The 71,343-nt window shown below is 47.7% G+C and overlaps 1 protein-coding gene across 2 annotated transcripts; it reads right to left on the minus strand.

Moving 5' to 3' along the window:
• Positions 1–1,313: 1,313 nt before the first annotated feature.
• Prox1 (prospero homeobox 1) lies at positions 1,314–50,826 on the minus strand. Of its 2 annotated transcripts, none has more exons than XM_032915190.1 (5): positions 50,736–50,826; positions 40,814–42,605; positions 33,639–33,746; positions 27,023–27,217; positions 1,314–2,612 (listed from the first exon to the last, which is right to left on the minus strand). In XM_032915190.1, exons 2-5 carry the CDS (start codon positions 42,536–42,538, stop codon positions 2,427–2,429), a joined length of 2,214 nt encoding a protein of 737 aa, XP_032771081.1. In that variant the 5' UTR covers positions 42,539–42,605; positions 50,736–50,826; the 3' UTR covers positions 1,314–2,426. The 2 variants fall into 2 exon arrangements, with proteins under 2 accessions (XP_032771081.1, XP_032771082.1); XM_032915191.1 differs by lacking the exon at positions 50,736–50,826 and adding an exon at positions 47,296–47,469.
• Between the last annotated feature and the right edge of the window lie 20,517 nt (positions 50,827–71,343).

Below are 71,343 nucleotides of genomic sequence, written 5' to 3' on the forward strand. Positions count from 1 at the left end.
TTTTTGTTTTATTTGAGAACTAACTGCTTGGTTGGAGTACTGAGAGACAGGCTTCTGTCATTTACAAGCTCACTGGGAGAACCACCTCAGTGCAAAGCCGTGAAGACCTGCTTTTGACATCGAGCTGTCTGTCCTCAGGCTGACAGAGTGAGATCATCTCCAACCTTGGGGAACACCAAGAGGAGAGTCTAGGTAGCTAAGGGTACTGACATTCGTTCAGTAGAAAACACCTCTTTGTGTGTGATAAATTTGTCTATTTAAATCAGAAGGGCAGAGGAAAACAATATTTAAAAAATCGAGATTAAGTCTAGAATCAATATTCCTTTGCCCCAAATTATGAAGCTACCTAGCAATCTGCCTACTCAGGTGACTACACTACAGCTTCACCTTTGACCTTGCAAAGGGTGGCATGGGGGAGATGTGGTTGGCATGGGACCCAGAACAGCCAGGACCCTTGCAGGAACCAGAGTGCCCAGGCTTCCAAACAAAGCATGTCGAAGACCTCTCATCATTTGTACTGATTGGGTCCCGGTTCTGCTGTTTCATTTGTAACATTTATCTCATTGGTATAATTGACTACCTGGGCTTTTTCTGTTTTAAAGACAGCCAGAAAAATAACGGATATGCTCTGACAATTACCTATTCACGAATGGGTGTGTGAGCACTGGGAGATGGTGCTGAAGCGAGTGGACAGCGTTGAGCATGCAAATCCGTGCTCTGTCTATATCGCCGGGGCCTTCTGGTCTCCCGGAAGATGCTGGGCCTCTCAGGGCTTCACTGTTTAGCTTGAAGTCAGCAGGTTTTAAGGCTTTGTGCTGACAATAATTGTGTTCATACATCCCTGCCCATCAGCAGAATTTATAAGTGATGTTGAATTACAGCGTTGCAGCCAGACAGTCAGTCACAAGGCCTGACCCGAGTCCTCCAAAGTCAAACGCTGATTTTTTTTTTTATCTTTAAGAAATTAAGGAAAAATGGCATTTTCGTCCTTTCTGTTTCAAATACCAGCCCTGTTGCTATGTCGTTTTTACAGTGGGCACATCAGATTATCTAAGGGGAAGTAGGGGCCTGGATCACACCGTTAGAGTGAACAGTGCTGTTTACTGCACCTGTACACACACACACACACACACACACACACATCCAGTTAGGAAAAGAAGCACGAGTGGTATTTAGCATTTTAAATGCAGGTGTAGGAGGTGGTAAGTCATCAGAAACCTGGAGGGTTGGGAAGAGCCATCTGAGAATGGGGGAAAGAGCAGGCAGCTTTCTCAGTATGCTGGAACTGTGTCTTCTTGGGTAACCCCAAACTAACCTATTGTACACACTTGGGTCAAACATCAGCTTCTGGAGTAGAAGAGACATCATCAGCTGCTTTAAGATATTCCAACCCAGAGGGAAGAGACAGACAGCCACCCTCCATACCCATATGCAAATGAGCCATCCCTGGGTGCCGTCCTCACAGGAAGTACAGTTCAGGTCCACTAGCAGCTGCCAGCATGCTCCAAGAGTAGGCAAGGGTTTCTCGGTCAATGGGAGTTCTTAATTCCTTACTGTAGAAAGGTATCCAGAAATTAGTGTTTTAGGAGGAGAAAGAGGGTCAGAAAGCAATAGCAATGGTAAGCACATAAGGAGCTGAGCGTTTGAAAAGTGCGCGCCTTTTAATATCTGAAGCAAAGTAAACAGCAACTAGTGACAAAGAACGGGGTTTCCTCTAAGTCGACACGGCCAAGCTCACATCTCACCCAGAGCCTGCTCCAAAGTTCACAGAGACAGCAGGTCGGCCTGCGTGCATTCCCAGCCTTGCTAGTCTCAGGAGAGCCGGTTTTGTACAAAATTGGGTCTGGGGGTTTATGCCATTTCTCTTACAAAGGACTTGGTGACAATCCTTCTAAAAACCTGTCCTTTGAGGGTACTTTTGAGATGTGAGCTACCCAGCAGCCGAGGGCATTGGCTTAAACGTGTAAGAAAAGGTTACTTATCAGGCTCAAATCAAACAAGGTATTCCAGTGTGTGAAGTGCTTTTCCTCAGGTTCTTCCAGAACTTCTTAACCCTAGAAACAGGAGACACAGCACGGGGGTGTGCACGTGAGCTGTGTCACAGTCACCAGCTCACTCCATAGCTTTTATACACTTTACACAGGCTGACATTCCCTTCTCCTGAAGACCAACCCTACCTTAAGTCTCCAAACATTAAGGGCCTTGGGCAAAAGTAAACTACAGGGTGTAGAAGGAAAATACCCATCCCCTTCTGATGAGGGAAAATAAAAGGAACCCAAAGAGGATGAGCAGGGACCACCAGCTGACATCACAAAGTATCCATGCCTCCCCCACACAAACATATAAAACCAAAATCTAGACACAGAGAAGTTGGACATCCAAGGGGGACTTCTTCTATCCATACATTCAAAAGGGCGTTGCGATCTCTACTCGTGTAGGAGTTCTTGTAGGCAGTTAGGGGATTTGAAAATCTCAGGAACTTCACTATCCAGCTTGCAGATGACCTTGTAAATGGCCTTCTTCCAGGAAGGATCAACATCTTTGCCCGCGATGATGGCATTGAAAAACTCCCGTAACGTGATCTGCGCAACTTCCAGGAATCTCTCTGGAACCTGCTGATACAAGGAGACAATGGGTATTAATAAAGTTTTCAGTTTCAAGTCTGCAGTTCTTCAAAGGAAGCTGAGCTAAGTCCACGCTCTCAGAAGGGGGCTTTAGACGGCACCTGCATTTTCTAAAAATGGCCGGCCTCTTTTCTCTCGTGTGGAGTTGTTATATATAGCAGCATTGTGATAGACGGCGGCTGCTTCGTGGGCTTCAGAGGAGACATGCGCAGAGGATACATGGGACCCACCAATGACAGGGTTTCACCGTGGAGCGCCGCAGTAGAGAAAAGAGACCCACACCATCACGTGGTTAAGCAGGTCTGCTCTAGAAGAAACTTGCCAACTCCTCTTTTTCATAATTTGATTCCTCTCTTCCTTTTGACTTCCATTATGAAAAAATTAATGTGTCCTCAGAATAGAAGGATACATGTTGGACTTCTACATAACCTAAATCCCTAACGTCAATGAAGAAACTTTAAAATTGGTGTCCTGTTTGTAGCGTAGAACTGTTGCCGGGACGCGCAATTGTGTATTAAAACAGCCAGGACTATAAAGGGGTAACATAACAGCACAAAACTCTAAGCTGTGAAACTTAAACTGAACTCTGAATTGCTACATGTTGCTTCGGCTTTAGAATAGTTCCTTAGACAGTGGTCTGTGTAATCGATCGTCGCTATAAAAGCTAACACTGAGTGTTTACCATGTTGGGCGCTATGTTACATTACATAGTGAACGCTACTCCGTTACTTCCAACCTCTGTGAAAGGTGTTATTGTCTCAATGATACCTCGAACAAACGGAGACAAGGAGAGATCAGAAGGACTTGTTCAAGACCATTCTACTCCAAGATTATCATTCCCCCAAATAATCCTTTTGGAATTTTTATTTGTCAAGCCCCTGCTTCCATAGCAATTAATGTATGTGAGCTTCCTGCCTGTCTGCCTGCCTCCCTGCCTGTCTCTCTGCCTGTGTGCCTGTCTGTCTGTCTGCCTACTTGCCTGTCTGCCTACTTGCCTGCCTGCCTGCCTGTCTGTCTGTCTGTCTGTCTGTCTGCTTGTCTGCCCATCTTTCTGTCCGCCTGCCTGTCCATCCATCTGTCTGTCTCCCCTTGCTGATTAAATAGTGTGACCTTTGATTGAGAGGAGAACACTTAGTAGTCTTTAGAAGCAACTCACAGTAAAGTACGGCCTATCTGTGCTCCCTTCAGCATGATGGATTCATAAAATAGTTGCACAAATCAATCGTTTTCCCAGCATGCTTTAGTGAGATTTTAGTTTTACATTAAGTTCCGATGCATGAGGACATAAATGCCTGGTGCCCTATGTGTAGACACATCTATCCTCACAGATGTAACATGAAAGACCTTCACTGTGGCTCAGAAATGCCAGTTACTCAAACGACGGGGAGATTACTGTCCAAGACAAGTGCAGCACCTCTTCTCTGCCTTTCCTCAACAAGTACAGTGGGCATAGACATGGATGCACGCATGCATACACACACGTACATGACTGGTAGGCAACATAGAAAAGTAAAACGATCACTGGGTGTCCCTGAACTTCTCCTCTCGTCCAATAGCTGGCCAACTATTCTTTAGGGAAATCTAGTAACTTTTGACGGAAAAAGGAAAGGGAAGGGAAGGAAGGGAAAAGGAAAGAAGGGCAAGGCCCCAACACAGAACCTAGAACAGGCACAATGGCCCCCATCTTTAATCTGAGCACTTGGATCTCTGAGTTCCAGGCCAGCCAGGGCTACACTGAGACCCTGCCTCAGAAATACAGAGGACGGCATGAAGCAATCTCTCCCCAAAGCATTTATGTTGACTTGTCAGGACAGAGCTCAGAGCTGACTGGGGGCACAGCGAGGGCCCCTTCTCCCTGGCTGGACAAACAGCAGTCTGCTGAGAAGCCACACGGACTCCGTGGAAGCACCTGTGCACACGTGAATTTCCTGGAGGGAGCATCCTGTTCCCACCCAATGACAGCAAAAGGGCCTTACTGGGAGAGGCCACGTGGCTGGGCACAGGTCTGCAGCCAAATGCTACAGGTACAAAGATCAGTGGTACAAACTGTGTGCTCTCGCTGGCTGCTGGCAACAGAACCTCCATGGAGACCCATCCTCCTTCAACAAGAAACCGAGAGCTGCAGGAGACAGAGAGCTCTGAAAGACACAGGTGTGAGGCTAGAAAGAGTGGGGAAGCCAGATGCCCCTCCCACTCCAAGGACACTCCCAACCCCCACCCTGCCTATACACACAGCCAGGCCCGGGGAAAAGGGCCTTGTGGAAGCCAACGGGAGCAGAATTGTCTAGATAACTATGGCAGCATGAGCTCTGGAGGGGGAGGGTGCTTTAGGACTTAACTGAGAACAGAGGAACTTCAGGAATGGTGCCAAGTCTCCACTCCATTCTCAGAGGCCATGAGCCTTGGCGAAATGGGTCTCGTCCTGTCTTAAACATTCATTTCTTGAGGTCACCATGGCCAGCCACCCTGTGACAGCTTTTATACCGAGTCTGGCTTTTTACCCCCGTTGCAACTGGTTTCAGTGTCCTGTCCTCATCATAAGATGTCTCAGCTGAGGAGCCCAGGTGTTTATTCTGTGCCACCTGCGTGTTCCATGGGGGGTCTTTTATTATCCCACCAACACTGTTGTTAACAAGGAGACCTTCCCCCTGTGCTTCATCCCACAATGCTCTGTAGTTCACGGATGTCCTCTCTCGTGGTTTTGAGGAAAGAAAGCCCAGAGCTGGGTGCAGCTTAGTGACACGGTATTTGCCTGGCCTGTATGAGGCCCTGGGTTTGATTCTCAGTTCCGCCACAACAAAACAAAACAGAACAAAGACAAAACAAACAATCCCAAAGAAGCAAATTAATGAAAAAGATAAAGTTTTAAGTAACACGGATCTCAGAAAACACCATTTTATAGATGGAAAAGCCACGAGATTCGCTGAAATGGAGAAATGGTGACATAAAGATACTGGTGAACTAAGACATCTTTCCGATAAAACATGCTGGTCTTTACCACGACTTATTTAGTTTTACTTTATATTTTCTTTCTTTTCTCTTTCCTTCTTCCTTCCTTCCTTCCTTCTTTCCTACCTTCCTTTCTTTTTGACCCAGGGTCTCATGTGGCTCTGGCTGGCCTTGAACTCAGCATGTAGTCAGAGAAGATTACCTTGAACTTTCAATCCTCCTGCCTCTAGCTTCCTGGGTGCTGTGAGGACAGACCTGTGTCCCAGGCTTTAATGCTTTTATAAAGGCAGTTGACTCGTGTGAGGTAACAAATTCCTGACCAGCTATGTCTCTGTTACTGAGGGAAACCATGTGCAAGGAGCCAGTAACGTCAATGTAAACAGAAATGGGTTAGAGAGTTACGGGCTGCTGGTCTGGTTGTTGGAGGGGTCCTCTTGGCGAAACATGAAGTAGCTTGCTAATTTGCAGCGTAGGGTAAAAGGGTTCTCGGAGAGCCTCTGATACTGGAGCAGGTTGTCTCTCCATGGTGGCTCCAGAGAGTGTGTGGGGGTAAAAATGGCTATTCTGAGAGAATGCTGAGGTATTCCACCCACAGGTAGAGATCTCACCCAGGAAAACAGAGAGCCTCTGCTCTCTGCTCAGAACATTTCTCCACCTTCATTTACCAGGGGGAGGTAGCATCTTCCTGATGTTTGGGGGGGGTAATTGGGGTTCAGGATTAGGAGCATGATATTACCCATACTTCATGCACCTCCTCACACCTAATGGCTTTCCCATCACTAATAAACATCTGCGGAAAAGCCCTTAGTGACAAGTAATCCCTTATCTGGGTTTCTTTTAATAGAACCCAACAATCTCTACCATGAACCCTTGAGTCTTCTCAGCATCAGGTGCAACAGTCAATCAAGTCACTGGAATGCAAGACAATGCAGGCTGCCGGGGGCGGGGGAGGGGGAGGCCAGGCCTTTGGACATGCCACAGGGGAAAAACAAAAGGCTTCCAAAGTCTTTGGCAGACCTAGGAGGCTATTGTGGGAGCTGCTTGGCCGAGAGTTCTTCAGGAGGGGACAGTGGAAACTTTGCTCTGATAAAAAGGCATCCCAGCCTAGGAGCCTTACCCCAAATAGTCTTGCCTTGACATTTAGAAAACAGACTCACAGTGAGGTACTTGAACACACTGGCCACTCTGAAGGGAGATGGCCAGCAAGCACCCACCAACTTCACCCTGATTATTTGCTCTTGCTTGCCCATCAGAGAGAGCCAGTGGCTTCCAGAGGATGGAGGGAAGGAGGGAAGGAGTTCACATCTGTTTAGTCCACAGCTGGGCAGCACACACAGGCAGTGGGCTGGGCGGGGGAATGTTTTGCTGCTCCTCTCTCCCTCTCCCTCTCTCTCTCTCTCTCTCTCTCTCTCACACACACACACACACACACACACACACACACACACAGATAGGATTGAGTGGCAAAGACATCCCCCTCCTGTCTTCCTCCTCCTCTTCCCAGTTGCTTTACCTTCAAGGATGATTTGTTTTATTAAACTGGCTGTCCCCAGTCTCTGCAGTCCATAATGAAAGCCTGACATAGCAGGCTGCCTGCCTTCTGTGTCCTACAGACACTCATCATAAGTGTCAGGACATACCAAGGTTAGCGGTCACTGGAAGTGTGCTCGCTGGCCCAAACCTTGCCAAACGCTCTTGGCAGCTGAATGAATGTCACAGAGAATAGAGGGGGAATTACAAAGGTTAAAAAGAAGACAGTCTCTCCTATTTTCTGGAGACAGAGAGGCTGATTTTTCACACCTCTGAAGCATCCCTCTGCTCACTCACTGGCCTCTTGCGGGAGGGGGGGGACCATAACCCTGCCCTTTGCTCAGGTCCCCATGGACAGGCCTCTATTCTTGATCCCCTTCAAAGGACTGGCCTCAGCTCACCGATAGAATCATCTTTACTGAAATGGATAGAAAACACGCCAAGTACCCCCTCCCCAATTCCCCCACAGCCCTTCCCCAAGAACCACCACCCAATGGCCATTTCAGCCTATCAATAGATCCCGATCTCAGTAAGGAAGGTGTTTTTGACACTATCTTTTAAGCTAATCCCTCCACGCCCCCCAAACTTCAACATAAAAACGGAAGATGTGTATAAGGATGACAGGACTGGTTGAGAGAGGAGAAAAGAGAGCCCTGCTTGTATTTTGGTGAATCCGTCCGTGTGTGGGTTTTCTTTCTCCTTCCTTCCCCACTTTTTTTTTTAATACTATAAAAGGGCAATAAAATGCTGACTTGGAGAAGACAATGTCAAGGAGAAAAGGGTGCTGGTATTTTGGATACTCTTCACTGCTCGCCTTGGAGAGAGTTATTCTTGTCACAGGCCTTTTGTCTGCATCTGCTGACGGCTTGCCCATAGCCAGCAGCATACTTTAACTGTTTTGTCACCTCCCAACATCACATGCATCAGCTGTTGGGCTTTTGTTACGGGTATTGTAGAACTAATCCGCTGTGGCTGTTCTACTGTGCAGTAAATAAAACAGAAACCGGCTTCTCAGACCGTTGTGCATGAATATTTCAGACAGCTTTTTACAACTCGGGGACTCACCAAATCAAATAAATCAATAACTCCCCCACCCCCAGCATCCACAGACCCTCCCCACCGACTGAAACAAAACCCCTCCAGCTCGCCACAGATGCCTCCGAGAGTCACAGGGACTGGAGCTGGCAAGTTGAAAGAAGAGTGTTCTCGACTTGGGCCCTGCCGAGTTCGTATTTAAGAGGAGAGTTAAATACATCTGAGACTCAGCTCTGAAAATTTGCAGAGCCTTTGGTGGGGGGGTTGTATGTTTATATATTTATATATTTTAATATATTTTGCACATACATGTAAGTGTATGTTTCCATATATACTCTTAATTAATCCCTGTGTCCTTTCTATAATGTGTACCCTGTACAGAGGTGTGCTGAGAAAATCAGACTCTAAAATGTTCTTCAAAACTAAATACACACCACGAACCCACTCCACGTAGGAACAGGGTAGTCGACCAAGCAGAGACACCAAGGCCTCCCCCCAAGATGACTTCTGAATGTCTTTGGAAGAGTTCAGGAGAGAAAGAGCATCTATCTTCCCCACATGGGCATGCTTGGGACACAAAGGTCCCAGGAAAGAGACAAACACTGAAGTTCTTTCGGAGCCATTCACCCCGGTGGGCACATGATTCCCCTAAACAAACTGGCCCATCCCTGCTGTTTGGTAAGTAAATATTGATCGAGGAGAGGCCTGTCTCCCGACAGCAGTGGCTTAAGCTGGGGACCTGTACTGCTCAAGAGTGGGCTTAGAGGATGAACTCGGATGGTGCAGCACTCTTCACAGACTACCAGTCAGAACAGACACACACGCTACAGCATGGCAGCTCTTCGCCTCTGTCTTGGTCACCCTAACACCTGCCAGGAGCAGAACAGAGAAATCACAGGCCTGTGAAACATGGTCACATGATATCAGCCAGGCGTGCAGCTGTGCTGTGTGGACAGCCCCGACTCCCCAGCCTTTCAGAAGACGAGGAGGTTCAGGATGCTCTTGGTGCACTGTGGGATTCTCTCCCAGTACCTTCTCTGTCCAGGGAATGTGCATGGGAAGGCAAGCCCAAGTGAACCCAGGGACAGAGACTTCAGAAGAGAGTTCTGCCTCCCATGAAGCATCTCCCCTCCCCGCGGTTTAGTGAGCAAGCCCGAAGCCTGGTTTGGGGTCTGCTTGGGTGATGTTATTGGCTGGGCCAGCACATGGAGAAAGATGCCTTGTGCTTTATGTTGGTTATTTCATAACTGGGACTCAAAGGCCTCATCTTCTGTCGTGTCACGGGCTGAACGGAAGTGTGTTCTTCCTTGGGAAGAGTCAGTTTTGAGTCCTCTTTACAGACTGGGTATGTATTAGCCCCGAATGCCGTGATCTAAGAGTAAGTCGTCCTGTTTTGAGTTCTTAACAAGTTTGATTAGGATGCCCCGAGTGCTCTCTCTAAGTGTGCAGAAGGAGGCGGCCTCCAGAGTTAGAGCAGACTAAATGGATGTCTTCACAACAACTAAGATTAGGTCTAAGTCCTCCCTCCCTCTGATGCTGCAGCCGGCATTCAACTTTCAGGCACCCTGGAGACTTCAATTAGTTTAATACTCGTGTAATGTGGGGCCCCAAGGGTGAACCTATTTCCTAACTACACATTTAGTTCCTTAAACACCTGAAGAATAAATATTCTTAGGAAAAGTTTAACACACACACACACACACACACACACACACACACACACACACGGGGCGGGGGAGGGGGTCTGTGTTCCCTTGGTCTAAGCAAAATAACATATGGTATAATAGTCTGTGCCTCCTCTCCCCCCCCGCCCCCTTCATTCTAAAACAAAGCTGCAAAAAAGAACAATGTTCTGTTGAGCAAAATTCAGTAGCATTCTGTAAACATTAATTTAAGAAAATCAATAGACTCAGTGAGCTATGCTACAAGATAAACGGGCCAGAGTGCCACTTTGTCAAACAGATTTCCCTTTCCCTAGGCTGGAGAAAGACAGTTTCAAAATGGGGCAAACGTGTTGCAACCAAGGTTTGAAAAGTATGTGGCCTTCAAAACGGTCTGTCCGTTCCTACTACAAAGCTGGGCAAACATAGTTTCAAAATGATAAGACCGGTTGGGAATGGATTTGGTGCTCAAATTTTACACAGAGTAGGTTTTTCTCAGGTGAGGGAGGTTAAGAGAAAGGGGGGTGTGTGTGTGTGTGTGTGTGTGTGTGTGTGTGTGTGTGTGTGTGAGAGAGAGAGAGAGAGAGAGAGAGGAGAGAGAGAGGGGGGCAGAGGGTGCTTTGGGAAGAGTTTCAGTTGATGTTTGACTTTTAAAAAGGAAAGGAAGAAAGAAATCTTTATTCATGCTGACCCCATGGGCAATAGGCCTTCTTGCCAAAATCCCAAAGCCAGACTCTCCAGTGAGTTGGGGATCAGAGGTTCAGCTGGTGGAAGCTGCTCGGCCTGCACTCATCAGGCAATGTCATGTTAATGTGGGAGGCCTGTGGGGGTTCAGGCAACAGACCCCTGGCCCCAGGAAGGAATGGGGAGGGATGGCTTAGTCCAGAGCGTCAAGGCTGCTCTCTCTGGATGCAAAGGTGATTAGAAAGCTGGCTGAAGGGAAGCAGGTCCCTTTGTGTGCTACGGCTGTACTGATCAGCATGGGGGTTTGTGGCATCTTACTCCCAGGTAAGACCCGTGACCTGCCCCAACAGAGTACCTGCCTCCACTAACGCCAGAGTCAGTAGAGTCTACCAGAGAGGCCACTGTACAAAGCAGCAGTCACAGGGAGCTGGCGAAGAAGGAAGCCAAGGATCCACCTTGCATGGGCAGTAAAACCCTATGGAGAAGGATCAGAGGAACTGGACCTTGCCAGGGGCTGGGGCAGTGGGGACTGGACACCTCCGTCTACACAGCTCCACACTACAGCACTGACAACAAACTGAGAGACACCTGGGCATTTTCTTTGTTTCCTTATCTGAATTGCTGTCTCTGCCTTCTAAAGAACGGATATTCAGAAAATCCACCCCCACCCTGACCCGTCTATAAAATGCTGGCACCTTTAAGCTGCTGGTTACATACACATCCCAGCAAGGGTCCTGAAGGATAGCATCTTCAGTAACCATGACTTCCTGGTGGTAGAAAAAATATGTCCTACCATCTCTTCTCCCTGCTAATAACTTTGTGCACACATTTTAAACTGTGCACACATCCTGCTGTCAGTTCTGCGGACAGATAGGGAAATAAGTGAATTCGTCTTTCCCAAACTTGGAGAGACGCTGGTGACAGTGACCCGAGAGGAGAGAGAAAAATGTCTTTAGAGATTGTCGCATTGATTTCATGGGGCTGAAATTCAGTTGGAGGATACACTGGAAATAGCCACTTTACTTGCTCCCAAAGGGAAGTCTTGAAGTGACACTTTAGGAAGCCTTAACTGTGATTTGCTGGGAGTGAGTGGGGGTGGGGTGGCGGTGGAGGTGTAAACTTTCTTTCCTTCTCAAGTTCTTCTCAGGCCTCTAGAGAGTGAGCTCCAGTCAAAACTGACAAACAGAGAGTAAAGCATCAGAAACTAAAATCAAGGATCTCCTCCTGGGTCCCAGGGGTGTGGCGCAGAAAATTCTAGAAGTCTCTGAAAACGCTCTACTGGGACTGCCCATCTGTTCTCTCGTGGTGGTAAAGGCTAGACCAGGATGGCTCCACCAGACAGCCATACAATTCTGTAGCTTCAGAAACTGGAAGGTTCTAAGCTAGTGCATGCTTTTAAGACAGAGAGTGGACCCCAGCAGAGGTCAGCAACCTTGACCAAGGGTGGCTCCCAGATAATCTTCCTTCCTCTTAACTGTCTAAGAATACAAAAGCCTTTCTTAGCATAGGGGCTTGTCCAAAAGAGACTAAGAGTCAGAGCTGGCATACAGGTCAGAGTTAGATAACTCCTGTCCTTAGTCAGACTTGAGGTCTACCAGATTTTTGAGACACCAAATGTCCTTTTCGTTGTGTACTAATTCCCTGGGCACACCAGTTGCTCTTGCGGGGAGCTGGGACTGTCTGTCTCTCTGGCCTTCACCCTGAAATGCCCCATCGTTCCTCAGAGGCGTGCGGCCCCAGCTTCAGGACAGGCTAAGAGTTCTTGAGGTTAGCCCTCACAGCAGTCACCAGCTGAGGTGGTTAAAACAAACAGAACCAAGCTTGGTGCCATTCCTGGATAGAAGATTATCTAAAATCAACATGGCCTAAATGCTCCGCTATTGTGGGAAGGGAAGCTGGGGCACAGATGATCCGCAGCGTCTCGGGGGCTGCTGGACAGGGCATCATGTGACTGCTTTCGGGAGCAGCCTTCCCTTGGTGGGTAAGCCCTACTTAGGCCAATACCAAACCGGCTCTGCATGCCCTGTGCTCTTGAGGATGGAAGAATGGGAGCAGTTTCTAGGAAGATTCTGGTTGGAGGTGGGGCTCAGCAAGGCAATGAATATACAGGTTTTTCCTTAATATTATTACTGAACTGTGCAGCTTATGAACCCCTGCAGGAGCCTTGAGACTGTGGTGGAAATCCTCTGTCATAGAGAGATGATTTAGCATACAAGGAAGGTGTGTGCAGGTTGCACGTAAATACTGTGTCGTTGTATATCAGGGACTTGAACATCTGTGCAAGAGCTGAGCCCTGCAGACTGTCCCATATAGAGACAAAAGGGCCACCTGGGCTTCAAAAGCCACACATGAGATTCTGATGACTCAGAAATCTCTCAACAAACACAAATGGCTTTGGAGAAGCAGGGAAGAGTTTCTCAGAGAGACCAGGAAACATCAGATGGCTGCCAGACTACTAATCAACCCAAGGGGACCTGAGAAAATGCTGGGTGCCTTGCCACAAGGCACATCCAGAAATCTACAAATAGGTCGTCATCTCACAGATGATATTTGAAGATGGTCTCTGTATTAATGGAATGCGGTGGCCCCGAAACCACAGCCCTTTATCTTCCTCCACTCACTCGAGCATCGGGTCATTTCTTGCCTTTTACCTCTTCTCAGTGCATATATCACCTTGTACTAACTGTCCCCTTCAGTAGACGATTTGAGGAAAAAATTGTAAGGAAATGCTTAGGGAAACAGAAGTTGGGTCCACTAACCCTAAGAAATGTGAACCCTACAAATCCATGAGGATTTATTGCCTACCCACAACAAACCCTCACCTATGGAACTAACCCCACTGGTGGTCTTCATGACTGATGGCCTTTCAAGGAAAAGATGGAGATGCCCTTGGTGAAAGTACCCATCATGCCTTACAGTAGAGGCTGAACATCTCAACTAGTGCTAAGTCTTCCTTGAAGGAGTGAAGGTATAGACAGGACAGTGTGTTCAGGTGAATGTTGCCTGCTTGTGTTCAGCCATTGTGTTTCCTAGTCCACACAGACCCAGACTACATGCTCTAGACCTGGGTGAAGCCTATGCCGACATCTCATTGGATAGGGAGCCACGTCACCAAAGTGAGCAGCGAGAGGGGTGACTGCACCAATTCAGGCTGCCATCAATTGTTTATCAATTTGAAGAATTAGTCTCTATCAATCATCCCAATAGGGGAATTTCCTCATCTCCCAGGGTGCTGCTGGGATTTGGATCCACGAAGGCGTCCCTGGGAGGGGAAGGAAATGAGCACCCTGGAGATGCTCACTGAGATAATTAAACTGTGCAGAGTCACGCCAGTGGAAGTGGCCCCACGTGAACACCATCTGGATTCCCAGGGCCTCGCTTGGCACTTATAGCTCGCAGTTCTGCAGTGTTGCGAAGGCTCTGGGGGCTTTTGTGGAAGAGTGCAGGATGTCCTCTGCTTTCAAGTCATGGCCTTACAGTGCCAGAGCAAAGTTGGGTCTACTCATGTCCCTATCCAGGTGAGCAAAGTAGAACCCAGGGAGGGGCCCATGTGGCAGAGCCTGACTCTGCAGGCCAGGTCTCCTTCCTGCAGCCCCCCTGCATTGGAACAGAAGCCTGAAGAGTCCCTAGGCATGTACCGGATGCCAATACCCTCATAGTCATGACTAAGAGAAGTCAGAAAGAAACACTTCCTCCTTTGGAAACTAGTTTTTGCATTGATCTATTGACCTAATTCTGATGGAAATTGTTTGTTGGCTGTTTGGGGACAGAAGGAAGTGATGTAATAGCTGGGCTCCTGACGATGTAGCAACTATGTAGTTCCATGTATGTACGTGTGTGTGTGTGTGTGTGTGTGTGTGTGTGTGTGTGTGTAAATGTGTATAGAGGCCAGGAGTAAACGGTTGGGTATCATCATATCATCATCATCATCATCTTCTTCTTCTTCTTCTTCTTCTTCTTCTTCTTCTTCTTCTTCTTCTTCTTCTTCTTCTTCTTCTTCTTCTTCCTTCTTCTTCTTCTTCTTCCTTCTTCCTTCTTCCTCTTTCTTCCTCCTTCCTCCTCCTTCTTCTCCTTTTCTTTCTCCTCCTTCTTCTCCTTTTCTTTCTCTTCCTCCTTCCCTTCCTCCTTCCTCCTCCTCCTCCTCCTCCTCCTCCTCCTCCTCCTCCTCCTCCTCCTCCTCCTCCTCCTCCTCCTCCTCCTCCTCTTCTTCTTCTTCTTCTTCTTCTTCTTCTTCTTCTTCTTCTTCTTCTTCTTCTTCTTCTTCTTCTGTTGCTCTCCACCATTTTGAAATGATTTGACAGTTACATGCATTTACTTAATGAATTTTTTTTGAGCAGGGTTGTTAGCTGAACCAGAAGCCCCACTTGGCTAGCCTGGAAGGGCTCTGCTTGGCTCTGCCTCCCTACATTTGGAGCAGACCACTGAGCTTCAGTCCTCCCCACTGCTCTCACTGCCTCCACGTTTGCTCCTCCCTATCGCACTTGACTCCACAAACCAATGTGAGAGGGGGCTTCTACAGGGTTCACTTTGTGCTAACGAGCCTGTGCAGGTGTGCGTGGGTGTGTCAAATCCTCAGGACTCTGAGTGCACGCCATCGAATCTCCAGGTATAGACCAGAAACATGAGCACAGAGAGGGCGAGACACTTGCCAATGCTTCTCAGCCAGCCAGCAGCAGAGCGGACTGGATCCTGACTCTACTGGCTCCAGCATGACGTCTTAAACTCTGACTCTGGCCCAGGGCTGCTATGGTGGACATGCTCCCAGAGCACTTTCCTAAGACTTCAAGTTGACCTGCATATTCAATAATGACTTCTTGTAAGCAAACACATTACATATGACCAGATACAGAAAAGGCAGCACTTTCTCACCACCATGGTTACTGTTACACAGATCCATGTCCCAGACTAAAGTTATTTCCCGTAAAGTCAAATGCCACAGTGTTCCATCTACAGACACAATGAGGACACGTATACAGAAGTGGGGACCTGCCCGCTGTCCCTACAGATGGATGTGTTTGTACTCTGCACAAAACTCCATCTACCCGAACTTGCTAAGAATCTGGTAGTTCTTTCATAAAGCCTAATCATACACACAATGACTCATGGGATAGTTTTAACCAATACGGTCCTGAGGGGTTGGGGATGTAGCCTAGTGATAGAGTGCATTGCTTCTTATGTGCAAGGCTGGGTTTGGTTCCCAACAGAAGAAAAATAAAAGCACGTACTGAGGTATCAGTCCAACTTCTGAGGATGCATTGGTCAAACAGTTAACAAAGTGTCCTTGTGTGCCCACAAGGGACAGCCCTCAAAGTGTACTGTGGCCGCCCACCCCTGGAATTCTGCCCTGTGGTTTAAGTCCCTGAAGTCATCTCTGGGAAGAATACTACCAGGTGGAAATGGATTGCCCAGGGCGGCTGAAATGGCCGGGGCAGCCCACTGGCTGCTTGTGATTAGGCTTTTAAAAAGAAACGCTGCTCCTTAATCTGCAGAGGGGAAGACTAAGAGGGAACAACGCTAAAGTCCGCGAAATCGGAAAGGAGACAGAGAAAATGGCTATGACCCTGTCCGCAAACCCCAGCAATCTGTCCCTCTGCCGCTTCAAGGGGGTCATTTCCAGAGACATCCAAACAGCAGACTATTTTCACAGCAGGTAATAAATTTAGAGAATTATTATTTTGAGAAGCTGTAGAGTCTGAGAATGGGGTTAAGTCTTTAAAAGGTTTTAACAAGCCCTCGGGTGAAACCAAAAATGACCCAATCCTGGGAGGTACGTATTTGAAAAGCAGTCAATCAATGATGGATACCAGCATCCTGATGTGTGTGCTCTCTGCCCACTGCTGACATAGGGCTGGGTGGCCAAGGGATTCCCCACCCTCCTCTCTCTGCACCTTGTCAGCTGGATTGCTCATGAATATTCAGAGCAGGGGTCATGCATATTCCTCTACCCAATTTTGGAATGATTGGGATGTCTCAGGAAACCAGCCCAACACAACTCATTCTTTGGAGGGCTTTCTCCTTAATCCTTATGAAGGTCTTTGTTCTACGATTTTGAATCAGGATTCAAGGTAAAAGTTCGACCACAGCACCATCAAAATATGAGCCAACTCCTTTAGCTACACCTTGAAGTGAAAACTGTCTGCTGCTGCCCACACAGAGACAACACACTGGCCGCACTGTTCAGGAGCTAAAAAACGGTTAACTCTCAATGGGGAAGCTGCTTGTCACAGGAGAACACAGATCAATTAATTCAAATTTAAGGGGAATTAAACATACCAATTATGTAGTCACCACAGCCCAAGATATTAAGCTCTGGAAGGGTCTGTGGTTCCTGTAGGAGGAGCCAAAACACCTTAACAGACTGTGGCTCTGCTAAGCATACAGGGCCTAACTTTTTAGAGGGAGGAGTTCAGCTTCTTTTCAAAACAGCCAAGTGCTAATCACTTTAAATAGCAGGTGATCCCCGGGGGTTGGGGGTTGGTTGCCGAAGGACCAGGCAAGGGATTTCGGGGAGGGGTGGGTGGTGGAGGGCCCAAGTCGATTGACTTAGAGAAAGGGAACCTTTAACAGCATAGCCAGTTTTTCAGAGAACTGGTAGCACCCAGCAGTATGCAGGCTTGGGTTCAGGAAGCAAGGGAAAGGCTGTCCAGGAAAAGAAGGACTTCCCAAGAATAAGACATGTCTAACAGACTCAAATCCTAACCTCGCCCGCCACCACAGACTGGAGGGATCCCTTCCTATCTTTTCAAATTACAGGTTTGAAAGGAAAAAAAAAAACCTTAGCTCTGGTGATGGGAAGACTCTCTCTCTCTCTCTCTCTCTCTCTCTCTCTCTCTCTCTCTCTCTCTCTCTCTCTCTCTCTCTGTGTGTGTGTGTGTGTGTGTGTGTGTGTGTGTGTGTGTGTAGTCACCTTGCTTCTTTAGATTTTGGAGTGGCCCCGGCAAGAGAACTGGGCCATCTGGAGTTCAGAAGTCGGGGGAGATAGGGAAGAACAGGGAAGATGAGCACACGTTCATCAGTCACACAAAAGAATGGAGCAGAAAGAAGCCTGGATTTGGGCGCTCGCGTCTGGCAAGGAGGCCGGCAGCAGGACTAATGAAGCATTTGCGGCGTGGGACGTGTGCCAGCGCAACAAAGATGCGCTGGGGCTCTGCAGATGTGCCAGGGCCCCCAGAGCAAAATAATGACATAATCACCATCAGTGTCACAGACCAGACTGTACACAAGGTGACAGGGGAGGGAAGCCTGGAACACACACACACACACACAGGCAAGGCTTTCCATAGTTGTGATGACTGTGACCCGGAGAGCTGGGACACAGGACTTCATGTCCCTGTCTCAAGTTCTCAGGTGGGGTGGATGTCCATCTTCACCTGGGTTCTCACCCGATCGGGCCCAGCTGCCGCTAATGAGGCAAGGGGAATCTGAACCACTTCAGGAAGACGTGGTTCGTAAACAGCAGAGGGAAATGAAGCACCAGAGAGTCAAGAGACCAGATCTCTAGTATCTGCATCTTCTGTCATGTGTGACTCTCGTCACAATCTAAAGCATGCTGCGTGTGACTCTTGTCACAACCTTGGGCATAAGGGAAACAAACAGACAGACAGACTGAAAAAAAAATGGAAGAAATCTCTTCGGAGAACATGCGAGAGGCCAGGACACAAACTACCCCCAACAACAGAAGGGCTAGCCTCAAACTGAGGGTAAAAGCAATGGCCAAGCATGGAATGGAAGGCAGGCAGGCCCTGTTCATGTTTTAAACAAGATCTCCCAGCAGGCCCTGTCACCTGCCCCGTGGCTCTCCATCCCTGTAAGGTGTTAGTACAGCTGCCTGGCTTTTAAGTGACTTTTGTCAGCTTGAAAGTGAAAGTCTGTCTGAGAGGTTGGAAGAACAATAGCTCGGAGCCCGGAAGAAGAACTCCAAGCACAAAGGACTCCCCTAACCAGTGCCCCTTTTCATGGCTTCTCATGGAATATTCATGAGGAGAACTTTAATTTTTTATGACCCCTTTTTGGTTTGACTGTAGTGCTTGTATCAACGCCCACGTTCAGGTTCCCCTTAAATACTAAAAGGTCTGTTCTGAAAGTGTTTGCAGAGAGCCACGGGGACAGAGTCGACTGTGGCCATCCTGCAGGCCTGTCCATCCTAACGGAATCACTGTCAGGGACACAGATTTCTTTTCAATATGGCTCCCGTCGGCCTCGAAGCCGCCCAGCGCTCTGCGGCACCCTTGTTTCAAAACTTGCTAATTTGCTAGTTCAACACTTCGGGAGAACGGTTATATTTGTTTTACTTGGCTTCACCCTAGTTAATAGAAAAAGGCAGCGTAATGATCCGCCAGAGAGAGAGTCCTTTCTTTGAGATAGCTGACTCCACCTTCCATCTTGACTTTGTGTTTCAGCCAAAAGTGGGAGGGGGAGGGGGAACAGATTGTATTTGTTTTATGTCATGTTACCAAACAGCCCTGGAGATTGGCTTAAGGCAATCTTGGAGGGTGAGACAGCAGGAGCGTTAAAACTAGAATAATCTACTTTTCGAGAGTTAAACTCAGATGCTGCACCCAGAAAGGCTGTTTGGGAAAATACTGCCAACTCATATGGATGAACTGAAGGGAAATGAGCAGGGGACAGATAGTCTGCCCTGTGACTGACGGGGAAGAAAGTTGTGACAGCTAAATACCACCTGGTAGGGGACAAGGAGAAAACTGGGTTTTAAGTGGTCATCCAGGTGAAAGGGGAGGGGCAGGCCCCAGCAAGCTGTGTGTTTGTTGTGTGCTCTGTTTAATCCAGGCCACATGCTCAGGCTGGCTTTCAATGTGCCGTTAGAACTTCTCCAGACATTCAATCCAGGACGGACTGGACACAATAGTCACATCGCACCAAAAGCTCCAGCCACCACCAGCGGCTCTCAGAAGGGAACTTGTGCTCTCACTCCTATTGATAACCCTTTGTGGGATGAAGAAAGAGGGGAGGCCAGGAGAGCTGCACACCAGACAAAAGCCACCCTGCCACACTGTCCTCGGACTTCGTCACCGTCCGAGAACAATTAATTATGAAGGCCTTAGGGCTAGGCCAGAGCAAGAGAAAGCCCACCACTGACCCAGCACCCCAACTGCCACCTCTGTGCTCAATAAACGCTTTGCCTGTTGGGGTACAGCCGCTGGGGAGCTAACAGATCACGGGGAGGGGTGAGCAGTAGAAAAGCAAAAGAATTTTTTTGTGTGCGTGTCCGCCCCTGTATAATTCTATTCTCACTGTGAACTCATCCATACACAAAACACAAGGACAATTTTTTTTTAAAAGAGAGAAAAAGCCACAGGGTAGGTTACAGTCAGAAATGGCTCTCGGTGGTGTGCTAAAAGGATGGTCTTTTCACCAAATCATTTCACAGAGGCAAAACAGACAAACACAAAGAGTTGAGAGTTTTTCTCCTACATTAAATGGAGTAACTGATAAGGTCAGACACATGATACCCAAAGACAGGGATCCACGAACTCTTGAAGTCAAAGGGCCTCTGTGTGCGGAGGCACAATCTTTCAAAGGAAATAGATCACAGAACTCCACTGAACCCCCTTTAAACTTTATGAAGCAGGAGGGGAAAAAGCTCTAAGTAGGGAAGCTAGACATAAGAGCCTTGAACTATTTTCTGAAGGAAAGATGAGACCCTCCCTAGGCTGCCACAAAACATCTTTTTTTTTTCTAAGGGCTCCTCTGAACTTTGATATGTGCCAAGACACTGCTATTGAAAGCTGTATAATTGCGTGCTATAGCCACTGTAGAAAATGCTTTGTTCACCCCAACAAAGGACAATGAACAGAGTGGAGCGGCAGTGCGCGCTATCTTTTTCTTTAAGAATGTTGAGAAAGGTCACGGGATGCTATCACTAATAAAGCTGTTGAGTAAGGGGGTTTTAAAGTTGTTCTCACTGTGGTTTGAATGCAGTGCAGTGACAAAAAGAGGCACGGGGAGCTAAAAAAATGCAATATTGCCAAACAGATCATAAATCAATGGGCCCCTCGCTTCATTATACGGATGGGCCACTTTGAATCTCAGAACCGGCCGAGGAACTGAGCCTTGTCCAGGGTGGGGGTGTGCCCTTCGGCCCACTTCCAGCCCACTGCCTACCCTGTCTGCCCTCTCCTCTCCTCTCCCCTTCGATTCCTACTGATCATTCCGTGAGACTACCTTCCCAGTCAGCCGTGTGTGTATGTGTATTTAGGCATCATTTATTCAGACTCTTAAAAGATCAATTTGGCTTGTCACCAGTGAGACTGGCACGGGAAGGGACAGAAAGTCTTTCTCCTCCTCCTTGCCACCCACTAAGAGTGTGCTGTGTAGAGCTTGTTGAAATGGCTTGGTGGCTTTGAGGCCAAGAGATAGCAAGAGCGGTAAAGGGGTTTCAGTCGTGTGCCAGTCAGCAGAGCATCCCTCATCTCATATCTATTTGGAGCACGGGGAGTGCCTCCAAAACCCACCTGTCTTCCTGCTTCTTTATAGAAAGGCTTCCAAACGTAATCTGCAAGAGCTGGTTGGAAGAGGAACAGGTTGGGCAATAATTTCAGTATGTGCTGACGGTGTGGGGGGAGGAGGGGGCGCCTTTGGGGGAGACTCCCTTTCAGTTTCAACGTCCAAGCAGAACGTGAGAAAGTACATCAAGGAGCCCGTAGAAGTTACCTCTCTTCTCTGTCACGTGACATCAGAGAAATGTCAAACCCACAGGCTCTGTGATGGATAGACCCAGTGACATGCTACGCCTGTTGCTACCGTAGGAAGTGGCATTTACCAGCCCACTAGTGAATGAATCAAGTTCCTGGTTCTATTTATTCCTAAGCCTTCCAGCCTCCAACCTGAGCCCTTCGCAAGGGGCAGGAGAGATTACTCAGTCTTATTGGGAACTTGGACTCTGCCTACAGATTGACTGACTAAGCACCGAGGGCCCCAGCTTTCCCCCAATGGAACCACCTCATGGTGCCCACTGAGAAAATGGGCCCCATGTGCCGGGAGACAGTTATCACATCTTCTACTCAACGGATACTCATGTCACCCAAGTCCCCAGCTTCAACCTCATCCTGCCCTCTCTGAGTTGCATTCAAGAGGTGGCCAACTGAGGTAACATAGCCATACCACGGCTCTCTGGGCTTCAGAAACAGTGAGCTTAGCCTCCGGGTTAGAGCGTTAGCTAGCTACTGAGCTCGAACTCTACACACTGGTAAATTAGCTTCAGAAACTGACAGGAATCATTACCTTCCTCCTCCCACAGTTGAGGGGGAAACAAAATAGCCGTAAGACCCAACTCCATTGGTCCCAAAAGTCAGAAGTATGGGCGAGATTTAAAGCCTGGTAAGCAGTGCTGAACTTCCTTCCCCTGCCCGTAAGCAAGCATTCTTTTGGAAGCTCCTCACGGTGAAGTGAGACGGAAGCACAGAGGTGCACAGCATCACACCTGGAGAGGCGGAGTTCCTGTGCCAGCATCGTCAATGAGAGAGGCGCCGCTGAAATCTCACGCCTTCTCCTGCACACCTTGGTAAATATGTCCAGAAATGGCACGTCCCACCCCACGCAATGGAGCCGACTCCCCTCCCTTTAGTACAAACTAGAAGTGGCATTCTTCCCACTCCCCCCTCCCGCTTCGGTGCCTTCTTCCACATCCCCCGGGTCACTGCAAACTCTCAACACCCTAAGCCTGGATGCTAAGCCAAGCACCCTGGCAATTGTGAAAGCTGATACAAAAGGCAGGGTAAGCCTTCCTGTCACTCAGAAGGTCCTGACTCAGAAAGGCCAGGAAGTGCAGGGCCAGAAGAGCAGAACTCTGCAAGCTACTCCCTCCTACCCAGTGATGACCTCCTTCATCTGTAGGGCAGGCACCCTCAGTGTCAGGGATTGGGGGGAGGGGTGCCAAGCAATGGCAGAGGTACCACAGCCATCAGGATACAGGATAGAAGAGAAAGGAAAGGAGAAAAAGTTCTAGCACAGAATGGGGAAGTCAGAGCATCCTCTGCCCCCATCTGCCTGTCTGTTTTGTAGGTCCCACCCACTTGGAATAATTTAAAAACCAGACAAGCTCAGCTCTTGTTGCTCTCTCTGTACCTTGCCACTGCTATTGCCCCCAGTAAGGAAGTTTCCGCCATGAATCCCCCAAGGGAACATCAGTAAGCAGTCAAAGGATATTGGCTATTTTATCCTTGATATGCACAACTGTCAAGAAGTATGTGTTTGTGTGGGGACACGTGCCCACGTGCGTGTGGTGGTCAGAGATTGGTACCCAATGGCTTGTTCTGTCACTTCCTATCTTGTTTTTAAGACAGGGTCACTCGTTGAACCTGGAATTCATGGCCACTGGGCTCTCGAGATCCACCTGTCTCTCCCTCTTCCCAGCTTTTACGTGGGTGCTGCGGATTGGAACTCAGACTGTTCATCTGGCAAGCATTTCACCAACTGAGCAGTCTCCGTCTTCCCAGCCATAGGAGATAGTTTAAAAGGCCACCCATGAGATATTGCATGGTTGGGGCAGCTAATAGAGGGATAGCCTACCCCTCTGTACCGATTGGATCTTTGAGCATCATGTAGACTTGCGTCCATCTCTCTGCTATGCTCATCTCTGTTTACAATTTTGGAGAGAGACAAGACTCTCTCTTTTTTCCACCCTCTTCACTAGCTTATCCTGAGACTACCGGGTTATTTTAGTTAATGCTATGAAGAGACATTTCAATGCAAGAGTGAAGCTGTGTGCACTATCAGCCCAGGCATTCGGCAAGAGGTGCCGGGGCTACTTTTGGCTCGCAGCCACATCCCACACTGGCAAAGCGACAAAGATAAGAACGGTGGCTTTTTAAGCATCTCACTTAAGCAGTGACCTCCATGCTCGAAGGCATAGAAAGGAGGGATCCCTTATCTGAAGGTTTGTAAGTCAATGTGACGAACTGAGAAGCTGCGTTAAAAACTATTTAGCAGTGTATGAGTTTATATGTGTGTGTAGGTGAGTGCCTGTGTGTCTGAGTGTGTGTATGTGTGTGTGCACTGTGTGAGTGTGTGTATGAGTGCCTGTGTGTGCATGTGTGTGCGTGAGTGCCTGTGTGTCTGAGTGTGTGTATGCATTGTGTGTGCACTGTGTGTGTGTGCCTGTGTGTGCATGTGTGTGTGAGTGCCTGTGTGTCTGTGTGTGTGTGTGCATTGTGTGTGTGTGACTGTGTGTGTATGAGTCCCTGTGTGTGCTGTGTGTGCGTGAGTGCCTGTGTGTCTGAGTGTGTGTGTGCATTGTGTGTGCACTGTGTGAGTGTGTGTATGAGTGCCTGTGTGTGCATGTGTGTGCGTGAGTGCCTGTGTGTCTGAGTGTGTGTGTGCATTGTGTGTGCACTGTGTGAGTGTGTGTATGAGTCCCTGTGTGTGACTTTGTATGTGTGTGAGTGTGCCTGTGTATCTGTGAGTGCCTGTGTGTGAGTATATGTGTATATGAGTATGTGAGTGTGTGAATGTTTGTGTGACTGACTGTGTACATGTGTGTGACTGTTTATATGTGTGAGTGCCTGTGTGTGACTGGGTATGAGTGAGTGTGAGTGCCTGTGTGAGTGTATGCATATATGAGTGTGTATATGTGTGTGACTGTGTATGTGAGTGAGTGCCTGTGTGTCACTGTGTATGTGTGTGAGTGTGTATGAGTGTCTGTGTGAGTGTATGTGTATATGAGTATGTGAGTGTGTATGTGTGTGTATGTGAATGTGTGTGTGAGGGCATGAATATGTGTGAGTGCAAGTGTGAGTGCCTGTGTGTGACTTTGTATGTGTGTGAGTGTGCCTGTGTATCTCTGAGTGCCTGTGTGTGAGTATATGTGTATATGAGTATGTGAGTGTGTGAATGTTTGTGTGACTGACTGTGTATATGTGTGTGACTGTTTATATGTGTGACTGACTGTGTGTGACTGTGTATGTGTGTGTGTATGAATGTCTGTGTGAGTGTATGTGTACATGAGTGTGTGAGTGTGTATGAGTGTCTGTGTGAGTGTATGTGTATATGAGTGTGTGAGTATGTATGTGTGTGTATGTGTGACTGTGTATGTGTGTGCAGGCTTATCCACATTCATGAGTTTCTGTGTAGAGTAGTCAGGGCAGAGTACATGCTGTTGAATCTTGCTTCTCACATTTCTGGGAAGAGCCCGTGTTTTGTTTCTTGTTCGTTTGTTTGTTTGTTTGGTTTGGTTTTAGTTTTTGGTGTTGTTTATAAGCTAAGGAGGAATTAGCCTCAGAATAGCTGAATAACTTGCCCAAAGTCACATGAGAAATGACAGGAGTCCTGCCTAGGCCCCATTCTCCTTGCAGTGGAACACTCTTAAAATAGTCTGTGCAGATAAAGGGGAGGTGGCCTGGCTGAAAGTGGATGTGATTCACAGAGAAAGAGCTATCAGATGCTAATCATATGAGGAGGAGGCTTTGGATGATGTTAAATGGAGCAGCTTGCTGGGCACCTCTCGATGCCAGTGTCTGTTTGTGTCCTTCAGATCCTTGTGCTAGGCATGGGGGGATTAAGTTCCAGCAGGTAGGTGTAAGCGCCCCGAAGATCCCAATGTGCATTTGAAGGGCCTTTCCCCCCTGGCGTGGGATCAGAAATTGACTCATGACCACTGGGAGGTCTTTCTATGAAAGCTGAGGTAGCCACCCAGTGAGTTTTTGTTATAGTACAGCATGGCTAACTCACGAGTGCTCACAGTAGCTCCCCGTGTGCTCTTGGAAGAGAAGGAACATGAAGCCAAGCTCCTCCACAAGATTTCTTAAGAAGTCTAGCCACTCTCATGACTCCAGCTTTGGAAGGCAATCCCAAGGCTGTCCACACAGTCAATCAGTGCTGTGACAATGGAGACTTTGACAACATTGGCTTTAACATAGAGGGGGCTTAGATGGCTCCATGGATAAGAGCACCTGCTGTCAAACTTGATGACCTGAGTTCTGTCTCTGGGATTCACATGATAAAGCAGAAAAATGACTCCCATAAGTTGCCCTCTGGCCTTCCCACACTCTCCACCTCTCCCCCTCCCTCTCCCTCTCCCTCTCAGGTAATTAATACAAATATGGTGGATCTGAATCCCAAGATTCCCTATTTTTAGTGCATCCAGCAGGAGAGAAACGCCATTTATAACATGTGTGGCAAGAAACACACTGGTCTCAGACAATAAATATACAATTGGTAGCTTGCAGGATAACCATTCAAACTTTCAAGAAAAACTCTGATTAACCCCTTGCAAAGCTTGCACACTTCATTCTGTATAAACCCATAACTGATCTGCATTCCCCAAAGCAGTGGAGATCAAAACTGGGAAGGAATGAGCAAGCAGTGGGACTAGGAGGGGGTCAGGTGTCTTTATGGACAAACCAGATCATAGGGGTTCCTCTTTCCCTTGATATATGGATATTTTTGGGCATACCTAGGTACTTATTTATAAGAAGAAGACAAGAGTACTATCATAAAGTCCATGAAATTCTGCCCTCAAAGCAGCATACCATCTAGTCAGAAGAATCAAGGAATGGATCAACTTTGTCACAGCTATCTGGTCTACCCTTTCCCAGTCTACAGAAATCTCACCATACTTCCACCTCCAGTTATTGCTGCCCAGGGCAGCAGGACTCATCAGATGCCTTTGTAAGCACTGGGAGCTTTGCTCTTCTGGTCTCATGCAATCATCACGTGGATGAAAACTGTTTGCCGAGGCTCCATGTCAGACCATCATGAAACTCCTGACTCATATCTGCACACCTCTCACTATTGCAAGGAATGGCTTCCTAGGGATGGTCTGTATTGCTTTGCATGCATCTATAATATACCCGTATAGAAGAGGAATGCACAAGCTACTCGTCCCCCTCAAAGGCAAACATAAGTAAAAACAAAAGAAAGGCTAGCTTGAGACAGCTCATCAGACTCAAAGCCCTTGCCACCAAGCCTGAAGGCTCTGGTTTGATCCCTGGAATCGACATGAACCAACTTCCACAAGTTGTCTTCTGAACTTGATGACCGCTCTATGGCTCAAGCATACCCCCTCCCTGCCCCTGTTCAAGGCCTCTCACTGTGCACACACTAAACAAACAAAAATGCAACTAAATTTTTTGAGCAAAGGTGATGTGAATGGATCTCTTTTGAAATATGCTTAGTAAATTTCTCATGTTAATCACAGAGCTGCTTGTTAACCATCTCTAGACTTCTTAAGAGGCAGCTTTGTAATGACCACTGCATATAATATGCTCGTAGCAGCTTGGCCAGCAGTCCAGAACATTAATGAGATCATCCTGTGTCTGCCCTTTACTTCAGACTTTTTAGTTCCCTTTCCTATGGTCAACTGAGTCTTCCGTAGAAGTTAAGATGGAGGGTAGGAATTAAAATGGCCGTGGGTGAGTCATGATGACCCTCATGGGAAGCCCCTGGTTGCTGCTCTACCTGACAATTCTGCCGAGATGTACTTAAGTAAGAAACCATCACAAAAAAACAGATTTAGAGTCTTTCCCAAAGAGCATGAAAATAAACGAAACGGGAGATGACCAAAGAACAAAGACTGGTTCCTACCTCAAAGTCGTTTGCTTTGTTGTAGTGCATGTTGAGGGCTCTGTACAGCTCACAGTCCCTGGTGATGGACAGCTCTTCTGTGCTGGTGACTCCATCATTGATGGCTTGGCGCGCGTACTTCTCCATCTGAATATAGTAAAACTCACGGAAGTTGCTAAACCATTTGATGAGCTGGGATGTGATGCATCTGTTGAACTGTTGAATTTAAATGTGGAAAAGCGTGAGCGGGCCACTGCTGCTGTTAGCCGAGTTTTCTTAAGCACTTTTAAAGTCTCACTCCCCGCCTTACCTGGAAAGGTAGGTATTAAGAACCACCAACATGGCGGCCGATGGGACGAATGTCTCCCGGAGTATGAGAGAGCATTCCAGTGACAGAAACCCCTTCACCATTTCAGGACGAGAACCGCACATGCTTCAGGTGGAGAAAGCATATTCTAAATCTGATTTTCCTTAGTCTGATTATCTTTCATTTAAAGACAAATCCACTGTTCTGTCTTTAGTAGAGCACGTGCATCTACAGACTTTGAAGAAACACACTGTATATTTTTTAAAACGTGGATTTCTATGGTAATTCCACTCGATGAGGGAAACCTGCTTTTCAGTAGAGTGGCAAGGCTGGGTTTTGCATGGGTTGGGGTGCTATCCCTCCACAATCCATCCATTTTACAGTTTTCCTACAGTATTTACTCCCAGTGTGGTCAGGGGAGACCTTGGCACCTGTCCCTGTGCTCTCTGTTCCCAGCCCTGGAAGGCCCGTGGCCCCTTTCCTTGACAGCTGTGTCACTTGGGAGATGTGGTTAAGACACAGTTCACAGATGGCAGAGAGATGGGACCTTTATTACTTCTTTTTTTAAATGCCAAGTTGTGATAGCATGATTGGGCTTTGAAAGTCTGTTTACCCAGGCTTTCCGACGACCTTTGAAATGAAGATGTCTTCCTGGGCCCTGGCAAATGGTCCTGTCCTTACTGACTGCTTTCCTCACGGCAAGGACAGGTGTGTCCTAATGTGCCAAGTCAAAACCAATAAATTCATCGCTTCCTGTCGGGCAGGCTGACAGGCACCCCTGCCTTTTGTCACTGGGACCATTCCTTTCCCTGGGCCCCCCAGAAAAGGGTGTACATCCATCAAAAATCAACAAGGAACACTTATGAAATCTTGGTCCTGAGACTATCCAGGCTGCAGCCAGATGACAGCTAAAGTGTGTATGGGGCTGTAATTACTGCAGAAAGTTGTTTCTCTACTCGCAAAGATAATAAGTGAATGGAAATTTATGGCGGAGAATGGAAGTCACAAGGAAACAGACGCTGGAGGCTGGTGTTCCTCCCAAAAGGCCATCTTGCGTCCTAATTGCCGTGGAGTTGCAAGGGCCCTTACAGATAATTGACCAGAAAATGATTAAGTCATCAGCAAACCGCTTCTGCTTGCGAGAGTTCAAACATGTACTTAACCTGTCCAAGAATTATATTTTCACTCTGTGCGTCTGCTCTGTCTCCATTCAGCCTCGCGGGGAACCCGATTAGAGAGACAACTGAAGGACCCCCGTTATCTGATCTTCTGGTGGCCGATTTCAATAGAACTTAAACCCATTACGATTTGCTGAAGTCGGACTCCTTTCCACTTATCTCAGCAGTAAAATACACTGTCCAAATTTCCAGACACTGAGATAAGGCCTACAGGCCCCCGTGACGGCTAACTGTTCCTTTTTAATTCTTTTAGAACAAGAAACAAAACATTACAAAATGATAGCAGGCTGTGCACTGGGGAATGAAAATTGCTTTGACATGGAGATTAGGCCTCTGTATTGTTACAAGACATTGTCTCATATGGACAAGAGTACTGTAGGGGGAAAAAATAGAAGGGTATTTTTTTTTCTAGAATGGTCATGAATGACCTAATGGAGGGAGACAAAAAAGTAAGTGCCCTTGCCATTATGTATGAATGGGACATAAAGGGAGATTTAAAGCGCATTGTTGGAGGCTGGAAATACCAGAGAGAGAGAATGGGCAGAAACAACAGACTCCAAACACGAGATAGGCAAAATGAGCAGTACCCACGGCCCAAGAGCAGGGCTTTCCCTGCCAGCCACCGGAGGGAAATGAAACCGGAGGGTGCTACTTTTTCATTCCCGGCTGAGAGCTAAAGGCAAGCATCCCGTTCGTTCTCCGGATCTTCACGTGGAAGGGGGTGGTGGGGTGGTGGAGGAAAGTATTCAACTTTAAAAGAGTTAATTCCGAGCGCCCTGCGTCCCGCTTTGTGAGCAAAGGATCAATTGTTCTAGAAAGGCTAGCTCTGTGGTGTGTTAATGTGTTACTGCACAAACTAATCGCTTCAATAAAGAGGCTGTGTTTCCAGAGTGTACGAGTCTCTGTGACTTTGATTAATGCTTCCCACGGGACATCTCAGCCTCAATATGGGCTGGAGAAACTTCCTAAATATTCAATGAGCATGGTCAAAAGACGTATAAAACAAATCAACCTGACACCTTAATCCGGCTAGGCAGCAGTTGACTCAGGGGGTGGAGGGGAAGAGATACACCATTTAACACTGCAGGCTTGGAAGCCTGCGAGCGCCTGCTCTTCAAAGCCGAAATGACACGGAATCTGTTGTGCTCAGTGGCCTAGGAGTTATTGGTGTGTACGTTAAAACCGCCCGGCAGTGAGCAGGAAGGCGGGGCGGCCCTTCCATCCTGGAATCTCTCTCACATTCACGCTCTTCTTCTCATCGGACCTCAATCCACAATGAGTGGAACTGCTCGCCTCAGTGTCCTCTGCTCGCCTCAGTGTCCTCTGCTCGCCTCAGTGTCCCCCGGAGGGAATGGAGCAGGACTCTCTGAGAGAGCATCCAACTTCAGAGTCTCACTGGAACAGCTAAACTACGGTGGCCCAGGATTTGTCTCCTGCTTCCCACCATCCCACACCAACATATCTGAGTGCCTGTGACTTCCTGCTAACTCTTCTCCTCCCGAGTAACTGGAAAGCATCTATCTCCTTCTGTGGGGGAGCCTCTTGGGGATGGAGGGTTAGCACTGGGTCCAGGCCTGGAAGGAGGTGTGAAGTCATATGCCTCGTGCAGTCTGGGCTCACCTTCAGGAGCTCCCTGAAGGATGAACGCCATCTAACACCTGACATCTCCAGCTTTGGCTGAGACAGGACCTAGGTAACCCCTAACTCAAGAAATTAAATATTTTCCGCAGACACTGCTTCTCCAGGTTATTTTTTTTTTATTGCAAAACTAGTGTCTAGTCGCTGTTAGAAGTAGAAATGACAACTTGAAAAAGTGTATTTTTACGGGGGTTAGGACCTTTTTTAGATGAACATGCTGCAGCCAAGTGTTGTGTGTGTCTTTTGAAGATAACTAACCGAGTGGCATTTCCGATGAAATTCCAGGATCCCTCTCCCCATTCCCAGGGCTCTCCCAGTGTAGTGGTTTCTTGGATCTTAACTACAATCAAACTTTGCATTGTGCACACATATATACCACATCCTCTAGTTCTCTTAGCCTTAAAAAAAAAAGATATGATTTGTGGTGGCTGTGTGTGCTACAGAATAATGTGCACGTTTGTGTGTAGGCAGAGGGTCAACACTCGGACTTGGGGTCACCCTCTGGTTAGGGGAGGCTCTGCTGTCCTCCTCGTTAGAAAGTTACGAAGCACTCCACTTAAACGGCTTCCCGAGCACTTCGTCTTAGCACCGATGCTTCCGTCAGTTTAAGGAACACAAATTCACGTATTACTAGCTAAATTAAAAGATGTAATTAGGAAAGTTAAAATGTTTAATTCACTCCAAAAACAAAGGAGAAACGGCCTTGCCTGGGTTTCTGCAGTGGGTCGCACACACACGCTACGGGGGGGGGGGATGATAATTAATCTTCAGCTAAACTCATACTTTAGCCACTGTTTCTCCCAGTGTGGTTAAAGCATGGGTAGAATCTGTAATCGAATATTCGTGCTCTTAAAAAGAAAACATTTTACCCAGGAATTTTATCGTGGCTTGGGCAGAGCTTGTAGTTATTCGTACAGTGAGTTTATGGGTAGCTTCTCAAGGAGTGAGAAGCCTTTTTCCTCCCCCTCATATTTATAGTATTTGCCCACCTTAGCCACTTGTCATTCATGCAAGTGCAGAGGGCCTGGAACATTTTTGATGTCTGTATCTTGTTTTGAGTAGTGCTGTTTGGCTCAAAATGGCTTGGGTTTTCCACCCCCATGGAGGCTCATTTTGGTGCTGAGTGAGTGGCCTCTGTATTTATAAAGTTCTTTGGTCTGTCTCTGCATAAAGGTGCTATATAAAAACTTAGGAGGCAATGTCATTGTTAGAAAAAATGCGACAGATCACTGTGTAAGAGGGGTGAATTGGGAGGTAGCAAGAGGCATGCAGGTGTGCACATGGTATACAAAATCACAACCCTCCTCCTCCCCCCCACCTTAGAACCAAAGACTGGTTGGCCAGGTCCTAGAAGGTGCTTGGGCATATCTAAATGGCAGTCAAAGGTAGCTATGAATGGCCAGATTTACTAATAACATTATGAAAATTATTTTGTGGTGTGTGTATCTGTATCCGTGTATTGTGTATCACTCTCATTATGTATGTGTGCCCTCTCTCTCTCTCTCTCTCTCTCTCTCTTTCTCTGTGTGTGTGTGTGTGTCTGTATCCGTGTATTGTGTATCACTCTCATTATGTATCTCTCTCTCTCTCTCTCTCTCTCTCTCTCTCTCTGTGTGTGTGTGTGTGTGTGTGTGTGTGTGTCTTTACTGTTCAGTTCTTGAGCATGAACCTTGAGCAGTGCAATGTCCTGTCCCACTGATGGAGCTTGTCTGAGTGAAACTGAAACTGACCGCTTCTGAACGCTTGCTCCAGCCGCTAGGTCTATTGTAGAAAGCCACCTCCAGAAGCAAGTCTTTCTCCTGGCTCCCCATGGCACCGGTTTTGAGTGCCTATGGCTGCTGTCAACCTTTGGCTACTTTTCCCTTGCTGGGCAGCTGGTTGTTACTGGATGAGGAAGGGAACGCACCTTCACTTAAGAAGTGCACCAAGAGAGAAAAAGCCCAAGTTGATACACAGTTCAGAAGCAAGCAAGAGGAAAACAAAACTTCCCCCACAGAGCCAAATTAAACAAGAGAGTGGCGGGAAACAACTGGCAAACTGAAGCCCTGGGCTTGGCTTGAGCATGAGATGCAGGCTCTGGATGAGGGGGAGATGGGGGAGCAGGCACAGCTTGGAGGCTTGAAAGATCTTGGTTGAACGAATCAGAACTTGTATACGGAGAGGTGCAGGGGTCACCCACCCCCTAAACCAATCTCAGCTAATGTAAAGTTTATCAGAGTCCTTGGGTATGATACCATGAGTGTCGTTATCATCGAAACCCCGTCTATGTCTTTAAAAAGTTAAAGATATTTAACACGACATCAAGTTGATGCAGATAATTACTTCACACCCACAGGACACGGACACATACACACATACACAGGTACAGACACATACACAGACACAGACACACAGACATAGACACACACATACAGACACACGCATACAGATAGACATACACAGACAATATACATACATAGACACAGACACACAGACACAGACACACACACACACACACACAACCACATACACACAGACAGATAGACACACAGATACACACAGACACAGATACACACAGGCACAGACACACACATACACACACACACACACAAAGACACACATAGACACACACAGACGCACACACAGATGTACACACAGACACAAACACACATATACAGACACACACACAGACATACAGACACACACACAGAGACACACACATACACATACACACAGACACAAACACAGACACACAAACAGACATACACACACACACAGACACACAGACACATGCGCAGACACACACAGACACATACACAGACACACAGACACATGTGCAGACACACACAGACATATACACAGACACATGCACAGACACACACAGACACAGACACACAGACACATGCGCAGAGAGAACCAGGAGGTCCCAGTATTCTGTAGAAGAGGGGCTGCAGCTGTAGGCCGACAGCGTTCATGTCCTCATTTGAATAATGTGTCCTGAATCTGTCACTTTATTCATCCCCCTTACGCTCAGTGTACTCTACATCAACAACAAATTAAGTTGTGAATAAGAGACCATCTTCACTTTTGTTTTTAGGCAGCCACTGCAGAGAGAGTCTCAATGTACACCCCTTTCGATGACGGAGGGAAAGGAGGTGCTGAAAGTTAACTTTCAGAGGCACCAATATGGGAAAACCAGCAAAAACAGAAACAGTTTACTGTTGCGGGGGTCGGGGTATCTCGGAGATCTTTTTTTTTTTTCCTGGAAGGTCCGGACATGACCAGTGGAGATGCATACAGGACGCGATTAAAACCTGCAGACAGAGGCAAAGCCTCCTGAGCTGCGCCCTGATAGCCCATGAGACTTAGGAAACATCCCTGGAGTTTAATGGACGAGTGGACACAACTTCAGACAAACGGACAGGAAGAACAACCAATCGAGTCACAGGTGCAGTCATAGGTGGGCCCCACACTCATCTCCATTAACTCCCAAGAGTCCAGACAAGGAAAGATGGGTAATAAAAACAGTCCCTACCTTTACGTCCGAGAAGTAGGTCTTCAGCATGTTGGAGCTGGGGTAACGGGTGTAAAAGAACATGAGCTTTGCCTTTTTCAAGTGATTGGGTGATAGCCCTTCCTGCATGTGGGATGCAACCGGTTAAGGCACAAACGTGGTTAAACGAAAGCGTGTATCCCTCCCATCCCCACCACCACACACCGACAATGTGTCCCCGTAAGCAGCCCTGGGAAGGCTGGGTGGACATCCAAGTGGCTTCTGGAACCCATCACTAACAAACGGCCACCTTGTGCTCAGAATATTCGTTGCCTGTCTCCAATCGCCAAGGGGAAGGGTGAGGATGCACACTTCAGCTACAGATTCCTGGCTCCTGCCTGATGGGGATGTCCAAGCCCTCCTCCCCGGTTAAAGTCCAGTGTGCGCTCCATACTCTCGTTGCTAAGGAGACAGCCAGCCTAAAGCCCACAGCACGGTCCTAGTCTAGGATCTCCTTTCCTTCTCCACAGCCGCCTTCTCTGTGCTCGTTTCTCTACGCTCTGCAGTTTGCATCAGATGATCAAGCCGGCCCGGGCAAAGCTAGCTAGCCGCACAGCACGTTATTTTAAACTCGATTATACAAGGTTCCCGTTTCACCTTCCAGCGCTAGCTAAGACAGCGAAACTTCAAGACTCAGTTTCTCCCTCCCGTCTTACTGTGATTGTCTTTGATCTGCTTCCTTTAAAATAACAACTCAAACCTGGGAGGGGTAGCCTGGCGGGAGAGAGCAGGAGTGAGGTGTCGCTTTTGTTAAAGCAACGGTCCAACACCAAGTACCCAAGAATTTGCCCGTTCTGGATTTATAGTTAACTCCTTTGAGAATGACGTAGTAGTTGGGGGCTAACAAATCAATGCATGTGGGTTAGTAGATCAATAAGTAGCCACTTACCCCAAATAAGAAGGCCTATTTATCTAGAAACATCATCACCTTTTAGATCTGTAAACAGTGACAACGGAACAGTTCCCAGGAGGATGCCAGGCGAACCACAACAATCCAGGCTGCCCGAATCTCTCCCAGATTCTTGGCACTCCTCAGCAGGCTCCGAGCTGGGATGGCTCTGGTCACATCTGTGCCGCAGCCTGGCCCTGCCATTTCCTCAGCAAATTAATGGCTTTATAATTTATCAGAGATGAAGATGCACGTGGAGAAAATCAATGTGGTCCCCCACAAGGTCAATTAAGGGTCCTTCCTGGAGGCTCCTCTAAGGGCTATCTCTTAAAGGAGAGGGGGAAAAATAGGGTGGAAAACAGGGGGGGGGAGAGAGAGAGAGAGAGAGAGAGAGAGAGAGAGAGAGAGAGAGACCTACACACCCTCAGTTACCCAGTGAAAATTGCACATCTTACGAAGAAAGGTCAGATAAACATTGATACTTGGGAAAGAGAACAGGTTCCTGGTACCTCCCATTAGGAATAGCACTGTGGATCGTAAGAGTAGTGTGGAGACGTACACTATCAAATTAATATCGATAAGCTCTTGACTTCTCCTGACCAAACACTCTGCCGTGAATGTTTTCTGAAGGCAAACACTCCCTTTCATATCCCACTCTGCTAAAAAATAAAAAAAAAAAGGTCTCCTTTGTTTTTAAATGGAAAAGTTAACTCGTGTGTGTGTGTGTGCGCGCGCGCGTGTGTGTGTGTGTGTGTGTGTGTGTGTGTGTGTGTGTTTGCAGGCGCGCGTGCACGCGTAACTGAGAATAAACCCCGAAGAAATAAATTTTGATTTTTTTTCTCTGTGCAGGCCAAAGCAGCTTAACTGAACTTGTGTTTTTGTTTAAGGTCCTTAATGATTACAAAGACGGTAATTTATGACTGACATACTTGTTGTGCCAAGGAGAAGCTGAAAGGCCTCTCTAGTAACCTCCATTAGACGGAGACAACTAAAGGAGCCGGCACACTTCAGGGCCATCTGTCCAAATGCATAAGTGGAATCGTGGCTGCAAGCTGTCTCCAGCCTCATGACAAGAGTTTTAAGGGAGCCCAAACTTGGATGAGCATCTTCGATCCGGGTGCTAATCTTTTCTCTCAGAGAGCCCTGCCTGTGATGCCAAGTCCCAGATCTTGAAGATTTGGTCTCATACAAGAGACACAAACCGTTTTGCCCCGTGTCTGGGAGAGGAACAGGGTTCCCCAGATACCCTGGGGTTTTCCATGCATCTAAAATTTGTTAAGATATTTTAAAAAAAATAAAATCCCATTCTCTTTTGATCAGAATTTACAGGCTTTTTATTTAATGAAGGAAAAAAAGAAACATTATTCTGATTTGGATTGTTCAAGTTGGTTTTGTTTTTTTTTTGTTGTTGTTTGTTTGTTTGTTTGTTTTTTTTTTTTTTTTTTTGCTTCAAGATTTTTCCGGTTGGTAATACCTGGAAAGATCTGTCCAAAGAGAACACAGCCTGTCTCTGTCCCTCTCGATCCTGTGTAATTAAGATAAAACTCTCATAAAATATGTTTCTAATAAACTATTAAAAACAGCTAATGAAACATTTAAAAACCAGCAGTTAGATAATCCCCCCCTTTTTTTTCCTCCTCAAAATCAATCTGAACTGACCGATTGGTTAATTTCCCTTTTAAGTGCTTGTGCTGAAAGCAACTGCTTTTCCAAGAAGGCACTAGCTGTTTCCTGGATACTTACACACGCACAATGACTCACGACGGAATAGATTCAGTAAACATACAGCTGTACTGAACACGGGCTAAGCTCCATTCAAGGCCAGGGAAGAAAATGAGCACAAATAAATATTAAGGAGGTGAGGGGTGGGGGGGAGGGAGGGAGGAGGAGAGGGGGGGTGCAAACAAGCGCTGTCCCGGCAGCAGCTCACACGCTCAGCTTTGTGAAGACAGATGACATTCAATTCTATGTGTAATGCAAAATAGACAATAACTGCAGAAACTTGAGACGGCTGCCAGGTGTAAAAAAAAGAGAGAGAGAGAGAGGAGAGAGGGAAGGGGGGAACGAAAGGATGATAAATCCATAAATTAATGAAAGACATCTGCTCAGACATATAAAGGATCAGGAAAGGAGAAGGCTACAGCTGAACCCCAGAGTTCAAACAACCTGAGAGCCTCAGTGTGGTTTGTTTACCAAACACAATACAACCGAACCTAAAGGCAGCGCCAGAGGCACAGCCCGGGCAGCCAAAGGGCAAATGCAAGAAGAGTGGGCCCTGAAGGCTACAGGAAGAAAAAAAAAATTGCTTCCCAGCCGAACTGTGTTCCAAGCTGCAGATCCACATAGGGGAGAGGGTTATCCCATTTTCTAAGCACTTTTGAAACAGATTTTCCCCTTCTCTGCCACTTTCTCAAGAAAATTCGACGGATGGAAAACAGCTAAGCTCTCAGTGACAGAAACACAGTCGGACGTCACTCTCTGAGGAGTCTGACATCATCAGAGAGCTGTGCAAGGTGTGTTTGTTTGAATGACCTTTTTTTTTTTTCCTCACTTTTTTTCTTTAGATGGTTAGGTGCTTGTAGCCATTCATGATTTCATCTATGTGTTAAGTTCCGGGGCTCTCCAAGGCTTCTCAAAACGTCAAAGGTCACACTTCACACCTGTAATCCCAGCTCGAGGGTTGCCGAGGCAGGAGAATTGCTATAATCTCAAAGCTAGCCTAGGCTACTTAGTGAGACCTTGTCTCAACCAACCAAAAAGAACAACAAAAACCATCATCGTTTTCAACCGGTGCTTTATGATTTGACACCCAATCTATGCCACAAAACTGGTTTTTCTTTCTCAGCCCCAGTCACGCGAACACCCTTTGCAAAGGTCAAGCCCAGAGGACGGGCTGAGGACCTCCAGCCACACATCTCTTAAGGGTTCACCTGACAACTCTGTGCTTGGGCTGTGCGGATGCAAATGCGAAAGGCGGGCACAAGGCTACTTTTCTTGAGATGCAAAGAAGATGGGACAAGAAACATCACGAAGAAAGACAATTGGCTAACTGATTCTCTGGGGATTTGAATAAAACTTAGTATTTGATTAAACGGATTCATTTGCAACGATACTGGACACATCGTTTTACACCCAAGACATGAGCTCTTTAGACCAGGTGCACCGAAGTTCTGTTTAACAGGAACACAAGGAGGACTCCTTTCTAGGAGGGCCACAAGGCCCGTGAGCCTAGGATTTCAAACATCTGTGACTAGGGTGCCCAGCAGAACCTGTAGCCCCTTGAGAAACGGGTAGTCACCACTGCTCTTTATCATGGCTTACTCGAGAAGCAGGGATACCCCTTGGTGTCCGAAGGGGGAAATGATGCTGTCTTGAGTGATTGCTCAGTGGACAAGTTGTTCACCGAGCACAGAGAAGACCCTGGGTTCACTCTAGCATGCCAGGGATTTTTTTTTTTAAAAAAAGAAAGTTATTCATGATCACTTGAAGAACTATAAAAGCACAGTGATAGTGGTCCCCAAGTACCATCTCAGGACACCTCTATTCCTTTCCATTGGTATTGTCCCCGCTAGGGCCTTGCAGTACAAAACTGAAGTACAGTATTACTTGCAAACGGTTCCTCGAGACTTTCTACCAAGCCAAGAATGAATTTGGGGGCTTTTGTTTTGCTATATTTTGTGTGGTCTGGTTCTTTGGTCTAAAACTGAATCGATGAGATGGTTGTGTAGAGCAGTAGGTGTCGGAGTCAGGTGAGTCATGGGCGCCGCTGCCCCAGGAAGCAGGTGAGAAGGAGAGGCTGATCTCCTGTTGCGGCTTGCCTGTCCTTTCCCCAAAGTTAGATCTTTTAAGGAGCTGACCAGTCACAGGTTCAACAATAGAGGAGAGGAGAAGGCCAGAGCTTAGAGCCCAAAATGTGGGAGACCAGATGGCCGATGGTTAACAAGATGCCAGAGGCCAGGGAGCCTGAAGGGAGGAAGCAGCCCCAGATGTGAGTAACCCGGATTTTAGGTGAACAGGGGCGTCTCCTGCCATGACAGCTCAGAAGGGGATCAAAGCAGCAGGAGACAGAATAGCCGCCCCCCGAAGATGAAGATGCTCTCACATTTTCTTTAGAGCCATGGGTGTATGGGGAGGGAAGGGCCTCCTTTCCCTTCAAATCCTCAAAGTTCCTTGGGAGATTTAGACAGAGAGGGTGCACAGTGAGCTTATGGGAGACTGAAGGCAAAGCAAAAGACTTTTCTTTCCCTAGAAAAACAAGCTGACGGAAAAGGGTGTGACCATTAATTGTCAGATCGTGAGGAGAAGTCCGAAACTTAGAAAGCTGGTATTATTATGGAGACTTGTCTGTGTACATTCAGGGTTTCCAAACCTAGTTTAACTGGTTACTAAAATGAGCATGTGTTACTGAGTGTGTGTGTGTGTGTGTGTGTGTGTGTGAGAGAGAGAGAGAGACAGAGAGAGAGAGAGAGAGAGAGAGAGAGACAGAGAGAGAGACAGAGAGACAGGAGACAGAGAGACAGAGACAGGGAGACAGGAGACAGAGAGACAGCTACCTTACTGTTTGTTTTAAATGCAGTTCTCTGAGATGCAAAGAGTCTAACCTTAGACATCAGGCTAACATGATGGCCCTTGTACCTTGTGGGGAGGTTGACAACCACTCAAGCTATCCTGTCTACTTCCTTTCTCTTTCTCCTTTCCTTGTTGCCGGCTGGAAATACAGAACACAAGCGTGAGGCTTAGCTCTGGGTGAATTGACTATTAGGGTCTTGAACCAACAAACAAGCTCAGATCTGAGACCTCAGTGGCTTTGTCTTTGCCCAAGATGTTCTTATCTTCCCTGGGGTAGGAAGTGATGCTGGGCTGAGTGGTCCAGGAAGTCTCATGCTCCTGGCTTCAGCTCACTTTACCAGACTGCCCTGAAGGAATGAGATACGATATTTCAACCATCCTGGGGACTTGGAACATCCACGCAGCCTCTGGAGTGGGCTTAGCTACTAAAATGTCAATTTCTAGTCATCAAGACGATTGCTCAAAATTCTCAATTTAGTAACAGCCAACTTAATTGCTAAATTTTATATCCATCTGGTAATTTATTATACAAGAGGCATGCTTCCACCTGCCCCCCAAATGCTACTATTCTCCCCACACCCCCAAAGACAAACAACCACAGGATTTTTTTTTTAAAAAAAAAGAATATCGAAAGGATTGATCTGTAGAAGAAAAAAGTTATGGATTAAAAATCACACGAATACAGAATAGATCTGCTGAAAAAGTGTAAGTGACACCTCAACTAAGTCAGGTTAAGGGCAGAAAAAGAGTCCTTAAAAGGGCCGTTTTATACAGCCGAGTTTTGGATTTAACTGTGTTCTCTCGTTTTCAAAAATAATTTGCTTTGTGTATGTTAGGACAAAAGATGGCTGTGTTTGGCTGAGCAGGGGTCACTCATGCGTACAGGCAGCTGCCCAGACCCATGAAGGAGCCTGGGTGATCCAGAGAGAGAGACTAAAACCATCGGAATAAATCAGTACCTGCCCATTTCCTTTAAAAACGGCCTCACTTAAAGCTTAAAGAGAGAGGCCGAGCCCTCCCCACACCCATGGCTGCCTGTCCCACACCACGGCATCTTCATGGGAGACGCAGCCAGGCTTCTGCAGCCCACAGCAGCCTCCAAGTCAGCCGACAGTGAGAATTCTCAATGGAGTCACAGGTCTGAAAACTGGCTTTTCTCCTCACTTCTGTCACAAAACTTACCATCTTCATAAAATTCAGTATTTACAAGGTGTCCCCCCCCCACCTCCCCCCAACCCACCTCTGCTCTCAGGAAAGAAGACCGGAAAGTCCCACAGGAAGAAAGGGGGGGGGAGCCCTGTTGGGAAGTCACCTTGGAAACAGTTACTAGAGGCAATTAAGTACTTGTCGGAGTTATAGAGATGTCGGGGTCGGCTTTTAAGTTTCTCTGCAATCAGAAACACCCGGCACATGGCTGTCACGAGCCTGTTACGGTGAGTAATGGGAAAGACAGGGTTCTTAAGAAGGCTGTGCACTGTGGTCTGTGCCTGTCATCTGCGTATCTTGGGAGACCTAGGCCAGCCTGGGCTACATAGTGAAGCTTCTCAAAGTCCCCGAACCCAAACAAAACTACACCTCCCAGAGCACACGGAAACCATACTGAGGTATATCATCCTATCCAGTGTGGGAGCCTGCTTTGCGCAGACCTCCTTCGGGCTTTTGTTAACACTTGCTCTTGAGGGGAAAGATAAAAGGATATTGCGCTTCCCGAATAAGGAGAGATGTCGGACATGTCTTGAAGATCTCCACACTCGGACTTTATGAGTGACAAAGAGAGTCCTTCTGCGGTGCTGGGTGGGTGTGCTGGTGAACAGGGGTGGTGGCTCAGGTGGTGGGATGACATCTTGGTCCTCAGACTCGTTGTGTCCCGAGTCAAGTCTAAGGACTCAGGAGAGGCTCTGTCTTTTCCCGAGAAGGAGCCGGAGGGAGCACCTAATGGACTCTGAAATGGGTAAGCCATCAAGGGCAGGGGAAAGGGATGGCGGAAGCTGGGGGTGGTGAAGCCTGCGGTGGCAGAAAGGGGCGACTGGTGCAGGGGCTGGTGGTGGCCACCAGTGGCCGGGCCAGAGGCGGATTGCTCAGATGAGTTTTTCCGGACCACCAGGGGAAGGGCTTCCGTCTGGTCTGTGGAACTAGGCATCTGCACATTGCCAAAGGTGTCCAGGGGGTTCGGAATGATGACATCACCAAAGCACTGCAGGCGCTGGTTGGCGGTGTGGAAATTGTGGTTTTCCCCATTGACTGCGAATCTGGCCTGGGGGATCTGGAGAGGTGGGAAGACCTGAGGAACCTGGCGAGAGGGTTTGGCTGAGAAGACTTTGACCACTGTGTCCACGACCTGTGACATGGCCGTGTTCAGCTCCTGTTTTAAGGTCTCTGCCAGATGCTTGCCTTCCGGCTGCAGGGAGTTTGGCCCGTGGTCTCTCTCTTTGTTGCTGCCTTCTCGTTTAGGCTTGTTCTCGGCCATCTCCTGCTCCCTGATGAGGGCTCGGGCCCTGTCGATGAACTGCCCCGGGTCCAGCTCACACATCTCATTGTCTGAGCGCCCCACGGAGTCCTGGGCCCGGGCATCCAGGATCTCCGAGCGCATGCTGTCTTCAGACAGGTCGCCATCTTCATCATTTTCGGAGTCGGTGCTGTCGTAGACCTGGTAGAACTTCTCCTGCAGCTGGCGCAGCTGCTTCTGCATGTCTTCCAGCTGCTGTTTCAGCTGTCGGCGCTCCTCTCGCTTCTGTTCTTTTCGGGCTGAAACCAGCTGCTGGAAACTCTGTTGCTGCTGCTGGGGCAGCTTCTGCTTGCGTTTGTTTTCTCTGTAACTTTCTCGGGGACTCACAGACTGCGGGGCCATCTCTCTTTCGTTTTCATTGCCCCTTAATGCCACACTGGGGGAATGGCTCATACCCCGAATGATATTCTCAACCCGGGCGCGCTTTGCTCTCAGGTGCTCGTCACATAAGCGATCCACATCAAACTGGCTCATAGTAGGCCTGCCAAAAGGGGAAAGACACTCTGGGGGGCTGTCTCTTGAAGAGTTGCTACATATATCCTCCTGATGTACTTCAGAGCCCGTGCTAGAGAGTCCGCTGGCTTGGAAACTGGGCTCGGTGCCACCGTTTTTGTTCATGTTATTTTTCAACAGCTGGGAAATTATAGTTGCTCCTGGAAAAGGCATCATGGCATCTTCATACGAGTTCGCCCTCTTCAGCAGCTTGCGGAGTACATTCGACTTTTCCCCATCTGCGTGTTGCACCACAGAATATTCAACATCCTGCTCTGAACCTTGGGGATTCATGGCACTGAAAAATGTTGCCCTTGCCTTAGCAAAAAATGCAGATGCTGTCCCTACCGTCCTTTTCACTCCAATGTCAACCCTTCTCCTCTTGGTTTGCCGGCTTAAGAGGGCTGTGCTGTCATGGTCAGGCATCACTGGACAGTTATTGTGCCATCTTCAAAAGCTTGTCAGCTGGGCACAGCTCAAGAATCCCGGGACCCTGGCCAACAGAACAAAAGGGCTGATGAATCATTTTCTTTAAATTTCTCCAAATTTCCTGACCTCAATCCTGAATCAAATGCAAAATGCATAGGCTCTGGGATTTATGGCACATCACAATTATTGCAATTTATCATGAACTCCGCTTGAAATGAAACATTTTTAAATATTTCTGCTCCACTGGTTTAAGATGGATTAAGATTAAAAAAAAAAAAAAAGCAAAAACTGCTTAAGCACCAGTAATATGATTCCCTTTCACAAATGCCTAAAATGATACTGTTTATCTTCAGAAGAAACGGCAGATTATAAGAACACAGCCTCTGATGAGCAACTGATTAAATTTGGGGGCGTTGAGACTCTTACTATAAAGGAAGAGGGGAGTGGGTCACTCTTAAGAAACAGGGTGGGATTTTGGGGCTGTGTGAAATTTGGATGAAAATCTGATCTGGAAACTATTGTGGCTTTTATGTTACGAAGGGAAGGAGGGCTGAAATAGATGTAGCTATTCTGTTACAGGATTTAAAAGCAACTTTGACACATGTAACCTGGGAAGAATGTAGTGACCAACCTCTTCAGTGGCGTGGTAAGCACTGAGAGGAAGGCACAGACACTCGCTCTCCAATGCTACTCATTTAGCCCAGGTGTGGGGTTGGAATCAGTGAATTCACAGGTGGACATGGCATCTGTGGCTGAGTCCACATAGTACATGGAGATGTTTAGAAAAGGTCACATTATCTCAATTGTTAGAAAGGTAGATTGGCTCTCGCTGTGCTTTTGGGAGCCGTGTGTGCGACAGTGCATTATTGGAGCAGGCAAGAACACACATTTATTCAATCCTAGTTTTGTTCTGGTAAATCTGTCAAAAACAGTGCTTCAAATGGATAAGAAACTCTTCAATACACACCATTCCTGGTTCTTATTGCCTCTGCCAAGTAAAGGGGGCGGTGGGGTATGGGGGGGACGCTAAACAGAAGAAGCAACTGGAGAAGGATATAAAAGAAATAAAATATCAATCAAATATATGAGAAAGGGAGGTAGCTTCTTTGTATGCAAACTAGCATTGCTTTTTTTGGGGGGGGCAAGATATAAAAAGGAAACACCCTTGTGTACATTTTACCAAAGGCCCTTGATACACTGTCACCTAGTAACTAGCAATGCTAACCCCAAATTTTATATGTATGCAAGAGACAACACATCTTTTTTGTTTACAATTAACGTTTTATGAAGAAAATGAAAATACTGCCTTCATGCCAGGTTTATCTGATATTGAACTTCGAGTTTGCTTAACAGAGCGCAGCTTCACAATAACAGGGTCCACTGCCAAAGGCAGCGTGCGGAGTGCTTGGAATCTCTCCCATCTCTTTCGGTTCACCTGTAAAAACATCTACGTGCCCCCTCGGAGTGCATCTGTGGATAGTTCTAAAGAACGACTACCCATGCAAACAGGCATCACTTCAGCATGAAGTAACCTGTAAAAATAAAGACAACGTTCCACGCTTACATGGCAACAATACATTGGTGGTTTATTTGGTTTTTGTTTTCGTTTTCTGTTTTTGTTTTATATATATATGATACATGTTTCACCACGCTGAGTTTGTTCTGGATGTTTTTTTTTTCTGACGACAAAATGTATTTTATTTTCTCTTTTAAAGAGCCAGCTTTCGGGGTATCCTGAAGGCAAGATGCTATTTCTTTCTAGAGATCTTGAATGTCTGAGAGTGAAACAGTTCCAGACAAAATACCCCAAACTTGGGTTGGAGTGAGGGATCTCAATGCCTTTAAGTTCAACATTAAGTTCAGAACAACCGAGACTCCTCATTCACTAACAAGACAACTGGTTTGGGGGGTGACAAAATACAGCGACACATATTTTTCTGGCAGCACACGGAGTCTGATGGGTAATGCAGGTGCAGCTGCTGGGTTAAGGTAAGAACAGGAGCAAGGGGGCAATTTCCAAGGAAGATTCTTTTGTGCATGTAGCAGATTTCCAAACCAGGATTTCTTGCCATCATTTCAACATATTTTACGTCATTTGTATGTGTGTGCAAATCTGTTTTTTTTTTTTCCCTCACTATCCCCAGTAAAGCACACGGATCTCCAATGAAGACCGGAAGAAACTCCTTGCTGTGTCTCCCCCCGCCCCCGTTCACCTTGCTACACAGATGGTTCCTCCCTCTTGGGCTCTGGAGAGCACCCCTGGAGCAGAGGATCCCAGAGGACATGCCAGTGTGCTGATGAGCACAAGGTCATCCAGGCATCCTTCCTCGCCCAGCTGCCAGTCACCTCTCCTCAACTGCACTTCCTCTCCTGTTGCCTAGGTATCAACAGCCACATCCCTGCCTCTGACCAGAGCCAAGAGGAGGCCTGGTTCCTCCTAAGGTAGGATGACCCCACTCTTCATCTTCATTGGAGAATAAATATTAATTAAACATACACTCTGGATCCATTGAGAACCAATATGCTGTAACTCCCTCCAAATTCACCCAACTAAACTGCTTTAAAAAAAAATCTTAATCAATTATCATTTAAAAATTAAACAGTGGTTTGTTTCTATTTGGGGCAAGAAGAATACCACTACTTTAGGTCTTCTCGTAAAATATCCAGCTGAGACATAAACAACAACTATAAAAAGGGCAAAGTAAGTGGGGGAAATGATTTTATCCAGCAAGACAGGGCATCATTTTGATAAGGATACATCAATTTATTTCTCCAAATAGCTCTATGATTTAAACTTAGAAATAAAAGGAGAGTGACTGGGCACATCATGGCCATAATCTAGGGACCATATACGCAAGTTTCAATAGCAATAGCTGTCTGGCCTAGTATTGTATCGTACTTCACTAAATAGAATGCACAGAAATGTTTTTCCCACACCAAAATGCACTGTCAAGTGGCCACGGTAAAAGGAAAATGGGCAAGAACATTTCCCATAATTCCCAGCCCAGAGTTTCCAGGATACATAAGGACTTAGTCACCCACAGGGCCAACCCACTGAGCTATCCAACCACTCAGTGCCCCTTAGCATGTGATCCGAGCCGCGGTTTGTCAACTCCAGTTACTATGGATTCTTGCAATGTTTTCCCTCTAACATCCATCCCGGGTTTGAGCAGCCAGTGTAAAACCGTTGGGCCAGTCTCCCTGAGAAACATTCTAAGGACATGGAAAATCAACCATCATAGACTCCGGCCCCAACGCTTACTGCCGAATTCACGTGTCTTCTAAAGCCCTCCTGAATCAGGTGGAAATAATGTTAGCATGTTAAATTATTCAACACGTGTTGCATCGATTGGTACACGGCCTACACGCACGCTCTGAAACACTTGCACGATAGGCAGAATAAAGCAGCAGATGCCACTGGTGGGGAGGAAATCAACCCAAGACATGAGCAAGTCAGATCTAACTGCTCTAAAAGATCCCTCCCTGGAACCCACGTTGTCTGTCACAAAGAGGACCCATGCGCAGGGTACTTTTGGCTTCATGTGGTAAAAAAAACAAAAACAAACAAACAAAAACCAAAAAACCAACATCAAAAAAACCCAAAACAGTTTTTAGGAAAGAGTTTCAAAGAAACCCAGCACTCTGAAGAATATGAAGTTACGTTGTGCAGGGCTGGACTTTAATGAAGAACTTATTTTGGGGAGGGGGTGTGTAACTTTTACTGTGTCTATCTGGAGCCCAGATTCTAGACAAAGAAGTGTTTCATTATGGTAATTATCCAGATAGTTCAGAGAAATCTTTTATGAGGCATGGGGAGTGTAAGGCTGGCATAGCTTCCTGCTAGAGTTTATTCAGCTATCTGTCCAGGTTGATAAAATTATTTGAAGAAATGACTTGGATTTTTTTTTCTTTTACGAAGTCATCTTAAAGTGGTTTCTAGTGATTTAAGCGAGTCATATAGTTTCAAGTAGGACAGCATCAACATTCTGAAAATCAGCCTGAATTCAACAGGGGAAAATCAGAGGCTTTGATTCACAGACAGACAGACAGACACACACACAGAGTCACACACAGAGTCACACACACAGTCACATACACACATTCATATACACAGACATATACACACATTCACAGAGACGTATTCACATACACACACAGACACACACACATTCACACACATTACATGCACACAATTATACACACACAGACATATATACACATGCACACACACATTCACATACAGACATAGACACACATTCACATACATATATTCACATACAGACATAGACACACACACACACACACACACACACACACACAGAGTCACTAGCTGTCCCCTCCCTGCATTTCTGCTAAGTAGCAACTTTTGACTAAGAGATATTTCTGCATGCTATGAGGTGAAGAAAACCTTTGACATTTTTGAAGAACCTACTTGGCACAAGTTAATACTTTAACAAGTTGTGATCTTGTTGACCAAAAAAGAAAAATTAAATTTTCCTTTACCTCAAGAGGTTTTTAAAACATAACCATTTCACTTGGTAGCCTTCATCTTATCTGAAATTCCATTCATTTTTAACTTGAAAAATGAACACAGAACATTGTTTTGAGATCTGCCCAACATATCGATTTCCACTTATTTAAAAGTTGCAATTCATCAAATTGGACAAATAAAAGAGTGTGAGAAATAATCTTAAAATATACCCCCACACTTTTTTTTTTCCTTTTTGCAGAAAAACCAAAATGGTCAGAATTACCTTTTGGGATGACCGAGGCAATAATATTGAAGGAATTTCTCGTAATGTTGGCCCTTCCAATTTATATAAATACTGCATTGGGGACCTAAACCTATAAGGACACATCACCACGCATACTGTTTTCAGGCTATAACACCAACAGCGTCTGGTAATTTCTTAAAAATTCTTAGTAAAACTTACATTGAGAGCACTGACAACACGTAGCTGAAAGCATACTTGAAATGACATGCACAGCCTGTGGAGAGAGAGGGAGGCTACCAGTTGAGTTAAAAAGGGGGGGGGGCTGGTAACTTACAAAGTGACTCAGCTCAGGTTTGGAGGCTGCACAAACCTGCTCGCAAAGGGACCAAGCGAGCCGAGCCGTGAACACAAGGAGAACAAAGATACATGTTGCATATGCAAGACTTTTCTCCCCACAGAGTGATGAGGCAAATAAGTAGGATTCTGCAGAACAGGCACATAAGATACCAGCAAGTGCCAAGCATAGCTGATGCCTATCAAAAATAAGGTGTATGAACATGGTCATGGGTAACATTTTAATTATTAAAATCTCCAAAAAGCATACAAAGGAAGTGCTAGAAAGGGGTGGTAGTGATGACTAGTGTTTGAGTTAAAATACTAAGAGACATGTATCTTCCATTTTCATGCAAACAAAGACAAAAAAAAAAAAAACCCCAAGTAACAAAACTAACCAACAAGAATGCTTATCATCTGACCTATCCCCATACAACTCAGAGAAGTGTTTAAAGACATGGCCTCACAAGGTTAAGTTTTAAGAACCTAGACAGACTTACATAGAACTCCCAATATCTCTCCTGCACAAAAGCAGACTTTCTTCTTTCTCACTGCAAGCAGCCCGTTTCATTCTGAGAACACTCAGAAGTTCTTGCAAGAAACTCTTCATAGAACAACTGGCTGCCCAGCTCTTCCATCAAATAGCAAAAGCCCAGCTCCCTCTCACAGACTTAGATTCTCCCTCTCCATCAAAGTCCTATCTAGGACACCTGGCACATGTCTGATACAATGGCAGGCAGGGTTCACTTTATGAGAGTATTTAACACAGGGCTTGAAAGAGTTCAGGCACATACCTATTCTTTTGGGGCAGGGAGAGAAAGCACAATACAAAGAGGAGCTCTAACAGCAGTCACAGTTGTGAACTGGCTTTGGAATTTTGGGCAAACTACCCGTTGCTATTGCTGTCCAACACCAACACACACACACACACACACACACACACACACACACACACACAGAGGAGATCTCCCCCCACGGCACCCCCCCCCCAAGCACTGACTTGCCAGAGAGGCATAAACTGGAGGGAAGCAAAGAGAAAGTCAACTCCTTCCACCTGCTGCCCTGAAGTGGGGGTGGGGGCGGGGTGGGTTGCTTTTGGCAGGCTGGCAGACAGAAGCCTGAGATATGACCTCAGCAGTCACCTGCCAACATCCTTAAGACAAATACACAAATACAATCTACCAACCCCCAAAAAAAAAACCACCCTCTCACAGCAGGGGCTCAGACACAACAGCCAACAGCCGGATTCCCATTAGCCTGACAATCCCGTTAAGGAGAACCACCATAAATTCACAAACCTCTTCGTCCCTGAAGCCTGTGGTCTGGAGCTGTAAGGAACACAGACCCCAGGAAACTTGCACCTGTCTTTCTTGACACAACACACCTGTCCAGCCCTGCCCATGTGCATTCTGGTAACAGACTTTTGCCAGACTGGTTTAGGAGAGGAAATGATTTTTTTTTTTTTAACAGAGGGGCACGGGGATGGGGGTAGTAAAAAGCAGAGAGAGCTCAGAAGGAGAGAACAAGAGGACAGGACGACTCTGAGAGAGGAGGCCACCCTGGGCTCGCTCTGCGTTCACTAGCTTAAGGAGACAACTCAGATCTTCTAGGAAAAATATAAGCAAGCAGGTGCGGTTCCAGACTTCCCCGAGGCGGAGAAGGGCTCTGGGTTGCCAAGAACAGCCTTTTAGCACTCCAACCAGCAACCTCGGGCTACTTAAGACTGTCTCTCAGCCCCTCCTTCGGCTTCGGCTCTGAGCTGCCCGGAGGACTCAACTTCCCAAGAAGCTGGGCAGGGGCGGGAGAGCCTGAGTGTGGCTCCCTGCTCTCCCCGGGCCCCCCTCGCTCTCTGCAAAGGCGCTCAGTTTAGCAGGACTAACCGGCTGGCACCGAAAAGGCAACGACAACTTGCTCAGCTGGACTTTGGGTGAGGTCTACCGCCCCCCTCCCCCGTCTCTTCTCCTTGTCTGTTCAGGCAAGATAGCAGCTCTCCCCCTTCCTCCCGCCCTCCTCGCCGTTCTTCTCAGCAACAATCACTCTCACCTCTCCACTCTGCTGGGCTCTTCTCCTCCCTCCCCAGTCCTAGGAACTGGGGCAACAGAGTAGCCCCACTCAGCGAGGCCAGGGCGCAGCTGCCCACCACCCAAGCGTGCCAGCAATGGCTGGGAGCTTCTTCTCGCCTATGGGCGGCCAAGCACACCCCGACCCGGGGCTGGCCCTCCGCGGCGCAGCGTCCAGGTCGCCCCACTGGCGACCCCCGAGGCTTGCGGGGAAAGCTACCCCTACTTAGTGCTTCCCAGCGCCCGGGCGAGCAGACTGGGTGGAGGGGCACCGCGCTCGCTCCTCCGGACCGTCCCCCAACTCGTCTCTCCACGGTTGCAGAGCCGGGTGCAAGCTCCCAGCTCTGAACACACAGAGGAAAGTCACCAGGCGCCCCCTCCTCCCCGCCCTCTTCCCCACGGCCGGCCCTCTGCCCAGGGTTAAAAAGGAGAAGTGAAAGGTATGCAAACACCAAGCAAATAGGGAAAGCCGGGAAGAAAGGCAGCTAGAATAAACAAGACAAAGGGAGAAGGACTCGGGGACTGGCCCTGGAGTTTCAACTCCGGGAGAAGAGAAAGAAGAAGCTGGGAAGATAGCAAGAAAAAAAAAAATCTAGAACAGCAACAACCAAAAGGGACTCATCCCCCTCGCGGCCCCCTCCCCTGAAAAGAGTGCAAGATAAATAAATAAATAAAAATAATACAAAATAAAAGAAAGCCAGAGCCTCAGAGCATCCCAGACACAGTACACAAAAGGTGACAAGATCAGCGACAAGTCCAGCAACGCCAGCCTCCCCCCCCCATCGCCACCATCACCCCATTCACCGGCAGGCGCGAGAAAGAAATAAAAGCCAAGCAGGTCACTTACTCTTCGTTACTGGGAGGAGCGGAGCGCGGAGTTTCACTGAGCCTCCTGCTTAGAAAACTGTTTTTAGAGGCTATTTGATTACGATTCATGTAAATAACACCGTTTTCCCCCTTGGAAAAAGACTGTTTACACGGGTGTGAGTAACGGGAGGCTCTTCTCTCTCTTTCCCATTCAAGAACGAGCCAGTGCGAGCGATTCTGGAAAAGGGGAGGGGACAGCAACCGGGAGAAGATACTTACGCGGTGCGGGCAGCAGCAGGGCGCAGCCGCTCTCTCTTTCTCTCTCTCTTTCTTTTCTCTCTCTCTCCCCCCCTCTCTTCCTCTCTCTTGCGGGCAGAGAAGAAACCCACGCGCGCACGCGGTGATGTCTTACTGGTGATAATTGGCCCAGGGGTCGGTGAGTCTGTGCGGGAGCGAGTGATCTGGGCGAGTGCTGAGAGGCGAGGGGAGAAAGGAGGGAGGGGAGGGGAGAGGCGCGCAGGGCAGAGCCGGGAGCCCGGGGAAAGAAGGGCAGAGAGAGTGGAGAAGGCGGCGAGGGCTGGAGCGCGGAGCGGTGGCCCGAGGCGCAGCGGGCGCGGCGGAGAGGTTTGTGTGCGCCGCGCGGCTTCCCCCGGCTGCAGTGGCGGTCGCTTTCCCAGCGCTCTCTCAGCTGAGGGCTCCGCTCCACAACAAGATTTACTTTAAGACACAGCTGAAGGAAACAGGAAGACTGCACGTCACAGTCCCACTGACGTACCCGGCCCCAGCACCCAATCGCGAGGCGCCTTCGGATTCAAGGGGGGATAGCGAGGCAAGAGAACTTGTGAGGAAAAAATATACATATATATAAAAGGGGTGGGGGTGAGGGGCTGGGGAGAGAAGAGGAGAGGGGGGCCCCGCACTCCCCCGCCCCGGCCACCAGCCCTGGCCCCCACCCCGCCCTGCCACTGCTTGGGGCGCCTGGATCGCCGCGCCCCGGCCGCCGCGAGCCATCTGCGGACGTTGTGCACCGCGGCGCCCGGCTCACACTTGCTCTTCCAGGACGCAGGTCTATTTTTTTTTTTTTTTCCATTTCACTGACACAGATGATGGAGTTCTCCCAGCGACCGGGCTAAGGGAGCGCTCCCCAGACTGGGATGGAGGAAGGCTCGGAAAAGTATACGCGATAAAAAGTGGAGGTTTTAGGGGTCGGGGTGGCATAAAGGGCGGAATGTTGGGGGTGGGGGGCGCAAATCGTTTCGCTTTGGAAACAGATCATAGATAGTATTAATAGGACTTGTCACCCTAGCTTCCTTTTAAAAAAGGATGAGTAAACACAGGTAGGCTTAGGATTTAAAAATTAAAATAGGTGTTAGAGATTTCACATCGGAGCCGCTAGGTCTGATATTAAAAGCTCTACCCACACTGGTGAGTCCCAGTCAGTCAGACCTCAGAATTAATAGGAAGACTATTCACCCTCGGTCACCTTTAAAAATGTCATTTCAGTTGTAGGCATAGGGACCACATATGCTACAAACATAATTTCTGGATCACCCTTCTCCAGTTCGCACACCCCAACATGGCCAAAGAAATTAGTTCAGTATAAGATTCACACAATTTCGAAGTCTGAATGACAAACTTAAAAGTTTATTAGGCAAGACATCTCGGACTCAAATACTCAGTGCCACATAAAACGCACATTGGTGTGACATCTTGGGTGAAAAATATCAAGATTTCTTCAGATAACATGGCTCTTAAAGAGGGCCTTGGCTTCCCGTGACAAATGCCGGAGAGCCTCCAGCCTCAGCTTGAATGATCCTCTCCCTGGGCACAATTAACAGCAGTGCTTACTAGAGAGGCATCGTAAAACGTAAAACCAGAGCTTCACAAAAACTGAAAAGCACTTTAAATGTTCATACCTAGGAGATTAGAGACTTTTTTAAAAAGGTGGTGTGGGGACAAGAATTTTTCCGAGTCCCTCCAATTCAATCAGATCAAAGGTTGAAACGTGTTGTGACAGAGTATTTATGAGATGCGAGTACACTGGCAGACCAGCCGCTAGCGTCTGCCACGCACTCACTCGTTTCTAAGACCTTCTCTGATTCATCAGAAGGGGAGAGGATATTAATCCCCTGTGAGCCGGACAACGGTGTGTGTGTGTGTGTGTGTGTGTGTGTGTGTGTGTGTGTGTGTGTGTGTGTGTGTGAAGTCTGTGCTCTGTGGGAAACTACTTTTGGCAGGCACGGAATTCAAACACTGAAAAGGATAGAGGGAGGAGGGAGGAAGGAGGGAGGAGAGAGAGAGAGAGAGAGAGAGAGAGAGAGAGAGAGAGAGAGAGAGAGAATCAGGCCAGTCAGGTGGGTGTGCGTGGAAAAAAGAGGTCCACCTAAGCATCCCTCAACCATCTTCCCACCTCCTTCATTGCTCAGAAACCTTCCCCAGCTCAGGTCGGGAAACTGCATTGCCCAGCACTTGCTCAGTACACTATCCACACCTCCAACGATGGACTCCTGTCACCAATGTTCTAACAGGGGCCAGGGAGTGAAAGGATCTACTCAAGTGCCCGTTAGGTGGGGTAGAATAGGGATTGGGCACCTCCGAGGTAAACGGGTGTATTGAAAACGGTGGAATTTGGGGTTCTGAGAATGGACCAAAGCCACATTTTTCCCCCGACCCTTTCTTTTTCTCTTCAAGAATCTATTTGCGCTTGTAAGTTAGCGTCAGTTCGATGGCTAAAAGGGAGGGTGCTGGGGAAGAAAGGAGGTTGAAGGGGGAGAAAAGAGGCAGGGGTAGACGGAGAGATTCCATTCGTCGTCGTTTGTGTTGGTTGCGCTTAGCATTCGGACTCACGTTTTGCACAAGTCACGATTGGGATCTGGCGGCGGGAAAAGTTTCCTGAGCGCCCTCAAATAAGTCCTTTATCTGTCTCGCAGAGGGGCAAAGTAGGCCTGAGTCAAAGCTGGGGTAACCGCCGGAGAGACAAGCAAACTCCTCACTGACAGCCCGCGCATCTGAGTCTCTCGCCAAGCTCAGCTACAGCAGTTCGCAGCCCGCACTAGGGCGCAGGAGCTGCGCGTGGAAAGCCGAGTGCGGTCCACGCTGGGTGTGTGAGTTGGGGTGGCGACCCAGGGCTCTGAAAGCTGTAGCCGAGCCCTGTCCTGTCCCCTAACTGTCCAGGCCACGTGTGAGCCACGGTCGGGTCGTGCTGTCTGGCCAGGGTTTCGGCGCTCCCCTGGGTTCCAAACCTCACTAGAGCAAGGCGTGAGACCCAGGGCCCCAATCTCTGCGGAACCGCGGTTTGTTTTCTGATAGGGAAAAAACGACCAGTCAGCCCGGGAGACCAGAAGTGTCCTAAATACCGGCTTCATCTGCGAAGTCAGGGGCCAAACCTAGGCTCTTGCAAGCCATTCTTTTGCCCACCCTGGGCAGCAGGGCCCTAGTAATTTAAAGTGAGCACAAGTTCTGATCCATCTTGGGACTAGCCTTGCTCCTGCAGGTTGCACTAGTGATTTACCTGAAGAGTAATTAGAGTGTTGTTAGCGAAAGGCAGTTGTGCATCCGACTCTGGGCTAAACACACTTCGCCTTGACTTTTCCTTCTGTTCTTTCTTAAAACCCTTAGGTAGGGGCCGGGAAAGCTTGTAGGTCATCTGAAACCTTATAAACAGCAGGCACCAGTGCCTAAGAGATGTTTGGGGGGTTTTCGAGCGGATCCAACGAAGAGGCAAACGGGCGAGTGGGATGTTGGAGAACCTTGGAGGCCTCCCGCCTGCCTACCCACCCGCCACCACCCACCTGAGGAAGGGAAGAGAGGGAAGTCGCTGTGGCAGCGGGACCTGCCAGCTGCGTGTTGCCTAGAGGCGGGTTGACGGCCGGCCTCTCCCTCTCCTCCCCTGTGCCCAGCATGACGCCTAACCCAACCTGGATTTGTTCTGAGTGGCGGGGGAGAAAGTGAAATGCCACCAGATCAGTGGCAAGTAGCAGCTGCGGCGGCTCTCTCTTGGGAACCCCACTGCACAGAAGCCTCCGAGCGATGTTTGTTTAAGCAACAGCTTTCAAAGTAAACACCAGCGAGTCCCTCCAAAGAAGTTGGGAGCCAAGAGGACTGACAGAAAAAGTAATTTAAAAAAAATGACAATAAAGATTTCTCCCCACCAGAACAAAAAGCGCGCGCGCGCACACACACACACACACACACACACACACACGCACTTTACCATAAAACCGATCGCCACACTCATAGGAAAGACTTTAACACGCAACAAGGTGACCTCAAAGAAAAACACAACCCCACGGGAATGAAGGGTTATTGGTGATTGAGGGGGGTCATACGACAGCTTGATGCGGGGAAGTGGACAGAAACGAACAAAGGGTATTCCCTGCCCTAGAGGAATAAGGAGTAGGCTGGAAGCTATTCGCCGCCAGCCCTGGCTTTGCCTCAGGCACCGAACTTTCCAATATCAAGATATTAACAGATGGCGCGGAGCGCAGGGAGGGCTCTTACTTACATAACCCAGCCACTGCACCGGGCCGCGCAGCGACGCAAGAGGCACCCGCCAGGCCCTCGGCGGGGCTGCTCCGACTCCCGGAGGTTGCTTGTTCATCTGCAACCCCTCCCAGGCTTTGAGGGCGAGGGTGCAGAGAGTCTGTGATTTCGGTTTTGCTTTTTTTTTTCCCCCTTTCTTTTTTAAAACACACACACGGGTTATCTTATCTTCTTCAGTCCACAACGGGGAAACTAGAAGAGCTTGGCTCAGCGATAAGCAGAGGGAGTCCTGCAGAGACAAACGGGGTGCCTTTTCTCGTACTTGGGGGTATCATAGAGTGGAACGTACACACACACACACACACACACACACACACACACACACACACACAGAGTCGCCGCCACCACCAGTGGGTGTGATCAGCCAGTCTTGCTGTCAGCGAAGTTCAAAGGCAGGCTCCGGCCGCAGGGGCACGGGAGTGGGTGGGGTGAGGGTGTTAGTGTCAGCGGACTCCTCTGCCCGCGGGGCGCAGTGGGCAAAATCACACCAATCCTCTGGGCACCGCCACTCTTCCCAGCCCGGACAGGGTGGGAACGCTCTGTGAGAATGGCCGCGTGGCCTTCTGTTGTCTTCACGCCCAAGGCCACCTCTCTCATGTCTGAGTCCCCTCGGTGCTGGCTTTCCAAAACCTGCGAGGAACACTCCGGCGCCTGCTGGAAAAACTGCGGGAAGAGCTGGAAGGTGGGGAGTGTGCCCAGTCCGCACCAGGCACGAGTGGGGCTCCCTCCCGGTGTCCCCCTGTCCTCACTCCTGCCTGGCCTTCTCCTCTGGTTCCACGTTTGGCGTCGCAGCATCCAGGCCCGGGAGATGCTGACCGATAGATGCTGTGCGGTATTCACCGGCGAGCGTGCAGGGGTCCCGGCCACCTGCCCGCCGCTTGGCCTGTCCCCACCCGGGTCCTGCGGCCCTCGCCTCCTTCCTTGGCTGCCACAAGCGACCGCTCAGCTCTGTTCGCTCCGGTTCGGAGTACACCGGACCGAACAGGGCAGCCACCTGCTCCCAGGCCGCGAGCATCCCACGCAGCCGGGAGACGCGGGCCATGGCCAGGCCCGCGCTGTCGCCGCCATGTCCCCTCCCCCGCCTGTTGCTACGGAGGTGGCGCGCCAAAGCCGGTGCAGATACTGGTGTTGAGATGGGGACCCTCTGCAGGGACAGAGAGAGGGTGGGATGTGGCAAGGGTTGGCAGGGTGGTCTCCCCTTTGCCCAGTACAGCGCCGTTCACGGGTGTACGGGTGTACGGGTGTACGGGTGTACGGGTGTACGGCTGTTTTTCTGCCTCTTTTCCTTTGGTCTCTGAGTCAAGGGGGAGATTTCAGAGGTGTTTCTGCATTTTCTGGGTTTTTGGTAATGGGAATGAAGTTACAGATACAGTCTCGGTGTTGACTGAGGACTCTCACTAGAGACAAACAGGCTCAGGCCTGAACACCACAGAAGGGAAGCCCAGCAAAGTTGCATTTTGTTTAAATTAAAGCACAACCAAGCTGAAAGCCAGATTTCTATATTTTTTCTGGTAATATTTCTTTTATGAAGTATCTAAGTATCTGTTTGTCATCATTTTGAGATCAAAAGGCAAAGTCCATATGCTACATAGTTTCCCAAAATTGCTGTTTAAATATGTTTTAAATGTTTTATCCAAGGTGGAGGAGGAGCAGACTGCTAGGAGGCTAGCATGGTGACAGGGTTGGGAGACAGAGATGTGGGGCAAGTGGATCTGAGGACCAGCCAATCATCAAATTTACCCAAGATGCATTAAAAATATCCTGACCCCACTTGAGGATCCAAGGGAGGACCTAGGAATCCGAGGGTAACAGCAAGTCACTGTCCAGGAGTTGCCTACTCTCTGTGACCTTGCATTGTACCTGACTATGCCTCAGTTCTCTTTATCTGTAAAATGGGGATAATATTCCAAACCACAGACTTACAGAGAAGCTTTGACACAGAGTTGTTTAAGATGCAATTGTTACTTGGCTGTATTAGAACAAGAGGGCAGGCAATGGTACCTGGACTGTCTACAAAAATGCCCGAACATAGGACCTCCCTCCTGTTCCCAACCTTTGGGTGAAGTTAGTTAAACATGAATGCTCTGTGAGACTAGCTCATGAAGGACGGGTATCTGAGAATTTTATATCCCCCCCCATAGCATTTAAGCATACAAAATAAATTCAGATCAATGCTTGTCTGCAAACTTGGCTTGTGCTCCTGTGCACACAAAACTGTTTTCTATCAAGTCCAACCCCCCCCCCCAGGAAAGCAGGGGCCATTTACCATCAGAAGTGACAAAGTGTCTCTACAGAAGTCAGAGGTCAGGACACACAGGACAAAAGAACAAAAAAATCAACAACAAGAGCAAAAGCCTCTACTAGAGAGGGAACTGCAAGCAGGAAAAATAAGGTCAATATTTCTGGGCAAAACAAAAACAAATGTATGTCACATGTCACATGTTTTTATATGTTTGAATAAATGTCTCTCCTGAGTACACATAAAGTTAAAAAAAAAAAAAAGAAGAACTTCATAAAATTACACTGAAGCCATTGCAGCCAAGCCACTGCAAGGCAATACAGAATTCTGCCAGGCCAAGGGCAGCTGTGAGCAGGAAAGGGAAACAGGCAGGTAGGTGCCGAGCCTGGCTGCCACGGTGTGCCCTGGCAAAGGCACAGCCAAGGAAACGAACCTGCTGACCTAGTGTGCACCAGTTAAGAGCCAGAGAAGCAGCATTCAGTAGCAGGGGCCCTGGGAACCCCCAAAAAGCTTGAGACAAGAGCTCTAGATTACAGGGGTTCAGCAAAGGAATATCAGCTCAAATCAGCTCAGGGTGTGGATGGGCGGTGGAGGACACCTCCCTTCCATACCTGTCCTTGGACATTGGTATGTATCTTTGGGGAGTGTGGGAAGTCTTGGGCTCCCTAGCTTGTTCCTGTTCAGGTAGAAAATGCATGTGACTCTGCAGGACAAAGGAAAATGACAGCTAAGAAAACTGGAGAGGTGCACGGTACTGAGGCTAAGCTGTTGGGGAAGACAAGGCAACTTGTGTCTTCTGGTCAAAAGCCCTTGCGTACTGGAAGGAATACTTTTTCTATACTTTACTTGTGGGTGGTGGAGCAGGAAAAGCACGTGTGGTGTGTGTGTGTGTGTGTAAGAGAGAGAGAGAAAAAGAGAGAAAAGGAAAGAAAAAGAGAGGGGGAGAGAGAGAGACCTCCGTTTGGCAGGAGAAAGAAAACCGTGGTGGGCGACAGAAAGTGGGGAGGGGGTCTAATGGTGTGGGTGGAGATTGAGAGAGTACAGGTGTGGATGTGGGTGTGTGGGTGTGGGGTCCCTGAGGAGTGTGAGTGACCCAGATGGGTTGTGTATAGCAAGAGTACCAGGAGAGAGAATGAGAACTGAGGGCAGCAAGGTGTGTGTAAGCAACGAGAGGATGCTGAACACCTCGCTGGGCATTTGTCATCCATTTCCAGTCCTCACACTCCTTAAGAGTGAGCAGGGTTGAGGTGGGAGTTAAAGGCCAGGCAAGAGTAAGGAAGCGAGGCAGGAGGCTAAATTTGGCCTGGGTTCTGGTTCTAGTGTGGCAAAGGCCAAGGTTTCTTGGCTTCCTCTAGCCTAGAGTTTTGAAGCAGCTCCCTTGATAATCCCAGGTTGGCTGTGAAGGGACTTGGACTAACAGTTCATAACCATCACCCATAGAGGACAGACATCCTGTCCCCACCGTGTGTGTGTGTGTGTGTGTGTGTGTGTGTGTGTGTGTGTGTGTGTGTGTGTGTGTGTGTGTGTGTGTGTGTGTGTGTGTGTGTGTGTGTGTGTGTGTGTGTGTGTGTGTGTGTGTGTGTGTGTGTGTGTGTGTGTGTGTGTGTGTGTATGTGTGTGTGTTTGTGTGTGTGTATGTGTGTGTGTTTGTGTGTGTGTGTGTGTGTGTGTGTGTGTGTGGCCTCTGCTCAGTCAGTGACCCTTAGGTACGTTGTTTGTGCTTGTTGTCTCCTAGACTCTGCACATCAGCTTCCCCCTTTGCTCCTAAATCAGTCTCCTTCTGCCCCACCTAAGGTCCAGAATTGACCTGCCCTTTCCTCCAGACCCCAGAAGAGCCATTTCTTCTTTCTCAAACACTGGAGAGCTCCTCTTGTCTCTCCTCGGGGATTATGTCTAGCTCCAGTTCTGGAAGGGTCTCGTGGGAGTGGAACTCCAATCTGACTCAGGAAAGGGGACCATTTTCTTGATTCCAAGGCACCACTGCTGCTAAGACCCTGCAAAGCCTGGCATTTGGCGGCCCCGGAGAGGGCAGCCCGTAGCCAATTCTGGCGCTGACCCAACACGAGCAGTGATTAGCTGTGTTTGATTTGGTCAGCTTTCTGAAGCCTCAGCTAGGAGCTCTGTTCTACAAAATCTGGACGAGAGGCCAAAGCATGAAAACCTCATTTTCTCATATTCCAAAGTGACCTTTGCATAAAATCAGCGGAGATGAGATCGGCAGGAAGATGTTGAGCTTCCTCGGCAGCTACGGCCACCGTGTCAGAGGACGCTCTCTCTGTACCATCCACTTTGGATGCCCCACCCTTCTGTTTTTCTGCTGAAAATATTGTGGGTGGGCTGGAGAAGTGGCCCAGTGATTAAGAACACTTGCTTCTCTCCTCAAAGCCCAGAGTTTGTCTCCTAGCACCTACCCTGCATGGTTTACAACCCTCTGTAACTCCAGAACCAGGAGGTCTGACATTCTCTTTCGGCCTCCGCTAGCAGTTACCCTCACATGTACATACCTCACACAGACTCACGCATTCATATCATCAAAAATAAATTCTAAAAAAGGAGAGTAGATGTCATCGAGTATGGGAAAAGACCATCATTTAAATATGGCCTTTCGAATAAAAGGGAAATGTAATGACCATAGTCGCACAATGGATTTGTAATTCCCACTATAAATATTATGCTCCTAATTGCAGGAGCCTATGCAATAAAATATAAGATTCTTAGCGAGGACACGAAGTGGGTTGCATCTGATTCTCCCAACAGACAGGGCTTCCCCCATAGCATGGAGGAGTCAACTGAATCTGGAGGAGATCCCACAACTCGGTCAAGACCAAAGGACAGTCAATTGCAGAGTCTGGGTTGGAACCCAGTGTTTTGTGACAATTTTTTTCCTGGGGAGATTAAACACATATCTACTTGGTTCAGATAGGAATCCCACGGCAGTCCAAAGTAGGGATACCACCGAAGTCCGATATGGTGAACCAGTGAGTTTTATTGGGGTTATTTACAGGAGTATGTGTTGGGGACTACTTACAGGAGCAGAAGTGACCCAAAGACAGCTACGCCACCAAGTGGAAATGAGGTCTTCATACTTTTGCCTGTCGTCCAGGTTAAAATAGCATCTCCTTTGCACCTCAGCATGGGTGACATTTCAGAGAAGCTGGAAACCTGGAGTGCACTGAACAGCCTGTAGGCAGCTCCACAGGTTGGATAGTATTCTTTCCAACTGACTCTGGTCTAAACCTCTACCAGGCAGCTTACCTGGCTTTTGTTTGTCCAGGCAGCTCTCTACTCTCCGAGTCTTTGCAGCTTGACTCTTCAAAGCTCTGCTTAGCTCAGCTGAGGGAAGCTCTCAGCTTTTATTACTTTCTCTGGGAGGGTCTGGCCTAGTCAGTCTGGTCAGTTTCAGGGACTTCCTGAAGCTATTTTTAGTTGTTTACCTTCTTGTTTAAGGAGCTTCCTTCTATCAATCTGGAGGAAACCATTACACAACACATAGGTCATCCTGCTGGGATGTGAGACAAAATCCCTCAGGCTATAGAAATGTCTGCAGGAACATTTGTTTGTGTGCGTGAATTTTTTTTTTTTTTTTTTGCAGTATGTATGTGTGTCCCTAGTGTCTATGGAGGTCAGAAGAAGGCATTCAGTCCTCTGGAACTGAAGTTACAGGTGGTTGTGAGCCACCACATAGGGGCTGAGAATGGACTCAGGTCCCCTGTAAGGGCATACAGTGCTCCTAAACATGGGGTTACCCCTCCATCCCCTGCCTCGTTTTAATAGGGCCATTTCCACACCCTCAGCTCTCCCTTGATTATCCTACCGTCAGTGTTTCCACCCCAAAACTGTGGATATTTCCACAACAAACTTATTGAATGGAGAAAAATGACCAAGCTGTCTGCTTCCATTTTCCCTCTGGATTCCAGCGAAGGCTGTGGAAGGGAAGCCACTCGGGCCAGGCTTCACTGCACATCAGAGGACTCCGGCTGGCGGATCCGAGGACCCCCATTTTGTTGAAAATAGAATTGTAAAAAAATAAAGGTGGTGGGGGCAGGTTAATCCTGTTAAACATGGTGTGTGTTTCTGCAGCGCGCAGGGAGGGATTAGAGGACGAAGGAGACCAAGTACTGTGTCAGCCTCGCCAGTGTCACTAAGGCGACATGACAACTTGTCTCGCGCGATCTTTACAGCATGTTAGGCTGACTCAGAAGTGTTTTCTGGCGTCCCCTTTGTGTCCCCCATGGGGTTCTTTCATTTCTTAAACTTTCTTTCTTTCCCTGTCCCTTTCTTCCCCACACCACGGCTTTGCTTTTTAATCCACGGTGTCTCCCTCAAGTCAAAACATTTAGCTGGCTCTGATCGAGATTTGGTTTTGAAGATGCCCTTTGACCTGGCACTGTGCAAAGCAGCCTCTGAGAAGTGTACAGTCCACCCTCAACCTTTTGCCCTTTCCCGGGGCTCCAGAAACAGCTTCTGGGGAAAACAGCTCGTTCTGGACCGCACATCACACACAGGAGCTGCCCCCTCCCTTTCTCGTCCATTCCTTCCTTCTCTCCTTCCCATACTGATTTACTTTCTCTTCAAACCTTTCCAGCTTCTTTGTTTCCCCACATCTCCCGGGCATTCACCCTGCCTAGAACGTTCCTTGTCACAGCTCTCTCCTCTCTTTCCTCCTTGTTTGCTGTTTTCTCTTCAGTTCTCCTTCAGTCAACAGCTTCCTTTTATCTTTTCTTTCCTAGAATTACCTTCTTGGGCAGCAGATACGCAGCGCTGACTCCAGGGTTCTGCTGCCCTAAGCACACATTCTACTTCTGAGCTGTGTCCTCCGTCTCACTCTCTGAGAACTCTCTTTCCCCTGTTCAATGTTATTTAATGACTTTTCTTCCTTTCCTTTCCTTTCAGCAGCACAGGGACACTTGTAATAAAAGGTTGTGCACCCTTGACGTTTTCCAAGCTGAAGTGAGGTCAGGTGACCCGGGTGGTGGTGAGGGGCCCCACGGCTGACACAGCAAACGAAGGAAGAGGTGCTGTAGAGGAAGCATGGGTCACTGTCTTTCCGAAGCAGGTGTCCAGCCCGGTTGGCCATGTGGCTGGCTGTCCGTCTTTCTGAGGCTTAGACACCCTGTGGCCCACGGTCCCTTCCCCCGCTCCTGCTTTCCTCACTGGCTTACCACCAGAGACTAGATGTTGAGTCAATGGAAAAACAACGCTGGCCAACATTAAAGGGAGACTGTTTGGGAAAGGAAGGCCCTGCTAGGACACAGAGGAAGCCTGCGTGTTAACACGGGCACCTCTTATCTGGGGCAGCTGGGTCTGAGCTGAGTGTGCTCACTCCATCCTTTGGCAAGAGGTCTTCTGCAGACAGGCAGCCTTGGGACTGAGGAGCCATTCTCAGTCCAGAGTGTCCCCAGAACTGTAGAGACAAAAGCCATTGCTCCCCCTAGAGACCGAGACATGGACTGGGAAGCTATGGTTTGAAGGGAGCATGCTTCCTAAAGTCTCTGGATTCTATTCACCCTGGGCCTAGGGAACTAATTCCCATGTGCGGTGAGACTTCCCTTCTGGCCCAAATGTGAGTCCTGGGAAGACAAGAGAGAAAGAAACCTGAAGGAAAAGGGGGGAGGGGCTCTGAGTTGCTTACTGGAGTCTTGATAGAAACACAAGGCAAGTGGCTACCAGAGCACAGATTCACGGTATCTTTTGTGGCCCAGTGAGCTTCAGGACACTGACATCTTCAGACCTCGTTCTGAGGAAAGGCTCGGCAGAACCTGTTAAGAGGAGGTCTGTCTCCTCAGCCTGCCTCAGATCCACCATGCCCATCATTGCCAGGAAGGGTTTTCTCGGCGAGGTGAAGTCCCTGTGATAACGGCTGGACATGTTACTTTGGGAAACATTGGCTGCACCCACAGTAACAGAACAGCTTGGAGTTCCGTTCTGCTTCCGGGTCAGTTTGAACCAGACGCTAGATGTGAGCTAGTCATCGCTGCCTTTCCATTTTTGCTGTGTGTGTGTGTGTGTGTGTGTGTGTGTGTGTGTGTCTGTGTGTGTGTGTGTATTTGTGTGTGCGTGAGTGTGTATGTGTGTGTGTGTGTGTGTGTGTGTGTCTGTGTGTGTGTGTATGTGTGTGTCTGTGTGTGTGTGTGTGTCTGTGTCTCTGTGTGTGTGTCTGTGTTGGGGTTTGTTTGTGTCTGTGTGTGTGTGTGTGTGTGTGTGTGTGTGTGTGTGTGTGTGTGTGTGTGTTTGTGTGTGTGAATGTGTATATGTGTGTGAGTGTGTGTGTGTGTGTGTGTGTGTGAGTGTGTGTGTCTCTGTGTGTGTGTCTGTATGTGTGTGTATTGTGTGTGCATGTGTCTGTGTGTGGGGGTGTGTGTGTCTGTGTGTGTGTCTGTGTGTGTCTATGTGTGTGTGTGTCTGTGTGTCTGTGTGTGTGGTGTGTCTCTGTGTGTGTATGTGTGTATGTGTGTGTGTGTGTGTGTGTGTGTGTTGTGTGTATGGGGCAGGCAGGTGTTATTCCTCAGGCACTGTATCTACACTCATATCACTTTTATTTCTAAATTAAATTTAATTTAATATTTATAATAAATAATTAAATTAAATTATTTATTTTTTATTCTTTCATTTTTATTCATCTGATTTTCTTATATTCTTCCTTCCTTCCTTCCTTTCTCTCTCTCTCTCTCTCCCTCCCTCCCTCCTTCTCTCTCTCTCCCCCCCTCTTTCTCTTCATTTATTTCTGAGACAAGCCTCTTACTGGCCTAGTGCTTGCCCGGGAGGCTAGACTGACTGGCCAGCCAGCCCTGGGGATCTGCCTGCTTCAGCCTCCCCCAGCACAAAGCTGAATTACAGCGTGCCTGTCACACTGGGTTGGTTTTCTTGTTTTATGCTTTTTTGGTTTGCAGGGTTTTTTGTTTGTTTGTTTTGTTTTGTTTGTTGTCTTAAGGTGGGATGTGGGAATGGAACTCATGTCCTTATGCTTGCAAGGCAAGCAATTTACCAACTAAGCCATATTCCGAGCCCCACTTCTTGCTAGTGGCTGTCCTTGCTCCCCTCTGCTCTGGCCATCTTGGTTGCCTGTGGCCCTGTCTGCAGGGACCCCATTCTCTGTTTCTCGGTGGTGGCACTTCTCAGTGTGTGTTTGAAACTCAGAAAAACTTTGCTTTTTTTTTTTTTTAAAAGAAAGATAAAAAAGTATTTGATGTGTCTGAGTGTATTGCCGGGATGTATATCTATAGATGACACGTGTGCCTGGTATCCACAGAGGTCGGAAGACCTGATCCCCTGGGATTGGAGCTTCAGACAATTTTCAGCCACCACATGGGTGCTGGGAACCAAACCCAGGTTCTCTGCAAGAGCATCCTGTGTTCTTAATCTCTGAGCCATCTCGCTAGCCTCTACCTCCTTTCTTCTTTTCCTTTCCTTTCCTTTCTTTTGTTCTTTTTAAAGGCAGACCGTCATGTTGCCCTGTAGCTTTCCTCTTCTGTCCCTCCTGGTGACTCACCTTGAGTGCTGAGGCCATGGAGCTGTCACCATTGCACACAATTCCATGTTCAATTGTCCCCAGGGCTTCCTGTGTGCAGATTAGGCAAGCATTCTATCAGCGAAGTCACATCCCTACCAACTGAGCTGTACCCCAGCTCCCAGACACAGTAAGGAACCATCAGCCCTTCCAAAGCATGACAGTGAGCGCTGAATTTTAAAGAAGTGGAAAATTAAAACAGGAAATAACCCATTTGGCTTCAGGACTTGCAATGAATCAATGCTATTCTCCCTTTTGAAAGAAGCTACTTTGGGAAGGTAGCCTCAAGAGTTAGGTCTCCTCCTCCTCTCCTCTCCTCCTCCTCTCCCTCTCCTCCTCCTCCCCTCCTCTCCCTCCTCTCCCTCTCCTCTCCCTCCTCCCTCCATTCCTCTCCCCTCCTCCTCCTCTCCTCCTCTCCCTCCTCCTCCCTCCTCCTCCTCCTCCTCCTCCTCCTCTTCTTCTCTCCTCCCTTCCTCTCCCTCCCCCTCTCATTCTGTGTGTCTTAAAGGACAACTTGGTAGTCAGTTTGGATCCTTCCACCATAGGGGGCTGGGAATGAATACAGTTTGGCAAGCCCCTCACGTGGCACACCTTTACCCAGTGGGCCAAGGAGATGGTTCAAGTGTTGTTTGTTTTAATTTACACTATTTTGACCTTTGTTTTGTGCTGTTCTCCTCTAGATGTGCAACGTGACCCCAGGCATGTAGCTCATGTGTACTATTAGAAGAACAAAATCAATCTGGTCTGATGCTTCCCGAGGCCAGCCTATAGGTCATGACCCTGTAAGACATCAGTGAACTTCACTCCTGGGCTTGTCTGTTCCCTCAGACAGGACAGGGATGATTACAGGAATGCGATTGGTAAACGTCCATCCCCGTTGAAGGGTAAAAGGTCAAACTTGCACGTATAGGCTGCTGACTTCCAGTTTCCTTCTGTCTGGTCTCAGCCTCTAATCACCAACACACCACTGCTCTCTCCTCAGAGAACCCAGTCATCTGGGTGCTGGATTAATCTGTAGCTTCTCAGGGGAGTTGTTAACCAGTGGAAATTCTGCCAGTGATCTGTGGCACCCGTTTCAGCAAACACACATTGAATAACAGTCCCTCCTCCCCTGCCCCCAGCCACCCATCTGTCCTCTCTTATTCAAGGTTTGACTTTCAAACAGGGTAGAAAGCAAGCTTTTGTTCAATCCCATATTTGTCCTAAGAAGACAATCTATGACACAGATGACTTATAACGTTCTATAGCCTCGTCAATAAGCAAATATCATTGGTTTGAACCAAAAAGCTAAATGTAAAATACATTAAATTCTGTCTTATTGTCTTATAGTTCATTCACCAAAGTTTTATGCTTTTGTGAAGTTCACGAGTGTCTAGTTTTGAGGTTGCTTTGGACTTCTGAACAATTTAGGGATACAAATGGGGTAGAAGGGTAAGGGAGGGAAAAATGGAAAAAAAAGTAAAAAAAAATTAGTTGTTATTAAATGTACTAGTTAAGTTCTGGTTTTTATATGAATTTTTGACTTTTTTTATAGCACCAACAGTGTTTTGTAGGTACAAGTCCTGTCAAGTAAAGCTAGGAATGGACATTGACCTCGGAGGTTCTGTAGCTTGCTACAGTGAGGTTGAAACAAACGGAAACAAGGTTTGCATTCCCACATTTCCACAGGTCAGAAGGCATCTGCCGTCACACCAATCGTTTTGAGTTTCATGCTCACGACGGGGGAAAATGGAGGTCTTCACATCACCTTCTTTAGCTGTATTTGCTATGAAGAAAAATCGTTGTTTACCCCTCGGGAATTTCTGAAGGAAAAGAAAAAATCAATTTCTATCAATGAGTGATATTTTTCTCCCCAAGGGGTATTGACTTCACAATGGTGAGTTATTTCCCTCAGACACCCACTGGGAATTGTTAGCGGGCATGTCTTTTATGATTTAATAAACATGTAGCTTTTAGCTTTGCTGTCTTGGCCAGGAGATCCTGATTTCTGGATTACCTCTGGTTTGAGCAGTTTACAATCTTTACATTCGGATGAAATCTTTACATTCCTGTTCCCATATTTTAAGTTAGCAAACGTGCTCTCCCCATTCTGCCTCTTTAATTGGAGAACAGGCCTTCTGATGAAGCAGCAAGTGAGCAAGCCTTTTTTCTCGCTCTTCCCAGCGTCTCCTCTTGGCTTGTGCATAAACCCATGACTCACGTGGAGTCAAGTCTACCTCAATGCCTCCATGACTCCTTTTCCTCTTCTTATGTACTAGCACAATACTGATATTTTTAAGTTTTATAATAAACCAAGAACATTTTTTCGTTGCTGTGAGAACAGTTCTTACTGGAGACATCAAAGACTGGCTCAAATGTACCATGTAGTCCAGGTTAGTCCCAAATTTATCCTCTCATACTGAGTGTTGGGGTTATAGGTATACCCAGCTTGAATTAAAACTCTACTTTGCCAGAGAACCCATTCTGTAAAGAAATCTTTTAAGAGGAGGGGATGGAGGAAAAGACAGGGAGTATGGAAGCCATGTGCGCTGGTTGGCTTGCATTGTCAACTTGACACAGCCTAGAGTCTTCGGAGAAGAGAGTCTCAACCGAGGAATTGCTTAGACCAAGGTCGTCCTTCGGGCAGGTCTGTGGACGATTGTCTTGATGGCTCACTGATGCATGAGGGTCCAGCCTGCAGGCAGCAGCGTCTTTCTTCAGGGAGTCCTGTGATGTATAAGAAACCTGGCTAAGGGCTGGAGAGATGGCTCAGCGGTTAAGAGCACCGACTGCTCTTCCAGAGGTCCTGAGTTCAATTCCCAACAACCACATGGTGGCTCATAACCATCTGTAATGGGATCTGATGCCTTCTTCTGGTGTGTCTGAAGACAGCTACAGTGTACTTAATAAATAAAACAAATAAATAAATCTTTAAAAAAGAAAGAAAGAAAGAAGGAAAGAAAGAAAGAGAGGAAGGAAGAAAGAAAGAAACCTGGCTAAGCATGAGCCTGAATAAGCAAGCAAACTGTTACTTTGTGGTTCCTAGTCCAAGTTCCTGCTTGAGTTCGTGCCCTGACTTTTTAGTCATGGTGTTTGTCATGGCAACAGCAGGAAACTTGGATGTTTTGCCGCTGTGACTGTTCATCCCCTCTGGCCGTTGTCTTGAATCTGTGTGTTTTCTTCATGTATTTTTCTTGAGTGTGTTCAGGGAGGAGCCAAGGTAAGTCTCTGGTGCCATTCCTCAGGAGCTGTCCACCTTATTTTTGAGAAATGGAGCTCTGTTAATGGCCCAGAGCATAGATACAGGGATAGGCAGGTTGACCAGTAAGCCTTGGGGATCCACCTGTCTCTATCTCCCCACTGCTGGTGTTTCAAGCACATCCATAATGCTTGATTTGTGTTCTCTCTCTCTCTCTCTCTCTCTCTCTCTCTCTCTCTCTCTCTCTTTCTCTCTCTGTGTGTGTGTGTTTGTTTTGTTTTGTCTTTTTTTTAATGTATGTGATGGAGGTTGAAGCAAAACTTCATGCTTGTGTAGCAAGGACTTTATCATCCGAGCCATCCCTCCAGCCTAGGCATGGAGTTTAAGAGGAAGCAGATTGTGAGACAAGTTCTCCTGTGGCTTCCCCCTTAATTCTAACATTTCCATGACAGCATGGCTCTCCATTGCCAGCTAGCTGAGGCTAGCCCTTGCTTTGTTGCCAGACTCTTCATTTAGCTCATCATTGTAGGGGTGCTTCTGACATATGTCGGTGACCTGACAATGTTTTTCTTTCTTTCTTATGTCTCATCGAATGACTACAGCCATCTTCTACCCAGTAGCATGATCATTTTGACAGTCTTGCCCTCAGTGTTTGCCGGAGAATCGTAGTTTAGGAGCTTTGATCACACTTAATGCTCATGTCTGGGCTCTTAAAGAGATCTCGAATTTGCAACATACCCTAAGCTTTCACGTAATCTCTTTCCTGTTCTAGGTTTCTGAAACTTTGCTCTTGTCTTTCTGTATTTCCACGTCTCCCCAATCTTTAGTCTAACACCAGGAATATAACTATATGTGTGTGGCCTCTCTTGAAAAGCACCCTGCTGTGATTGAAATATGTCCCTGATCCTGAGCTCACCCAAGCCTTTACTCTCTGAATTCAGATGTCAACAGTATTAGAAGAGTGAAACCCAACCCCACTCTGTTGATTGGATGTTGATGGAGAATGGTGCATGTAGAGCTCCCATGAGTGAGGTGGGAGGTGGTCTCATAAGGAGACAGAGCACTCTCATAGAAATACCTCACCAGAGCCCAGGCCACAGGATCTGCTTGCATGCGCTGCCTCTAAGATGATGAGTTGAATGAACCTCTTTCTTTCTACCAGTGCCCCACCTCAGGTATTTTATCATAGTGACAAAGATGCTGGCCAACAAATCCTGATCTCTTCTCTAGATAAATTCATCTTCATGTGTCAAGGTCCAATTTAAAATTCATTTGTGTTCTTCTGGTTAGCTGTCACGCTACCACAATCCAGAGTCACCTGGAAAGAGAGAACCCCAGTTGAGGAATTGCCTCCATCAGATTGATTCATAGGCAAATCTGCCGGGACATTTTCTTGACTGATGATTGATATGGGTAGACTCACTCATTGAGGGCAGTGCTACCCTGGGCAGTGCCACCTCTGGGAAGTGCCATCCCTGAGAGCAGTGTCACCCCTGGTCATATGGTTCTCAGTCGCATGAGAATGCAAGCTGAGTAAGCCATGGACAGCAGTCGGGTAAACAGGGATCCTCCCTGGCCTCGGCTTGAGTTGCTGCCTTAAGTTTTCGCTTTGTCTTCCATTCACAGTGGATTGTAATCTGTACAGTGAAAGGAACCAGTTCCTTCCCAAGCTGATTTTGGTCAAAACTTTTGATCACAGCAACAGAAAGCAAACTGGGATAGCTGTGTGGTCTAGAAACCCTGGTCACACATGCCTGTTGCTTATCAAAAAATGAAGTAAGCTGTTTTGCTCCTTCAGCCACGTTCTCTGAATGCATCCTGTGGGCTAGCTTTCATGATGTCACATGATAAGATATCAAAATCTTTGCTGTGGAATTTATATTTCGGTCTGTGGAGCAAGAAATAACCATAGGCCAGTTCTAACATTGGGCAGAGCAAATGCTATGGACACAAGGGAAGCTGGGTTGGGTAGAGAGGACCAAAGATGACTGCAGGATGCCAAGAGAAAGGTAGCTCAGAACACAATCCCTGGTACCTGCCTGCCACAGAGCCTGGCATCTAAGAAAATGCCCCACAGCATCTGCTAAATGAGAATCCCACTGGCTTAAGGAGACCTGAAGGAGATAAAGGCTATGAATAGGAATTGGCCGGATATATGATTTCATGTGTTTCAAACCGGTCTCTCTGACTGTATCTGGTTCTGGGTAGACCATGCATTGACTGTTTGCAGCATGTGCTGTGGTCAACAGTGACTCCATTTAGGGTTGACCACGCCCATACCTGTCTATGGAGAATCACATACTTTCCTCCTAACCAAACTGAGACTGACCAGTGAATGAAATGTTTATGTTTGAGAGAATTGGTGTTCTTATCAGCTTTTCTCTTTATAACAATGATCTAGATCTCGCATTTTTCTCGCATATGTGTTTTTGAATGATTAGCAAAGCCAAACTGGACCAGGCAGATTTTGCCTCTACTTGTGCAGACGTGGTAGCCATGATGGTTGTGTGATCTCTGAGCTAGTGGCTTCCTGCTCTGGGTATGATGACCTCGATTTTTGCATTCTATGCTTAAAGCCTTTTCCATCCTGTACCCTGTCACCGCATCTGGCTTTAACACCCTTCCTACCCCTTCTTATTTTCAGGCAAGCCTATCTTCTCAAGAGCATATTAAAGATCGGGGGCTGAAAGTCTCAGTAAAGTACAAGCACAGGGCCAGAGTTTGAAACCCCAGCACCCATGTGGAGCCTGGGTGTGGCTGCACTCACCTTCCATCTCAGAGCTTGGGAGGGAACAAGGAGTATCCTTGTGACTTGCTGGCCAGTCAGTCTGTCTAGCCAATCAGTGATCTTCAGGTTCAATGAGAGACAGGCTTCAAAAAGTAATGCAGAGAGTAACTGAAGATGACACCGTATAAACTTATAAATGCATGTCTGGCACATATAGAAGTCATATAAGTCACATATATATGTATGTGTGTGTGTATGTTCTATGTACATAAAGAAGACACAGTGTGCCTTCTATATATCTTCTATATACACATGCATTCATACATACATACGCATGAACATATACACACACGTGTACTCCCTTTACACCAAAGAGTATTCTGAAGATTAGATGTCTTTTATTAGCAAACTATCTTGGGTTGTAGAGTTGGGAAGAAGAGGGATTGAGACGAGCCAGCTCTATTCTCTACTCCTGTCGACAAGAACTAAGCAGACAAAGGGACTGGAGTAACAACTGTTTTTTCCCTAGACAGCGGCTGTGTCCTTTCTCCATCTCACTCCTTGGTGAAATGGCATTTTCCTCGGCCTGGTCTTGTACCTGAGCTGTCATTCTGTCACTCAGACCACACAACAAATGCCACGGAAGTTCACCCTCCCAAGTTCATGTTGGCAATTAGGGAAGTTCGTGTTGGC

The sequence above is a fragment of the Rattus rattus genome, chromosome 10 (assembly GCF_011064425.1).
Source record: "Rattus rattus isolate New Zealand chromosome 10, Rrattus_CSIRO_v1, whole genome shotgun sequence".
Taxonomy (NCBI): domain Eukaryota; kingdom Metazoa; phylum Chordata; class Mammalia; order Rodentia; family Muridae; genus Rattus; species Rattus rattus.

Excerpts from the sequence above, each read along its gene's own strand:
- Prox1 (XM_032915190.1), bottom strand. The coding sequence starts at position 42,538 with ATGCCTGACCATGACAGCACAGCCCTCTTAAGCCGGCAAACCAAGAGG. Across the intron at positions 33,747-40,813 it reads CTCCTTATTCGGGAAGCGCA|ATGCAGGAAGGGCTATCACC; the intron begins ATATCCTTTTAT and ends GTTGCATCCCAC. Across the intron at positions 27,218-33,638 it reads CCTACTTCTCGGACGTAAAG|TTCAACAGATGCATCACATC; the intron begins GTAGGGACTGTT and ends TAAATTCAACAG.